Here is a 72,089-nt window from a genome sequence, read left to right as displayed (position 1 = left end):
CACGTGCACCGGAGCGTATAAGAGCAAGCCCCGCTGTACTCCCGTTACAAGCGTTTCCTTTATACAGGGAGATCCATCATCTGTGGCAGTAGCATCGCTGGGAGAGATACCGCAGCGTAAACCAGTCAATTGCCATTAACCCTGCACAAGCTGAACGCTACAGATAAGTAACACCAGAAACTGTGATTCCTGCATCAGTTGTATTACACCTGAAGTTAACTACTTAAGTACTGTTGTATTCTGCAAGCTTATCACTTGAATAAATCTCAAGCTGGTTATATCTTCTAAGTGTGTCGTCTAACAACCACACAGCACGTATATATAGACACTCTGCCAATAGGTTATGGGCCCAGCACATCACGTGCGCGAAGATTAACCCCCTAAAGACCAAGTGCTAGCGCAGTACATAAAAGAACACAAATAAATATTTCTAAATTGTCATTTGTGGAAGAGTTAACGAGAATGCACAGTACAGGGCATAGCATGAACTTTCCAAAACTCAAAGGCTTAGAGAATTACACTACATGGAAGTTCGCTATGGAAATGCAGCTTAAAAGGGAGAAGCTATGGAAAGTCACAATAGCCCCAGGAGATAGTCCAAACCCAGAAGAGGTAGACAAGGCCATTGGCACAATAGGCCTGGCTGTGGAGCAGCATGTTTATTCTACAATCTGTGGGAAAGAGTCCGCTAAGGACATGTGGACAACTCTACAAGGTGCTTATGAGAATAAAGGCCTAATGAGGAGGATAAGTTTGAGACGCACACTGTATGGAACAAAGTTGAATGCATGCAAGGACATGAACGATTACATTGATAAAATACTATCAATAGCTCAGCAATTGGCATGTGTAGGAGCAAAAGTGGATGAGGAAGAAGTGGCGATGGTAATGCTGCAGAACTTGACAGAAGAATTTGACTTCCTAGTTTTCGCACTAGAGTCGAATGAAACCAAGCTTACAACAGAAGTTGTGAGGGCCAAGCTACTACAGTTCCAAGAAAGAATCCACAAGGATGCCATAGCTGAGGGTTCTGCCTTAGTAGCAAAGGGTGCAAAACCCAAGAAATGCACATTCAAATGTTATGTGTGCCACAAAGTAAGGCACAAGGCTTCAGAATGCAGGATGAAGAACACTAGTGGTACGCACAAGCGGCATGACAAGAAGAACGAGTCAGCACTGAATGTAGCAGACAAGCCAAGGAGGGATTGCTGGTACATGGACTCGGAAGCCTCTAGACACTTCAGCTGCAACAAGGAGTGGTTAAATTCTTTAACACAGTGTACACCCACAACAGTTACAGGGATTGGTGAAAAGGTCCTTACTGCATCAAGTGTTGGGACAATCACAGTGAGACTAAGAATTGAGGGACAGACAGTAGTCACAGATATCCAAGACGTCCTGTATGTACCAGAATTGGGAAGTAACCTCATCGCTATCAGCGTACTCGAGGCAAAAGGCTACAGAGTCCAGTTTGCAAAGGGCAGGTGTATGGTGCATAATGAAAGAGGGACTGTAATTGCTTCAGCAACCCGATGCAACCAACTATACGTCCTAGACACAGATGAATGTGTAGCTTTGGCAGCCTCTGCTGAAAATGAGTCGATGGAACTCTGGCACAGACGTTTGGGACAGAAATTAGCTGATGGGATGGCAACAGGGATCACAGTGAAAGACACCGGAAGACCTGTGTGCGAGAGTTGCATAAAAGGCAAGCAGACCCGCAACCCATTTCCCAAGTCAGCAGGCAGAGCAGAATCACAGTTAGCTCTGGTGCACACAGATGCGTGCGGACCAATGGAAGAGGAGTCAACCAGTGGTTACAAGTACTTCATGACTCTCATCGATGACGCCACAAGAATGACACACGTATACTTCATAAGGAAGAAAAGTGAGGTGGTCAAGAAAATTGTGGAGTACAAGAACCTAGTGGAGACTCAGACGGGCCTAAAGCTAAAAGCCCTGAGATCCGACAATGGGGGAGAGTACGAAAATGAAGAACTAACCGACTTTCTCAGAAAACATGGCATAAAGCATCAGCTGACGATGGCCTACACGCCTGAACAGAATGGCGTAAGTGAAAGGGCGAACCGAAAAATCGTTGAAAGAGCACGAGCGATGGTGAACGATGCTGGCCTGGAGAAGAGTTTTTGGGCAGAAGCTGTATCTACTGCAGTATACCTGAAAAACAGAACACCTACAGTAGCCGTGAAGGGAAAAACCCCCTTAGAGGCCTGGTCTGGGAAGAAACCAGACATCAGTCATCTCTGTGTCTTTGGGAGCAGAGCTTATGCGCATATTCCAAAGAAGAAGAGGAAGAAACTTGACCCGAAATCAAGACAGTGCATACTGCTAGGCTATTGTGAGGAGAGCAAAGGGTACAGGCTCTGGGATGCAGAGAACAGACGTCTTCTGAAATCAAGAGATGTGATATTTCAAGAAACAGCATCACCCACAAAAGCAAAAGAGCAAGAAAAGCAAGCACTAGTAGAGGTGTGCGAAATAGAAAGCATACCTGAAACAGAAAATACCGAAGAGGGAAGCGAACCAACGAACAGGGCTTCCATAAGAAGCAACAAGGGCATACCAGCTAGAAGATATGAGGAATAATATGCGAACATTGCTTTCAGTGAACCTCAGAGTATTCGAGAAGCGAAAGCGTGCAGTGATTGGGCGAAATGGAAATCTGCAATAGACACAGAGCTATCAGCACTGAAAGATAGGCCAAGCAACCGCAAGACAGTCAAAAACAAGTGGGTCTTCTGCAAGAAGTTAAATTCAGACGGAGAAGTTGCCCGTTACAAAGCCCGTCTTGTTGCTAAGGGATACACACAGAGATCCGGAATTGACTATGGGGAGATATACTCACCAGTTGCGAGGTATAACACTCTTAGATTAGTAATTGCAGTCGCCACCTTACAAAACTTACTGCTATACCAACTAGATTTCGACTCAGCATTCCTAAATGGAGAACTACTTGAAGAAATCTATATGGAATCGCCAGATCATTATAATGAGGATGAGCTTCAGACAGAGAAGGTGTGTCTTCTGAAGAAATCCATATACGGCCTAAAACAGAGTGGTCGTTGCTGGTACATAAAATTGGACGCAGTACTACTTGAAATGAATTTTATTAGATCAGAGACTGACCACTGCCTTTATCACAAAACTCTGGGAGAAAAGTTGTTCATCATAGCAGTCTATGTGGATGATATACTTATAGCAGGTCACGAAGATCACATCATAGGTGTGAGAGATCAACTAAAACAGAGATTCAAGTTGAAAGACCTAGGTCCAGCCAATCATTTGTTGGGAATGAGAATTGTTCAAGACTTGCAAAAGGGAACAGTCACAGTCGACCAACAAATGTACATCGAGGCAACAATCTTGAAGTATGGGATGGCAGACTCCAAGTCAGTAAATACACCAATTGACAAAAGTATCAAGATTACAAAAGGTATGTCACCAACCACACAAGAAGAAGTAGAGGAAATGCAAGATGTTCCTTACAAGAACGTGGTTGGAAGTCTTATGTATGCAAGTATTGGAACCCGTCCAGACATCACTCATGCAGTCAGTCGGGTGAGCCAATTTGCACTGGGGCAGCAGTTAGTTGGGCGAGTAGAAAACAACCAACCGTTGCTCTCTCAACAACTGAGGCCGAATACATGGCTCTTACAGAGACATCAAAGGAAGCACTCTGGATCAAAGAGACTTTGTGTGAGTTAGGTCTACATTTTGAAGAAGAGACTATCAGCATCGCATGTGATAACAGAGGAGCAATAGATCTTTCCTGTAGTACCAAGCACCATGGAAGGTCGAAACACATCGCGATTAGACACCACTTCATCAGGGAACTAGTGGAGAACAAGTCCATCGATGTTGAATACATTGCAAGTGAAAAGAATGTCGCTGACATGCTTACAAAAGGACTGTCGACAAACTTGCTTATTAAGTTCGTGAAGGACTGTGGACTTGTTTAAGTTCTTAATGTTGATTTGAAGTTTTGATGTTCTGAGTGTCTTTCTCTCTAACCATATTTTCGGTTACAGGTATAACAAAGGACAAAGTATTGTATTAAGTTCTTTTATGTAGCCGAAGACAGCCTTGAGCGAGGGGGAGTGTTAGAAAGCAGCGCCCTGCGTCTGTCTCCATACACTGGTTAGTGTGCAGCCTACAGACTGCCTTGTCCCCCTGCAGCCACTGTAGCTAGACGTCACCCTGAGTGACAGCTCACATAGCGAATAGCAGGGCAGAGACCCCTGACCCTGCTGGCAGCGTTTCCTTTCTTGTAGGGAAGTGATAGCGTGATAGTGTGCCTCAGCGCGTGTGTGACATCCTCCATGCCTGTTTCCAGCTCCACGTGCACCGGAGCGTATAAGAGCAAGCCCCGCTGTACTCCCGTTACAAGCGTGTCCTTTATACAGGGAGATCCATCATCTGTGGCAGTAGCATCGCTGGGAGAGATACCGCAGCGTAAACCAGTCAATTGCCATTAACCCTGCACAAGCTGAACGCTACAGATAAGTAACACCTGAAATTGTGATTCCTGCATCAGTTGTATTACACCTGAAGTTAACTACTTAAGTACTGTTGTATTCTGCAAGCTTATCACTTGGATAAATCTCAAGCTGGTTATATCTTCTAAGTGTGTCGTCTAACAACCACACAGCACGTATATATAGACACTCTGCCAATAATTTTCACATCTCAATAAATGTCACCCATCTTCTCAATCACATTTATTTTCTGATTTTTTTGTTTGTTATTAACTGATTTGGAACTTTTCAGACCTATAAACTCTTAAGGTGCATACACATTAGACAATGTTTTGACCAATATCATTCATTTTGGCCCTTCTGAACAATATTTATAAAAATACAGATGTGTCCACATACATCTTGGTTTTACTGCACCATGTATAGCACAATTTGACACATCTTGGACTCTGCATCAGCCAGTGTGTATGCTATGAGTGATGGTGCACGGTCGTGCCGCTCATTCATTGAGGTTGTTCGTTGACTGTGCAGGTAGGTAAATTTCAGATGTCTTTCACACAAAAGCTATAGAGTCTAGCTACAGTAGATCAAATGTTTTCATCATTCGCCATATCTTTCAGTGTGTATGCACAATATCGCTCGTCCAGGACACAGTGGAAGTTCAAGGGAAATTGGTCACCAATATCTTTCAGTTAGGGTTACCACCTTTTTGTTGAGAGATTCCCGGACAGTGGTCCGCATCTTGACACACCCACAGCCCACCCACTGCCCCGCCCCAGCTCCGCCCCTTGACCCGCCTTATGTTGATTTTTTTTTTAACCTTTGCTTCAATTTTATTCTTGATTTTGCATACCATAATGCCAGTTACATCATACACAGTAATGCCCGTTACGCCACACACCGGGATGCCCATTACATGTTACGCCATACACTGCAATGCCCATTACACGATATGCCAGGACTGAAACAGTTTTTTTGTAAAGGAGGAATGATATAGACAGTGCGCACCGTAGGCACGCGTAAACATTTTTCAACATTATGCCGATTACATGTCACACACCCATTACATAGTATACCACATGCCATAATGCGCATTACAGATTATGCCCATTACTCGTTATGCCAGGACTGACATTTTTGTAAAGTAAAAAATTTTCAACACAATGCCGATTACATGTCACACACCCATTACATTGTAGACCACATGTAATATTGCCCATTAAACGTTATACCAAGCATTGTACGGCCCATTACATGTTATAGCAAACACCGTTATGCCCATTAAACATATGCCACACACAGTTATGCCCATTATAGATATGCCACACAGAGTTGCTCATTATACAAATGCCACACACAGATGCCCATTAGATATGCCATACACCATTATACATATGCCACAGAGATGATGACCATAGACCATTACAGACATGCTACAACCCATGATGCCCATTATGCATATGCCACACATTGTGATTTTATATTGCAAAAATAAAATGGAAAGTGTGCAGGATTATCAGCAGAGCCAGTACCTTGAACTTCAAGCAGCACTTGCACCTCTTGCCTGTGCTCGTCTCCAGACAAGGAGCCAGTGGGGCCCGGGAGCGCTGTATTTGATCCATCAGGCAGTGGGGGGTGGCACCCTTGCAGCTTTTAGTGGGCAGGATGCATTGCAGAGTCAGGTCCCCCATCCTGCTCTGCTGCAAAAGTCAATGACCGCACACCAATGAAAGAGGTCTGTTGAGCGGCGCCAGCGTGCTTGCTTTGAAAACATAGAGACATTGCACATGGGGAACCGTTGATTGGCTAAGAGCCGTGACAGACGGCTCTCTCAGCCAATCAAAGGCTGCTGATTCCCGTTTGCCTGCCACTCCACACTTCACTGTCGCCTCTCTTAAAATTATTTTTTTTTGGGGGGGGGGGGGGGGGGGGCAGTACAGGAGCATTGAGGGGCGCCGGGTGGGGGGCGGGAGAGATAGCCACAGCGCAGGACCTGCTGCCTCTCAGTCCTAACATTTCAAATCTCGCGCCGCCGCCCGAAGCATATAGGAGCTCGCGGTCCGGGCACAAGATTTGAAAGGCCAGGTCTGACATGCAGGTCCCGCGCTGCGGCATCTTCTCTGGAACACCACCCGTCCCGACACCTGGCTTAATTACCGGACTGTCCGGAGTAATCCCGGACGGGTGGTAACCCTAATATTATATATATATATATATATATATTCTGGCCATGCAGGTACAAACTAATTTCTGTAGTGGTGGGGTTAAAGCTGATGTTTAAACATAAAGAATAAATGGTACACAAGGCTGTCAACATCCCGACAACGGCATCCTGAAGCTGAAAATACTGACCCCACTAAAAATCCTAAAATAACCCTAATCCCTAACCCGCCTGTCCCGAGTCCTGACCCTAACCCTCCCCCCCACATGCTAACCCCAACCTTCCCCAGGGGTGCCTAACCCTCAATCTCCACCCCTCTCAGCCTAAAGCTAACCCTCCCCCCTCCCCACAGCTTAACCCTCCCATCCCTGCAAAATAACCCTAAGCCTCCCCTGCGGTTCCTAACCCTAAGTGTCCCCCCTTTCTCTGCAGCTAACCCTAATCCTCCCCCCTCCCCCCCAACCGCAGCCTAAACATAACCCCTACCCTGCAGCCTAACTTTATCCCTACCTAATCTTACATTTTTGATATCCTGAGGCTGGGTAACGCTGACTATACCCCACCCGCGGCTGCCCCAGCGTCTGCTGCACAGCGCTACTTACACTCCCTGCAGATCGCTCCTCCTCGAGCCGGCTGGACTGAGCGGTGACCTGCGGCCTGCTTACTGCGCCATCATGTGGACTTCCGGCCGGACGCGCTGCTGCCACTGACTGGACTGGAGAGGACAGGTGAGAGCTGCGGCACCCGGTGTGAACCGCCCGGCGCTCCCTGCCTGTCACTCCGCACGGCGGCACCCGAGTCCCTCACCTGGTGAGCTATTTCAAAAATTGCGCCTGCTCTGCTCGCGGTCCCGCTGTCAATCAGGAGCCGCCGCAAACCGATTGGCTGGCTGACCGCGAGCAGGGCGGGCACAATATTTTAAATAGCCGCAGGCAGCTCTGCTAGAGCTCTGAGCTAGTCCTACGAGTCCTCCTCACACAGTCGCAGCGCTGCTGGTCTCTAGCTGGCTGTCCCCGGCAGCGCTGCGCTGGATCTCCGGTCTCCAGTTCCCGGACATTGTATAGTCCGGGAACGGCACCCGTCCGGACTCCGGACACCCGGTCTAATTACCGGACTGTCCGGAGTAATCCCGGACGGGTGGTAACCCTACTTTCAGTGCATACATTGTCTAGTGTGTGTATGCACCTTTAGCCCTGCCATAGGAATTTCAGCCACAGTGATTGTGAATGTGGCTGTCCTGCCTGTAGCTGTCTATTAATTGTTAATTATCCACAAGTGCAAGTGAGTGGATTGGTTCCTTCCTGTTTTCAGTACTGTAGTATGTATCCTGACATCATAGTGCAGCTCCACCTTTATGCCACAAGAGGGAGCATCTGTCCCATGATTTCCACATGTAACAACTAGATGGTGGGTGGTCACAAACAATGCATTCTGAATCGTAGTTCTGACTCTTCCTAAGTAATTACACGCAGTGTTCATATTCCAACTTAGTATATTTTGATACACAAAAAAAAATGTTTAAACTACATTTGTAAAAAGTAATAAACAAAAGTAATAAATATAAAGTAATAAGTAAAGTAATAAATAAAAAACCCATAAACCATGTGTTTAAGGATATTTCAATTAAATATTAATATTGATTAGGAACATTAATCTCCTATTTCCACTATGCTGAATCAACAGCTATGGCTCCTTCCATGTACATACTGCAAGTGGTGTCTGCTTGCCACCGGCAGAAGAACGGACAGGAACCTTCTCTGTTATGTTTTGTATTCTGTGATCATTGTCTTTAGGAATGGAAGGAGTAATGCAGTTAATTGGCTCCCAAAAAATTAACCCTAAAATGAATGTGTGTCCTTGTATACGTGGTAGCGAATATAGATTGTAAGCTCCACTAGAGCAGGGTCTGATACACACTTGCCTACTTCTTTTGTCTCCACTCCAGAAGAAACCCGGAGAGGAGGAGGGCGGGGATTGGTCCAGAAGTTATCAAGCCCCACCTCCAGTACAGCAAACGCCTTTAATAGTGGGGCTACTAGGAGGGGCGAGGCTAAAATAATGCACGGTTGCCTACCCTCCAGGAATGGCCGGGAAAGTCCTGGAAATTGGGTCCCCCTCCTGGCCCCCCGGAAAGGAGGGCAACCCTCCCGCATAAACCCCAATCACCTGCGATCCGCCCCTCAGCGGGGGGTTGTCTGTGGGTAAAATGACGCGATTGCGTCATTTTAACCCCGCCCCCGCAGTGCAAAGCCTGAAATACCGGCATTGCACGGCGGGGGCGTGGCTAAAATTACACGATCACTGTAGGCACGCCCCCCACAGGAAAGCACGCCTCTTTTTAACTCCCGGCGATGGCCCCACCCCCCTGCATAACAGAGCTGGCTGCCCTCTCCCGGAAGGCAGCTAGCAAAAGTCGGCAAGTATGAAATAATGTGATTTGCATAATTTTAGACTTGCTCTTTCCCAAAAAGCCAGGAGGGGGACATGATTTTCGGGAGCTATGGTAAGCAAGTATGATCTGATTCAAATTTCTATTCAAATATTCTCTGTACAGCTCTGTGGAATATGTGTGCACTATATAAATAACTGAAATAAGTAATAAGTATTGCCCAAAATTCCCTGCACTAAATTGTATTTTTCTTTCTTTCTGCTTGTACAGCTTGGAATGTATTATTATAACATTGTCTGACCAGGGCTTAAAGTGGTCCCACAGAGGTGATGGACCCCCTTCCCCCTAGAGGCAGAGCCTGGACCAGTGCCAGGGAATTTGTGCCCTACCACCATAATAACCATCTGAGGCACTCATGTATTATATAGCTTCCCTTCTGCACTTGTAACTTGGTGGGACTGCTATGCTATTACTGGTGCCTGTCCTTCTGTTTCCCTCCTATGTCCCTATAGTTCAGGGGTGGGGAACCTCAGGCCCTGGGGCCGTATGCGGCCCCCGTAGCCGGTTTGAGTGGCCCTCCCACCCATTCCCAGGAGTCAAGTACAGGGGAATTCAAGTAGGTAGTTCTTGCGAGATTCTTCTTAATTAACAGCAGCCAGAGACTGTCAGTCCTATTCAGTGGCAGCCGCCAGAGCGTCAAATGGCTGCAGCAGGACAATTTGTAAGAGAAATTTTTACATATGGCCCCCAAAGGATTTTTTCAACATACAAACGGCCCTTGGCACAAAAAAGGTTCCTCACCCCTGCTATAGATTGTAAGCTTGCAGCAGGGCCCTCTTACCTCCAAGTCTGTCTGTCTGTTGTTACCCAGTTTGTTCTATCACTGTCTACTATTGTAAAGCGCAACGGAATCTGCTGCGCTATATAAGAAACTGTAAATAAATAAATACATAAATAATAATGGTCCCACAAGTGGTATGATCACACAATAGTAACTCAAACTAAAATGACAACACACAGTAGCACAATCATGTACACATTACACCGCATGTAGTGCCCTTGATTCATATTAAATCATACAGTAGTGCCCTTTATATTATACACATAATGCCCACAGTTGTGCTGCTTATACACATCTGTCTCTGTCACTCCAGGAGCTCACTGTCCATGTTCCTCAGCAGATCCATGCCCTGTGTCCCTCCAGCAGCTTCCCCACCGCTGAGTCCCTCCAGACCCCTCTCACCCTGTCTTTGGCATGCACAAAGCCTTCTCATCTTAGTGGCTCTTCTTTACTTCAGCGGCGGTGATGGCAGGACATCACATACACCATGCCAGAAGAAGAAGAAGAAACTGCTGGGACCGGCTTTTCTGTTGAGATTACTGTTCAGGGCTGTGGTAGAGGTAGAACTCTCTCCACCCCGTTCCCCCTCACTTTAACCCCTGTCTCTGACACATCTTTCTAGAAGTAACTGATTTGACTCTTCCTAAACGGGCGTAACTCCCAGAGGCAATGGAGGCTCCAAGCCCTGAAGGGACAACTGCATGTAAAGCAGCACATGTGGGGCGCACCTGTAGTTAATTGGCTCTATACCAGGAGCCCTGCTAACATCTGCGATCGGGGACAGGGTGGCTCCTGCCTGGTACCACTCATCCTGTGCTGCAGCAAGCAATGCTGATGGATTCTGAGATGATATGCACAGGTGAATGTTGACTACAACATATTTGAGATGTGGGGTACCAAACTCCAACGTGCTTCTTGGTGACTGAGATTAACTTACATCTCTGCCTTCCTTAAAATGGAATATAACTCAGTTCCTGTATAAATAGAATATAAAGCCCCTAAAGGCTTCAATCTGCAGTGGGTGCCGGACGGCTCCCCGACAGTCGGGATTCTGACAGTCATTACTCCGATGTCGGAATCCCAACTGCTCCCTCGTGGGGGTCCACGACCCCCATAGAGGGAGAATAAAATAGGTGGCGAGCGCAGCTTATGTGTAATTGGCATTATTGCATCCGGCTGATTGGGACACCACCTACACAGTTGTAATGTTATTTAATGCATTTTAACCATGTCGGCATTGTAAATGTAACATGATTCTTTATGTTTTAGCAGGGAACCACTCACCATAGTAGTGAACTGGATGCCGGCTAAGAGAAGATATCAAAGCAGAGTGACGCTCCTTTGAGAGAATGACGCAAGTTGTAGAGGACAGAATGCTGGCCACACACACTAGACTAAAGGTCCATACACACTGGGCAATTTTGCTCAGCGTGTATGGACAGCGATGACCGCTGTCATCGCTGGGGGGGGGGGCACTTAATGCATACACTCTGAGCGGCTTTCCTCCTTCCCGGCGCTGTCAGTGGGCGATGGGTGCGGATGGCTTTGCACAGTGCAGCGCTATGCAAAGTCATCCAAAAAGCTGCTCATCTGCTGTTAATACCACCGCTCATCACCGGGCCTTATACACTGGGCGGCTTTGAGCTGAAACCGCTCAAAATATCAAGTTTCAAGATTGCCCAGTGTGTATGGGCCTTAAAGGGACCAGAAAGAGCAGGTAAGTGAAGCATGCACTCCAGTGCCATGTCACAGCCATACTTTCATTTATCAATAAGTGATAAAACTCATGTGTGATAAAACTCATTGCATATGGTAAATGGTGCTCCAGCCAATCAGCTCTTAACTGACCTGTGTTTAGGCTCCTGTCATGTGTCTGAAAAAATAACAGTTTGGAACTGATTGGCTGGAGCACCATATATTGTCTGCAACATGTTCTATCGTTTACAATGAGTTTTAGCACCTTGATAAATGGGCCCCATAGCTTCCATATCTGCAAGCTATCTCTGCCACAGAAAATGCAGTGTTCTCACCGGCAGGGCGCTCAGGAATGTCCAGTCTAAAATTGCAGATGTGACTGGGACTTCCTCTTTTTCCTAGCTAAATCTAGTATGTTCCTTTGAATTGTTGGTTGCCTTTAAATATACTTTCCTTAAAGCTGTTAGCAGGACATCTCAAACTATTGTACAATCACTCTCCAGAGAGGAAGGCAGGCCTCACTCCTTAACTCCTAATTTTCCCCAATTGATTAGATTAATAACAGTTTGGGTCCTGACAGAAATTAATATCTGGCCAGAAGGTCTATAAATATTTTGCAGATGTTAAAGAGGTCCTTTCATAAATGGAAGTGAACATTAAAAGCATTGGGTTACCTCCAATGAGAATAGACTCTCTGGAAGACCACAGTGAAGAGGGTTTACAAACAGGTCCCAAGATATGAGAGGACCAGCGTTAATTGACCGGACATCCCTCAAGAATGGAAGACATTTTGGTAAGTGTATCTCCCTCTTTTTATCTCACATTACACTAATGCGGCCCATACTCTAGGGTGATATTCCATACAATCCTTCGATTTCGACCGCATCTTTGAAATAAATTGAAGGATTGTATGCATGTCCAATGGGTCCCCCGACCCGATGCGCGGGCCTGACGGTCAAATGTTGCGTCTATAGATCTTTTGTTCTGAACATAATATCTATCGAATTGCATGAGCGATCGCATGTGGTTTTTAAATGGGAATGCAATGTGATTGGAGGCCATAGCCCTGGCAGCGGGTTCAGGAAGCAGGGACCGGAGCGCTGGCGGCGGGTTCAATTAGCAGGGGCCAGAGCGCTGTGGTGGGTTCGGGGTCTCTGAATCATTATTTAAAACAAAAGTGATCTCATATCATATGTCTTACTATCCAGGGATAACTACAGTATAAAGTCAGATTCAGTACATGCTTGTCATTCCATCTCCATTCATCCAAATAACAGACTTGTTGAGTCTTTGCCAGCTCCTTGATCACAGCCTGGCATGGATCCACCAGTGAGAGGGATAGACACAGGCTACAAAAGGTGGTGAGGACAGCAAAAAAGGTCATCGATACTGCCCTACCACCTGTACAGGACCTGATAGAAGACCACCTGCATCCTGGCCACAACTTGATCAAAATGCTTCCATCTGGCAGACACCTCAGGGCCATTCCTGCAAAGTCAACTAGAAGCTTAAAAGGCTTCTGCTCCCGAGCTGTCCACTTCCTGAACAATTCTAGCAAGCCCCCCAAACCAATAACTGTAAAGTAATATACACTGTGCTCCACGTTGTCCATGTGCTGTATATTGTATCTAGGTGGCCCGGGATTTGGCCTAAAACACACCGGGATTGTAATCCCGGGATTGGATCTTCCAATCCTGGGATTCCGGGATTAGATGCGCATGTGCATATCTAATGCCGGGCAGCGTCCGAGTGCTCAGACGCTGCCCAGGAGTTCCTGATCCCCAGCCTGCCATCTGGAGTGGGTATGGGCAGTCCGACGTGCGCAGCGTGACCTCTGACCATCACGCTGCGAAGGTCGGACTGCCCATACCCGCTCCAGAGTCATCTCTCACCATTGAGTCCTGACCTGTAACTGTTTGCAGCGTTGGCCGGCCGGCCGCCCTCCGCCGACACCACCCGCTCCTGAATGTCTACCCTGCTCCCGGCCGCCCGCCCGTGTAAGTAAATGAATGTGCGGGGCGTCCGGAGCGGGGGGGACTGGGCTTCTTTTTAAGCATTTTTTTTGCCTAAACTGCTTAGAGACGTCAATCCCGGAATCCCGGAATTGAGCATTTTTTAATCCCGATTCCCGAGATTGAAAAAATGCCCAGAGATTGGCATCCCTAATTGTATCGTATACCTCCCCCTGTTTTGTTGTCTCTTGGCAGTTGCATTGTAACCGGAAACAAATTCCTACTATATGAAAATATACCTGGCCAATAAAGCTGAATCTGATTCTGATGTAATCAAGTCTTAGAGGCAGTATAATGATTACAGTGCGCCATTAACTAAACAGCATTTTTTAATACACAAAGATACCATAGAAAAATACCAATAATTAACTCAGTGCCTTCTTGACAGTTTTGAACCCATCTTATATGATTACTTGCCCCTTAGTACTAAAGTAAAGCACAAACCTAAGGTTCGCCTTCTGAGTTTTTTCATTGCCAGACAGTCTATATCCTCCAAGCCGAACTGGCTGTTCCGCATCAGTTTCCACAGATGATGCTCACACAGAGGCTGAGAAGAACTTATTCTCCATTTTCCGTTCCTTGATATATCTGTCAGTTCTTATAACGAGCTGCATTAACTTATCCAGGAAATAAGGAACTAGATACTGTATCAAACAATATTTAATTTGTTTCTACAGTCCCAGGAGAAATTGACTGTGAATTCCTTGAAGATTGCACATGCTTCCAGTTGCTCATCGCTGGAATTTATGTACTTTATGTAAAGCAGGGCTGTCTGATTTTGGGCTGAAGGCCCAGATCTGGGGATCACCTCGTAATAATGAAATTATTATTCCTAAATTTTGGAACTGGAGGAGTGTGGCCAAAGGCAAAAATACAATTTGCAGCTCTACTTGAAAATTAAAAAATCCTTTTGCTTTACAGAAAATTGATCTGGTAGGTTAATTTTAGGCTCATTTACAATTTCTTGTACTGGCAGAACAGCCCTAAGACTATTTTCTTGAGCCATCAAATGTAAAGACAAGTCTGGTACCATCTGGGACAAGTTTTCTATCCAGTTAACCAAAACCTGGGCTGGACTTTATACCATAGGATCAATCTTGGCCACCGCCCACTCCAATTGAGGCCAGTAATAATGTTAGGAAACACCTGAGTAGTTATAGAAGACCCCTGGAGTCACACTGGTGAGGTCTTCTGGCAATAACAGTCTTCTGTCATTTTTGAGTGCAATGTACTCACTGGTACTTAGGATGCCATCTGGACTTTTACTCACAATATAGGAACTTATATAATAATCGGGTGGCCACAGGATTGTAGCAGAAGTGGATCAGTAGGAAACAAGGAATTGAATCACAAGGATTAACCAAGGCAAGTCAATTTAAATATGTATTGAATATTAATTTTCCAACAGACAAAGGATGGGTAACAGCCAGGATCAGGATCACATGCGGCACCTGTTGCCTATCAACCTAGCATGCAGCATCCTGGCTGCTTAGGAACAGTTGGGACCAAGATTATTTTGAATGCTTATTGCCGAGCGACCATCGGACCTGGAAGCAGCAGTGCCAGTACCATGTCTTGGTTGCCTGGAAACAACCAAGAAGCGCTGCCCCAAGCAACCTTGATGACTCTTCTTTCTTACTCAGAAACTTGGGATTTATGCCTTGTGTACTATAATTTTTCTTAGCTTTACCCTTTATAACTAGTGTTGGAAAGCTAATTTTCATTCATATCTTGGATCCCTGGATGTCATCTACACCAGGAGGCTATCATCTTATTTAAGACAGACAGGGGGCCAAAGTAAAAGGGTGAGAGTTTCAGAAAGTGAGAGATTTTGGGAGAGTTTTCCCATGTTTTTCAAATGTAATTGATTGCTGCTTTAAAAACATGGGAAAACTCTCCCAAAATCTCTCACTTTCTGAAACTCTCACCCTATTACATTTGGCCCAGAGACTTTGCAGTGCACCTGTGTGCCTTGGCCTGGCACCGTCCCACATGATACTGTATGATGCTATCACACAGAAAGCAACAGAAAAACAGGATGGATAGAAACTGCGGCCAGACATCCATGGCCTCTACTATTATCAGTTGGATCATGGCGGATATGTAGACATTAATGCCAACCAGTCCATGGACCCCCTCTTTGTGTGGTGCATCGACCGCACAATTGTCAGCTAAAGTCACGCCTTTGCAGGCAATTATACAATAATGTGACAGTTACTGAAGTAGCCATACTCTAAACAGTGCTATCCCGTAAAGCATCTCTCTGAATGTGCAGCACATGGGAGACTGAAGTGGAGAACTGATAAGCATGCATTCTCCTAGCTATAGGATTAACCCACAGAATGGATAGCACCACTGTGTTCTTGTGTAGCTCAACCACCGTCCACACACCACCAACAAAAGAAAGTAACGATATGACCGTGTCCCAGAGTGAAAGTTGGGCAAAGTACTGAAAAGTATGTAGAGCCAGATAACAAAAAAAGAAGAAGTAACTTGTGAAATACAGCTTGGTAAATGCTCTAAAAAAAATCATTTCACAGCAGTTCATGTGACTTTGGTTTCCGTTATTTCCTTCCGCAAGACCTAAAATAACCTAGAAGGGAGAAAAAACAGAGAGAAATTGATACTTCTGTTTCAGAACGTACATGTGCCAACCTGACCACATGTGCACCTCGCTTCTCAGCTCTTTCAGCTAGCTCCACTTCACATCTTATTGACCCCTATTCTGACAATCGCTCTCTACCGAGGTTACATCAACTGGCGGTGTGCATTTGTCACATGACTGCTTTATTGCGCCGATCTTTGCATGGCTGAAGCACTGGAAATTTAGCCGAATTCCATCCTGAGGTTTTCAGAGATGCGACATTCTCTAGAGGGATCCAATGCAACATTCCAAGGTCCTTTTGGGTTATGACTCCACTTTTCCATTCACTTCTGTGGCCTCCAACATCTGAAGTTGAACCCGAGACGATGTGCTCTCAGTACTGTGCGGTAAGTAATTCTATTCTTGTGTCTTCTGGGGTTTTTTAACCCACATGTAAAACAACCCACACAAAGAAAGAGAGGACTTCCACCGAACAGGCAGCTTCTAAAGACAGTAGAACTAAGTCCAAATGTAGAATGTTGCTGCAATGAATATTAATCCTGAGGACACACAACATAAAGAAGTTGTTAATATTGGAATATTGAGAGAAATATATTGTGTGTTTTAAATTGATCATATAACTTAAGGCAGTGGTTCCCAAAGTTTTTGGAATCCCGGCGCCCTAGAGTATCGGAATTTTTTCACAACACTCCTAGGCCCAAAAAATGTAATGTAAAATTAAGTAGATTGTGTTTTTATTTAATCCTTATGTTCAATTATGTAGCGGGGGACAGGATTTGCTTATGTTAGTGTACATATTTTATGATTTGTCGCCACCAGCATTTGTTTTTGCCTATTACATTGACCATTAAGCATTTGAATCGGTAATGGACCACCAACCTGAGGCATCCCTGCAATGGACCCAGGGCACCCCAGGGTCCCACGGCACACAGTTTGGCAATCAGTGACTTAAGGAGAACAGTAAAATGTAACAATATGAATATCGTCACTCAGAAATGAATGTGACATTTATCAAAACAATTTTTAAGCAACACTACATACAGGGTGACGGGACGGTGCTCAGCAGTTGTGCTGAGCTGCACAGATCGCTCAGCACACATCGCGGCACATGGCACACTCACGATGTGCGCTGAGCGATCTGTGCTCAGCATGGTTTTGCCTATGCTTATAGGCAAAACCCTGTGATCAAAGACAATGCATGCACGGGTTTTCCCAGTGGGCGATGGCGACTCACGGTCCATCGTTCAGCGGCATACACAGGGAGCAATCCATGCTCCATTTCTGAGCACCTATGGCACAATGACATCTCCAGATACTCAAGATAATTGTATAACAACTTGAGATATTTATTAGTATTTATGGGTAATTATATTCGCTGTGCCTTTGTTTTTAACTAGTACCTGCATTATTTATCTTATTATATAATTTCAGACATCTCTAAGCTTCTAAAGGAATGGATGTGATAACAAATGTAGACTAACACGTTTATTTAGATTTCTGCCCATGACTAGGTCTTCCTCGCTTCTCAATGTTTTTAGAATGTTTCTGGGATTTCTTTCAGGAAATCGTTCATCCCAAAAATGTACTATCCCATAATTTATTATGTAAATGATTAATCCAATGAAATAAGCAAATATAGTATTTATAGTATCAGATTTCCAAATGACTTTGTAAACGTTGGTTCAACTGATTTTCCCAGTTTTCAGTTTCACAGTTACTGAGTAATTATTCCCATATTTAGGGCTGTCTTAATAGCATTGTGGCCTTGGGCAAAGCCCACCCATTAATGGGAATAAATACAACTAGATAAATAACCCCTCCTGTGGTCCTGTGCCATCTTTCCACATGTATCCAAACAGTGTTTGGCTGTTAGCATTCTGATTGGTGGGTAGCTCCAGCCAACCATCAATCACTGTCTGGCTGCAGGCTGGGAGGCAAATAAAGAATCTGTGTAATTCACAAATAGATCAGCCGAGCAGCATTCTCTATCAGTGTGCTAAGAAGCTTCAGATGCATCAGCCTTGGAGCAGAAGCTCCCCATACCAGCCTGTTCCTGCTTGAAGGCTCCTGGAATTGCGGGACCCTAGGAAACCTCCCAATGTGCCCATACTTTAAGATGGCCCTGCCTATGGTACAATTATTTTCCAAAAATATATAGAACCTGATTCAGTGATGGAAGCTACATTGCACGTAAACAGTTGATGCTTTAAGTCTACACATGGGTCCTTATTCTGGTTGACTCACTCAGATGCAAATTCACATCCTTGCGAGTCACTCTAACCCCGCCTTGCGAATGGTTAGCCGGCACCACCCATTCGCACACAGGTTGCGTTTGCAATGCTTGTGAACAGATGTTTTACATCAACATCCATTCACATGCCAGTGGGTACCTCCCCCATCTTTCGATGGCCGCCGACCATCGAATGATGTCGAAGGCGCACGCATCTGTAAGGGTGTAGAATTGCATGGAATTGGGCGAGCAGCTGACATTTGGATATGTCAGCTGTCCGCCCCCGCACGTGAGTCATGGACACAGCAGAATCAGCCCCATTGGGGGATATTTATTCATTATCGGATTTTACAATGTAAATATATAATTTGCTATCGCTGCTTCTTAGCATGGCAATAAGAAATTCTTAAAGCCGGAAATGACCATTTGCAGGGATAGGGGCTTTGATAGGAGCCTGTCTCTGTGATGTGTAGAAGTAAAGTGATCACTAATGCAATAACTTACTGTTTGGGTCCCCGGCATGCTAATGCACACCCACAGGCATTACACTACTCATGTGCTGGCGGCCAGTGCCTGGGAGGATCCTATGGAAATTGAGTGATCTGTATCCCATATTCTACAACACTTAAAGATGGCATTAGCACCATGGGCAGAGTCCAGAATGCGAGCTTGGTAAATCTTACAAATAGCAAATAATAACTCAACTCTCGCATTTGACCACGCATAGCTCTGTTTCATTACACATTAATAATGTATAGTAGCCAGGTTTTAGCTCTATATGACATCTCAGAAACAGTTTGAGTGGTATCATGTTAAAGGATAAAACCCCATTTTCCCAATTGACTTTGATCCTCTAGAAGGTGCACATTGGGAGATTTGCTTTCCATATTCCAACTCTTGGATAATGGTAATTGCCTTATACCATTCTCCCAAAGCTGCTATAGACTAACCCTTTGTGGCAGAGTAGCTTCAAGAGAGGAAGGGGCCTGTGTGCCGCCTTTGATTGGGCCCCTTCTACTGCACATGTGCAGGTCTCTGGGAACATGGCACCCGCGCTAGATTCCAAGGGACATCTCTATTGTGCATGTGCAAATCGCAGAGGTAGACATTTTCTCAGTGATGTTTGCAGCTATACAGCCAGTGCTGGGCCAACGGAGAGGTAGTAGTATGTTTATTTATAAGGCGCCACAAAGTGTCCGCATCGCCGTACATAGCAAACAAAAAAACTAATTACAAGGTAACGTACAGGGTGTGTTGATAAAATACAGCATAAATAGGGGTATAGCTGGTAGAACTAAAATCAGCATCAGTTCTGAAGTAGGTGTCGAAATTGTCGAGGAGACTGACGATGAAGTAGAGGAAGGGAAGAACAGGGCAGGAGCACTGGTGAGGTAAAGAGGTAGGGTGAGTAAGTGAGGAAGGAGGGCCCTGCTCATAAGACTAAAAGGAGGTGGGTGGACGAACGAAAAACATTAGGATAATTAGGAATGGATGGGAACGGAGGCAGGATAGGAGGATCAAAAGAGGTTAGGAGGAGAGATAGGCTAGTCAAAAAACGTGGGTTTTGAGGGAGCGCTTGAAGTAGGTAAGGGAATCAGAAAAAAAGAGAATTTGTGCCTGCGCTGGCTGCTTCCAAATAATTGTATCAGACGTTTCTCAAAAAAATATATAAACAATTTATTAAAACATACACATGAATAAAATCACACTATATATATCATTTAAACTGAGAGTCCTTTTGTTGAAGGTATTGTCTCACTGAGAGCAAAATAGCAAGTGCTAGCTGAGAATAATAATGAAGTGCTGTAAATTTTATATTACCATCCTGGTCGGTCTGGAAGATTTTTGTATACCAGAGTCGGGAGCACAGTCCTGAATCAGGCCCTATGGCGGGCGGGGGTATATCACTCCCCTCAGAAGGTGATGTCCTTAGGAGACTGGGATTAGGGATCATGCAGGTATCCCAAAAGCTGGAACTCCAGTTTTTCCAAAGAGGACTTGTAAAGAAGATAGATGGCTGTGTCCCTTTAAGCAGCAACAGATTTTTTCAGGCGACCAAATTTTGGATGAGTCCCATTTGGGGGAATATGGGGTATCAAGCACCGGATCTCAGCAGCACAATGGGGGTGTCTTTTGGCAAGGCTCAACGCGTTTCCCCGGATGTAACCTCCGGCTTCTTCAGGAGCAAGTGTATCTATGTGAGTTCTCAGCTCACTACTTATACCTGAGGACTAATTGTCTATGACAAACACCTGAGTGTGATAACCGTTTAAAAAGAGGTTACATCCGGGGAAACGCGTTGAGCCTTGCCAAAAGACACCCCCATTGTGCTGCTGAGATCCGGTGCTTGATACCCCATATTCCCCCAAATGGGACTCATCCAAAATTTGGTCGCCTGAAAAAATCTGTTGCTGCTTAAAGGGACACAGCCATCTATCTTCTTTACAAGTCCTCTTTGGAAAAACTGGAGTTCCAGCTTTTGGGATACCTGCATGATCCCTAATCCCAGTCTCCTAAGGACATCACCTTCTGAGGGGAGTGATATACCCCCGCCCGCCATAGGGCCTGATTCAGGACTGTGCTCCCGACTCTGGTATACAAAAATCTTCCAGACCGACCAGGATGGTAATATAAAATTTACAGCACTTCATTATTATTCTCAGCTAGCACTTGCTATTTTGCTCTCAGTGAGACAATACCTTCAACAAAAGGACTCTCAGTTTAAATGATATATATAGTGTGATTTTATTCATGTGTATGTTTTAATAAATTGTTTATATATTTTTTTGAGAAACGTCTGATACAATTATTTGGAAGCAGCCAGCGCAGGCACAAATTCTCTTTTATTCTTACTTTGTACCCTAGGGCCTGACCGCCCTGTGCCAGCCGCTGTTGATTTGCGCACCACACATTTATCCAAGGGAATCAGAAAGCCTATTGGGTGGCAGGAGGTTGTTCCAGTGCAGGGGGCAGCGCGAGAAAAGTCTTGGACACGGGAGTGGGAGGAGGTGATTAGGTGAGAGGTCAGTCGGCGGTCAGCGATGGAGTGAAGAGGATGGGAGGGAGTGTGGATAGAGATCAGTGAAGAGAGGTAAGGAACAGTGGAGGAGGAGAGAGCCTTGTAGATGGTGGTGAGGAGTTTAAAGAGAACTCGGAAAGGAATGGGGAGCCAGTGAAGAGATAGACAGAGGGGGGAGGCGGAGGTAGAGCAGCGGGAGAGGAAGATGAGCCTAGCAGCAGCGTTAAGAATGGATTGGAGAGGTGCGAGGCGGGTGAGAGGTAGCCCAGAGAGAAGGATGTTGCAGTAGTCAAGGCGGGAGATGACAAGAGAGTGAATGAGAATTTTGGTCACGTCAGGTATATACATAGTTAAATGGGTGCGGGGTGTGTGTGATGGATGAACCACCTGTACTCAGGAGCCCATGTTCCATGGTTACCTGCACTCATTATAGATAGCGAGTTCTTCATGAGTCTGATTCTTAATCAGATGCAATTAAGTTCCTACATGGAATCTGTGATGTTTTCCATACTGCCCCCACGTATTTATCCAAGGTTATGCTTTGTGTATGCATTAAATTAGCAGTCTGAAGTCTATTGTATCTCCTTAACGAAGTGTCATGGGCACCTTCTGGGCATGTATTAAAATGTTGTTGTATCTTTGTATCTGTTGCACGGTAAACTGACTCTTATTCAAATGGAACATTTACGCCAAGCTGGTGGAGATTCAGGCTGTGAACATGGCTGCTAGCACATGCTTAGTGCCTGCCATCACGCAGACCTCCAACTCACAAACTTATGGGCCCCATACATCAGCAATCACAATTAATGGTTTTCCAGATCCATTGATTTTTTGGCCAGATAAATGGTTTCTACGATCTATTTGACTTGCCCACACATACAGATTTATTTCAGTGATCGGCAGATTTTTCCCATCTAAAGATTGCATCTTCATATCTGGAAAGTGCCCATACATCACCTCAATCGATTGTCATTTCAGATGTTACTTCTTTACATAATGTAAATAGATGAAGAAGACGAAACGGGAATGCCCACACATATAAAAAAACAACCGCAGATAATACCAGATTATTAAACGTTCTGCCTGCTCAAACTAAGGGACAGATTTATTAAGCCTGGTGAAGTGATAAACAGTGGCGTAACTATAGTCCTGCAGCCCCCGCGGTGGCGGGGAGGCGCTAGGCAGGTGTGGGCGCCTGGGGGGTCTGCGGGACTATAGTTACCACCTGGTCCCGGCTCCCGACTCCTGCCCTCCCCCTCCTTACCCCATCGCTGCCGGCGCCGCTGCCTCTAACCCAACACGCAGATCTGTGTCGGGTGACGGGCGGTCCCCGGCTCCGGCTGCAGTGCTAATATAATAAGAGACACTCGGAAAATGGCTGCCCCCATAATGCTGTATGGGGGCAGTCATTTTCTGAGTGTCTGTTATTATATTAGCACTGCAGCCGGAGCCGGGGACCGCCCGTCACCCGACACAGATCTGCGTGTCGGGTTAGAGGCAGAAGCGCCGGCGGCAATGGGGACGGGTAAGGAGGGGGTTAATATTTGGGGGGGGGGGCTGCCGAAATGTCCGGCGGGGGGGGGGCGCAAAAAAAGTAGTTACGCCTCTGGTGATAAAGTGGACGATTTTATAACACACCAGCCAATCAGCCCCTAACTGTCAAGTCTGGGTTTGAAAATAACAGTTACGAGCTGATTGGCTGGTGCGTTATCACTAGCCACTCCTCCAGGCTTAATAAATCTGCCCCTTAAACTCCTTTGTCAATCCTGCTCCATAGGCCATGCCACACAGAAGACACCTGTTAACATGGGGGCCCACTACGGGTCCTAATGGCACAGCTGATGTTTGGCGCTTTGTACAATACTTTCACTTTTTCTCTGTAAAGAGACTGTAAATATTTTCTTTTTTTTAATACAAAAAATAAATATGGATGGTAAAGAATGTGTATGAGTGAAGACTTGAAGAGAGGTGATATACTTCACTCAGTAGTAAGTATAGGCAGCAGTGGATGTGAGGTACAGTAATTCTTCAAATTCATCCAAAATAAATGGCAGCTGATGATCACAAGGATCACATGGTAATAAAGAGTCAACATACTGTATGATCATGTTCCTGACTGACTTCCTGATGAATACAACAGAAATAATAACTAAGGTCTTCTTGTGCTTTATTAGAACACCCACTGATGATATGGCCATTGTTTCCTACTGGTACTCATTGGGTTGCATGTACCTGATATTACACTGGAGGAACAATGCTGATGGAGCAAAACGATTATCACAATCTGGCTGCCAGCTGGTGAGTATATACTGACATCATACCTCCGATAACTGGCATGGCAGTTATGTTCCCACACATCACTCTAACCTACCCACACGCTTCCATATACAACTCTGACCTCCTCACATGCCCCCACTTGTCGCTTTGACCTTCCACCACATATTACTCTGACCTTCCTTAAATGTCCCCCTGGGATCCACAAAGGCCTCTCTGACCTCACAACATACCTAAACATGTCACTCTGACCCCCCCAAAAAATTCTAGTCCAGTGGTTCCCAACCCTGTTCCTCAAGTACCCCTAACAGTTCACCGAGCCGGTGCGCTGTTTATCACCAACTGTCACATTTAAAAAAAAACAGGTGATGTGAAAAATGTGAACTGTTGGGGGTATTTGAGGAACAGGGTTGGGAACCTATATATTTTAGACCAGGGGTGGCAAAACCTGACACTGAAAATGTGACAGTTAGTAATGACTACAGCTGTGTACCAGCTAGGTAATATGGAAAATGTGGACCGTTGGTAGATCTCGATGACCGTTTTGGTCACCCCTGATTTAGACAATGAATGTACTAGACCCTCTGCACTTTGACAAAGATCAATATACTCTATACTACCAGCTCTTCAACACTAGTTGAAGCACAAATAAATGTCAGGTGTACATATATAGAAGTTCTAGAGGCTATTGATGAGGATGATGGGCCTTATATACTGTATGTCCCCATTGTGCATGGCCTTGTACACCGTCAGCAGTGTTAGTGTAATTAGATGGACTGTCTCTTGGCCCCTGATCCAGCACAGGATCTGAACTGCCAAAAAATTTACCTTGAGATCCGCTGGAAGACTCCAAGCTTATATGTGCCACGGCAATACTACAGAAAGAGTACATGGCAAATGTAATTTCATTTTTCTTCCATGGTGTCTGTGCCATGAACGAATTCATTAAATTCTATATTAGTCATTTTTAATTTGTTGGCACTGCATACCCATATCTGACACTGCATGCTGTTATGATCTGTCACCATCTGTTGGCATACCCATGCCACCACTATGGGCTCCCAGAACAAATATTCTTCAATAAACTGAATCCCATTTTCAATGTACTGTATACATCCATGCCAATGAAAACATTGTCAATTAAAAACTTGTCAAGACCATGTATTGTCTTGTATCAGTCAGCGTGCAGAAATACGTCCGCTCAGCATTCACGTTAATGGAATACTAACGGTTGAAAAAAAATTATGCTCGTCAAGCGTATTTAAAAAGGAAGCAATAACGAGACATTGACAATGAATCAGATAATGAAAGACAAGATAGTACGATAAGGAGTTTGAGTTCCCAGTCTCACAATGGTGAAGATCTCAGTTAAGATATCCAACAATATGAGTACAGTAGTTTCCATCCCTTAGAGATGTTCCCGTATACGTGGTAAATGTATATGATGGCAGGGGTAAAGTATCTAATGTACCACTCTTGCTTGCCAAAAGTCTAGACACTTATGGAGGATATTTGTGCTCATTCAGGCTGTAACACATTGTGAGTTGCCCTTAGACTGTTATATTGGGCAGGTCCCTCCACCCTTCACTATCCTTATTTCCAGTGTTTCTGTCATTCATTCAGCAGCTAAGGGGCCAGGTGCATTATGCTTCAAAAGTGATAAAATCCAGAGTGATAAACAACCAGCCAATCAGCTCACACCTGCCATGTCACAGACTGTGTTTGAAAAAATGTCAGGCAGGAGCTGATTGGCTGTGCATCTGGCCCTAATCCTGTCGGTCTGCCCTCCCAGGTCACTTTTGCTGTTATGTGTCACTTACATAATTATATAGAACCCTCGCTGTGTGACACCCACCCCCCCCCCCCTACTGTATGATTGAATGTGTTGTATTATTTAGGCGTTTATTATATTGCAATGTATGGCATACACTAAAAGGTACATTTACTAAAAGTTTCTAAAAATTAAAAGTTGATGTTGCCTACAACCAATCGGATTCTGTCATTTTCTAGGATGCAATAGAGAAAGGATTGTCAGAATATGATTCAGAAGCTTTAGTAAATGTACCCTTTGTTGTAATTTTTTAGATTTGAAACTAATAAAGTTTATAAAAAGTTTTTCCCGGTGGAGGCAGACAGTTTTTCCTGGTGGAGGCAGCCAGAAATTCCATAAATATGGTCTCACAATACACTGAAATATCTCTATCAGTGACTGCTAACATCTGTGGAGCTCTGTAATGGGATCTCTAGTGCTCTGCTTACATTGTCATGAGTTTGAGTGACCAAAATCACATTGTACATTTTTTACCTGCTTCTGGGTATTTAGAGTGCTAGCTAGACAGATTGATTAGAAAAGGGGTTATTATTGCCCCATGTGTAATCCTCTTAGAGTTAAGTTAGGGATTGGGTATTAATGATACAGTATTAGGGTTGCACCCTTCACACCGACAGCAATAGATCTTCCAATTGCCTCAACATTGACATAAAAGAATTCACACCCCCACTCAGTTAGGGTTGGTTTAAAGGTGTGGGTTAGGGTTCTGGTTTGGGGTTAGGGTTGTTAGGGAATAAGTGTTAGTGCAGGGATGGCCGAAGCGGTCCTCGTGATCTACCAATAGTTCACGTTTTCCATATCACCTAGCTGGTGCACAGCTGTAGTCATTACTAACTGTCACATTTCTCAGTACATGTAGCTGGTGCACAGCTGTAGTCATTACTAACTGTCACATTTCCCAGTACACCTAGCTGGTGCACAGCTGTAGTCATTACTAACTGTCACATTTCCTAGTACACCTAGCTGGTGCACAGCTGTAGTCATTACTAACTGTCACATTTTCACATGCTGCATTCATTCCTACTATAGATCCACAGGTGGCCTGAGATACATGAACTGTTGGTAGATCTTTAAGGACAGATTTGACCCCTGTGTTAGGGTATTAGTGCAGGATTAGGGTAGCGTTTGTACTTGATTCTGGGTATATGCCCCAGTATCCTTGAAATAACAGTAATCATAAATACTAGAAAACAAAGAGGTTGTTCCATGCACTGTCCAGGTAGAAAGTTCCTTAATGTTCTGCTATTGTCCCAGTCACAGTGTTTTCATGCATTATCATAGAAAATGCCCTCCTAAATATATGTGAAAATGTTACATAGAAACATAGACAAGTAAAAAATATAGCTGCCAAAACTCTATATTTGTTTTAGTTCTAGATAGTCTTCCATGCTTTTTTATTGCTCCCTTATGACTCGTTTACTTTCATCGTCTTTGCAGTATTTGTGCTTAACATGTTGTTCTTGGTTAGTTTTCCAGAGTGGCAGATTGCAGACACTTAGAACTCTCTTCGGTTCCCCAAGACCTTCCATCCAATATTCATGAACTGCTCCTAGATGACAACCACATTGGAAGTCTGAATAAATATACTTTGCTGCAATATCCTGATCTGATCAACTTGAGTTTAAGATCCAACAGTTTGGGTTTCATGGATGTAGAAGTTTTCCAAAGCACAAAGAAGCTGATGTCGCTATCACTACATGATAACACTATATCTGCAAACTATATGTTGGTCTCTATGGGCTTGAGATCTGCCTCGTCCCTTATTTGGCTGGATTTGTCTGAAAATAATCTTTCTGGGGACATGGTGACTATTCTCCTAAGGAATATGACATCACTAGAATACCTCAATCTGGACAACAATGTCATTATGCGTTTGGACAGCTCTGCCTTTGAGGGTCTCACTTACTTGAAGGAGTTAAGCCTCCAGTGGAATTACATTTATGAGATTGATGGGGGCACATTTGAAGGCCTGGTAAACCTGAAGACATTGAACCTAGCTTTTAACCTATTGCCATGTATTGAGGACTTCGGCCTGACACAGCTTCAAGTGCTCAATGTCAGCTTTAACCAGATTGAATGGTTCTTGTCACAAGAGATTGACTTTGACTTCCACCTAGAGAAATTAGACATCTCTCACAATCAATTGTTATTCTTTCCCCTGTTGCCGAAACGTCATTGCTTGCACTCACTGCTGTTGTCTGACAATAGTATAAAGTTCTATGATGATCTTATGGATAAGAACTCTGTCTATGTGGACTTCCTCATACAGGAGAACAACACAACCAGCGTCACTACGGTCAGCTTATGGGAGGGTTCTATCCCAAGTGAGCTGTCCACACTGCATGTTCTGGACATTAGCAGAAACCAGTTTGATTACCTACCTGATGGCTTTCTTGCTGCAATGACGTCTTTGTCCAATTTGAGGCTTAACTGGAACTGTTTAGAGGTTTTTGACTTCTCATATATCCAAACTACAAACACTCTCCATACGCTGGACCTCAGTAATAATAGACTTTCTGAGCTGAGAATGAACATCAGTTTCCAGAGCTTTCTGCAGGTAAATTATCTGAACTTGAGCCATAACAGACTACAGGAACTGCCCAAAAACATCTTCAGCAGTATGGATAGACTTAGCACCCTGGATCTGAGCCATAACCTGCTTCACCTATGTTCTCACCAAGACCATGAACAAGGGTGTGTGGACCTTAGGAACCTAGCCTCACTTAGATACCTCAGCCTATCAGACAGTGGGCTAAATTTAGACAATCAAAATGTTTTCCAAGGGACTCTGTTAACACACCTGGACATTTCATACAACCAGCTGAAAGGTTTTCACTTTTTGCTTGACACTACCAGAACCCTACAATCTCTCTCTCTCCGAAATAGCTTATACTTTGATGGTAGTGTTGATTTTTCAGTATTCCAGAGCTTGACTGCCCTTGATCTATCTGAAAACAATCTCACTACATTCCCTGCATCATTGACTGAACTGGCTCTTCAGTATCTGGATGTCCATAAAAACAAACTCATTTCAATACCCTTGTACAGTACCAACCAGCCGCTTGCAAGGAGCCTTAACACCATTTACTTAAGCAACAATCCATTTGATTGTTGTACATTGAGCTGGTACGATATACTAACTAAAATCGGTACCAACAGCATCCCGGATCTCCAGCAGGTGACTTGTAATTTCTCATCCAACGACATGTCCATGCAGAAGCTTTCTGAGTCTGTTCTGCAAAGCTGCCGCTGGAAAACTGGTGGCACATTACTGTCATTGCTGCTTATATTACCCACTTCTATAACTTTACTGGTGGCTCTTCTTCTTATGTTTCTTACATTTAAACAGAAATTACTACAGTTGTTCAAACAATGTTTTATGACATCCACCAGCTACTGATAAATTCCATGTGTGCCTGGTCAGATATAGATTATTAGGTGAATTGTGGTACAAATATTGTGCTAAAAAGGCTGTAAAAGAGTTCCCGGCAAGGAACATCCTTGTTCTTGTAGTGAACTACTCTGTGCAGGGCCGGATTGAGGTTTATGGGTGCCCGGGGCACTTAAGAGAGGAAGGCCCCGGTGGAAGGTGTGTTCGTGGGGGTATATTAGATTGTACATATCTCCCAACATGACCCATTCCAGGAGGGACAAATGCTCTGTACCTGGACTTTCCTCTTACTATATAGAGTCACCTGTGGTGAACTATATAATTGATAAGAAAGGTGTTTCCCCATAGGTGAATGCAATCATAACTTAAGAAGGCAGACCAGGTAGAGAGCATCCTGTCCCTGCTGGAATAGGTCATGTGGGCATGTATGGATTGTCTATATTAAATTTAAACCAATGTTGTGTTTTCATTTAAAAGAATAGTGTAAACATGCCCAAACACCCAGACAGGGAAGAGGAAAAGCTGGGGTCCCTGTGTCCCTTACAGCTCCCCCCTCCTATCTCTCTTGTTGCAGAGCTCCATTGGTGGCTTATGAAACCTGGTACTGCGGTGTCTCTGCCTGCACTGCATTCTGTCCTGCTCACATTCTGACAAAGAGGATACAGTATGCCCTGTCATACCTCCCAACTTACGTCCTGATGAAGGGGGCGGGGCGTATGCAAATTAGGGCGTGGCTTATGCTAATTAGCCGTGACCTCATTTTCATACGAGAATAGACGCTGTGCGCATGCGCACAGCGTCTATTCTACTAGATTGGGGGGTCTCCCAACTACCGCCCCCCGCAGCGGGACAATGCCTGCCGCGGGTGGGACAGGACCCGAAAATCGGGACTGTCCCGCTGTAATCGTGACAGTTGGGAGGTATGCCCTGTGCCCCCCTTTAATCTGGCTGTGACTCAGTGTAGTACCATGAAGCTGTATTATCAAAATATGAGTGCAAAATTCAAACAAATAGATCCTTTGCTAAAGAATGCAGAATTATAAATGAGCTAAATATACTCTACTTATAATTTAAATATGTTATCTCCACTTTCCTGTAAATTAAATTCCAGCATAAGATAAAGGGATAAATAAGATATCCTACAAAGATAATGTCAGTTCATTGCGCTTTCTATGTGATGTACACTAATGGCAGCTGCCATACAGTATATACAGAGGCAATGGAATGGAATATCACCCTCCCATGGTCAGTTGATCATAATAACTGCAGACCTGTTTGCATTCACCCAAATAATGTGCTCTGCACAGGAAGAAGAGTTCTGCAAATCATATCTTATTTATTTAGAAAAGAACTGTCTTATTTAATGTGCTGTAAGCTGATTTTTTTTTTTTGTTAAATCCTTAGTGTGGGGTAAATTTAGTAAAGCTTCTAAAACAGGGTTGCCTAGCCTCCCGGAATGGCCAGGAAGCTCTCAAAAATCAGGCCCCCTCCCGCCAAACCCCCCCTCCCGGAAAGTTGTGCAACCCTCCCGGATATTGGCGTTCCCTCACCCCCCCCCTGTTAATTTCCTGTGATTTGTGGCTTTTCGGGGGGGAGGGGGGCTAAGATGCAAATCACGTCATGATGTCTACATCAGGCCCCGCCCCCTGAAGTAATGCTGACAGTCTCCTCTCCGGGCTTCTCCCAGGGAGGAGACTTTAAAAGTAGGCAACCCTGTTCTAAAAGTGAAATGAGGTGATGTTTTCCATACTAACCAATCAGATTCTGTCTATCATTACATTGTTGTATACTAGAAAACGAAAGACAGAATCTGATTGGTTGCTATAGGCCTCTTTCTCAATTTTAGAAGCTTTTGTAAATTTACCCCTTGGAGCTCAAAATGTTAAACACCAGGCCGCCTCTTATCTTCTGCATTAAAAGCAAAAACAATATAGTTAGTTTTGTGCACTGATTCTCATTCCTATTATTAAAAGAGTGTTTTTTTTTTTAGAAATGAATTTCACTATTTCTTTCGTGTGTGTGTGTTGGAGAAAAGTTGTTTTTTTTATGACAAAGGGCAAGATTCTCTAAGCTTCAAAAGTGATAAAATGGAGAGTGATAAATTTTTTCAAACAGTCTGTGACATGGCAGGTAGGAGCTGATTGGCTGGCTGTTTATCACTCTCCATTTTATCACTTTTGAAGCTTAGAGAATCTAGCCCAAAGTGCCAGAGCCGCTAATTCTCCTTATACTTCAGTCTGCTTGCTGATCTAATAACTTATGTAATAACTATCCCAAAGCCAATAATAAGGACAGCATGGTTGGTGTAGTGATTAGGATTCCGGATTCACAGCCTGAGGTTATGAGTGCCATTCATGACCAAGGCACTATGGAGGTCATTCTGATTGACCCGTAAAAGCTGCCCTCACGCCCCCCCCCCTTCCGAGACCTCGCCCTCCTGAGAATCGCGCCTCCCCGGTGACCAATGAGCAGTTCCCGCCCCTAGGCCCATGCCATTGGTGTCACAAGGAGGGGGTATGGGGGGTTCGGGACATACCTTGGTTTCACTCGCTGAATGGTGATAGAAGACCAGTGTGGCACTGTAACATTAAGTGCAGCCCATAGCCAAAGTGTAAGAGCCGGCACTGCACACAGTCTGATCCCCCAGTGATAAAAACGGGGTCCGGTTGCGAGGCAACATCCCTTACTAGCGAAGACACGTCCCCCTTTAGCTGAAGTGCACCGTATCGATGTTAAAAACCGATGTAAAGAAATATGCAATTTAATCAATAACAATGTTTGGTTTTAAAGGGATTAAAAGCAACCAGATATAGAAGATACATTCTTGGGAAAAGATTTTAGAAAAGCATAAATGATCCTACAGAACCTATTTCCAGGTTCATGTAATGCCATATTTGTATCCCATTACTCAGCATAAAAGTCAGTGACATGTTGTACAAGTGAGGGAGGTTGTGAAACATTTGTAGGTGTACCTCAGACCAAGCTTCACGGAGAAAGACAGATTGATGCATCTGACCTGAAACCATTACAAAGGAAAAGACGTTTGTACCAATGGCGGAAATTACAATCTTAGAGTCAGATTTTTCAATCAGATTTATCATAGATAACACGTTTCAAATCTCATTGCATATGATAAAACTCGCTGATTAATCAGCCCCTATTTTGATAATGTATGGGGTCGATTCCGCATCACTAAATATTTACAAATGCAAGTGAAAATGGATATTTCCTAAGCACATTCTAAGCAACCATAAGGTTGCTTTATTTATTGCCCGATGTCCAATGGTGCAGCAATGTGCACATCTACGGAGTTGCACCATGGGGGGCATCGCAACAGCCGCATCTCCCATAGTTTTATATGGGTGATGCGATGCTGCCTGATGTATCAACTTTGGGCAGCATCGCATCCGCTCCTGGGGCTTCCACGATTCTGAGATGACGGAGGCCCATTGTAGCCTGTGGGCTACAGACCGCACTGTTGGCGGGGCACGGGTCAGCACAGGTCAGCTGGAGGTCAGCACTAACCATACCCTCCAACATCTGGAGGGCAGAAACCAGTACACTATCGGAAAGGGCCGTGGTCAATGGGAAAGGGGGCATAGGCACTTCCCCATTCCGAATGTGTACTGGGCACTTTTTTTTGCATAGGGAGGGATGATAGGACGACTCGCAGACTACAGCATTATAAATTAAAAATGATTTGTGCCCACTGTCCGCTCACCCGCCAGTGCTGCTGCTCCTTCGGCATCCTGAATCGTACACTGCGCGTGTGCTGGCACTCAAGGTGGCTTAGAGTGTCAGCCACAGAGTGCGGGATGGTCCACGTCAGAGCCGCGTGACATCATAACGTGATGTACGCTGGCCGGGACCCTTGCAATGCACCACTGAAACACTGTAGAGCCAGATTACATCAACCTACCCATCGGGACTCGATCGCCTGTCAAGGAAGAGCCGCCTGAGTGAAAACCTAAAAAACTTTTTTTTTACCGGTACAGACCGTAAAAAAAAACGGTACTGTATCGGCAAATCAGTACAGTTGGAGCGTATGCTTCTTTGCTCGGCCATAACATTAAGGATCAATGTCCTGGAAAGGAGACCAAAATTAACTACCAAAGCCAGACTTTGATATACAATACATTTTAAAGATGGACGAGTACCTATGATCTTGTAACTTAATAATAACATGTGTCCCATCATTATGGGGACACCCTGTAAATACAGTGTCAAATAACCTTATACTGCTGTGTTCATTCTGACTAGTTCCACATCACCTGTTATGAAGTCCCTAACATGTTAGGTCATAGTTTTAAAAAACATGCACCTACCACATCAGAACTTCACCTGCGTGTACACCCGTAAGAGTACAGGTGGCAGATAACATCTATCTACTCTTCTGTGCAGGTGCAGGGCCGGCAACATAAATCTTGGGGCCCTGTACACTGATATTTCTGGGGCCCCCCATCCCACCACCTAATCTGAAACCCACACAACCCTCTTCTGAATGAGCTTCACCTGACATTTTGTGACTCCAGATGCTTCTTTCAGATGCGGACTTCTTTCATTCTCCATCCTGCTGGCCTGGCTCCTGGCTGCTGCTTCTCGCTGGTTTCTGCTGGCCTGCTGAGGCTGCTGCCTGCCTTGAATTGTCACTTACACAAAAAAAAACGCAGAGCACTGTGAGCAGGCAGGGCAGGCCGTTCGCAGAGTGTGGAACAGTTGACCTGCTAACGCGCATTAAAAGTACACCAATGGTGGGTACTGCCGTGCACCTGCGAGCAGTACAGACTCCGAACACCGAGCAGACCGAGTGCACACACAGAGTTGATAGCTCAGAGTGCCGCGGGTCCGTCTGTGCGAACACACAGTAGATGGCCGGGCCACGGGGGTGACTGAAAGACAAGCTAGTACAGGTGGCGGCTGGGCTGGGCACAGAAGTTTTGGGGCCCTTCCGATTGAAGGGGCCCAGCACACTTGTCCCCCTTGACCCCCTCTGTCACCTGCCCTGGGCAGGTGTGCTAAAAGTTGTTTTTATGTTATTTATGTATTTTTTTTAATGTACTATTTTTGTACATATACATTGTGATTTTATAACAATGTTTTAGGATATTTTTCTTCCCCTTATTATATATCATATACTGTTATGTGTGTGTATTATGCACACCAAAATGTATAGAAAACACAAATGCAGAATGCATGAAGAGAGTTAAAGCATTTGTGCCAAACAGCCGAATACAGAAAGAAACTGATCGGAAGGCATGACAAGGCACTGAGGTAGGAATCCATAGCAACACCACTTGGAACATTAGGTAGCAACAGAGAGTAGAGTAGGAGACAACAGGTCTATTGGTAAAGCTTCACAAAGCAGCAGGAACAAATACAGGATCACTAATGTCTTGAGAGGAGTCCAGAAACAGGACACGTAAATAGGCTTGGGCAACATTCGGGGAAAGGAAGTCTTTTATGAGAGAAGTCATCATAGATGCGTAAATGTGCCGGATAGAGCAAACCAAACTTGCGAGCCTCAGTGACTAATTGTGAGCACACAGGAGAAAAGGCTTTATGGGCCCTTGTCAATTCCACAGAGGAGCAGCGGTGCAAGCATACAAAATGTCTTAGTGGTACTGTGGCGCACCAAAATAATAGGATTGGTTAGGGGCGTGGTCATGACACGAGGGGGAGTGGCTACATGACAAAACTTTAAAACACAATGACATAATGCACATATATGCCCCCACAGTGCCAGATATCATTTACCCCCAGTGTCACACATATATGCCCCCCACAGTGCTAAGTATACCCCCAGTTCCAGATATGCCCCCACAGTGCCACACATATGCCCCCACAGTGCCACACATATGCCCCCACAGTTCCAGCAGTGATGTTATAGGTTAAGTCATTAGCCCATCTTCCTATCCCTTAGCCACCCAGGCAGACGCTATAGCAGGTCTAGCCGCCATGCCTGCATGAGAGAAAATGGATCTAAAAACATGCTCCATCTTCCGGTCTGTGGGGTCTTTTAATGCCGCCACAGTAGGTATTGGCAATGTTGTGGACTTAACTAAACGTGCCACATGTGAATCAACCTGTGGCGGATTTTCCCACTTCTTATGCTCCTCCTGTGGTAAAGGGTAAGCCGTAAACAGATGTTTAGAAATACTAAATCTCTTGTTTGGGTAGGCCCAGGCCTTGGTCAAATCTGTATCTAGTTCAGAAGAAGGAGGAAAAATAGCTGGGTCCTTTCAGCTACCGGCGGCTGTTCCTGTGTCTGAATGTTAAGACATGAACGTACAACCTTAATTAACGTGTCAACCATGGACTGTGTCATAAAATCATCATTGAAAACAGAACCCTGTTCGGTATCATCAGTGTCCACCTGTGATGCCTGGGGTGTGGAATCTGGCGCCTTACGTTTAGTAGAGGCACCCAGTAAGGACTGCAAGGAGGAGGAAACCTGGCCAGTCCCTGTACCAAAGACGACAGGTCCTGAACCCAAGCTGGTTCAGAGGAAGGCTCCACCTGCACCTCCGTAGTAGGCGGGGGTACTGGGGCAGTGGACTGAGCTGCTACCTGTGAGGTAGCCAACTGTTCAGCAAGGTCTCTCATCGCCACAGTGAAAGCCTGAGCCCAATCTGGTGCTGGGTTAGATACCTGTGAAGGGGCAGGCCCCCCAGCATCTTCCCCAGAGCAGCGATCACAAACACCCCCGTGGTCTGTGTTCACTGAGGAAACATTTTCCTTAGATTTAGTGCAAGTAAAAGCACGCAGGGCAGGAGCGTCTCCTAACCGCGAGGGCCTGGTAGATTTGGACCCGGAGGCCTTAGAAGCCATTGCAGACAAAGCTTTATCCCTATCGCACGTCTGTATGGATGTGCAGAAGTTGTGACAGTGAAAGTAAAAAGTGTATAAAGCACAGATTTTTTATCTATATATCGGCAGTATTTTCCTTGGATTGATGATGAATCATTCATAAAAACCGCATCCTATTAAATGTCATCCTAAATATCCCCAAATCTAACTCTCTCTGCGGTACTTGTGTATTATAACGGCGCCCGATTTCATCCAAATCGCATCCGATATCGCATCCGATAGATTTTTGGCCGATTTGATCTGCGATGCGATTTTGCATCCGATTTTCGTCCGATTTTCGTCCGATTTTCGGCCATTTCCTGATGATTTGCATGTTATTCCATCCTTGCACACCCCCAGGTACTATGCGATGGTATGCGATGTGATTTTCGGGAAAATGCCCCTGATTGTACAATTAAATATCGCATAGCAAAGCATGCCAGCAAGTGGCATGCGATGCGATGTGATTTGCAGTGTTAAATGCACCCCCATTGTTAACGCCACCCCCACTATCAATGCCAACCCGAAGCGTGGCGAGCGGCGGCGGTACGCGTCCTCCGACCTTTTCATACCCCCACTATCCACGTCGGCGTGGAGTTGATATTAGATAGTGTGGCGAGCGCAGCGAGCCACCGAGCCCGAAGCGTGGCGAGCGCACGCGGATTACTTTACATGTATTCCGCGTCCCCTCCACGCCGACGTGGATAGTGGGGGTATGAAAAGGTCGGAGGACGCGTATCGCCGCCCCTCGCGGGCTCGCTACGCTCGCCACGCTTCGGGTTGGCGTTGATAGTGGGGGTGGCGTTAACAATGGCGGTGCATTTAACATTGTAAGCACCCATCAGGGTGATTGTACAATTACAAATCGAATCGCTTCATATGCATCGCATGGCATGCATCACATGCCACTATATTGCATGAGATGCACTACGATGGAAATCGGGGGTGTGCAAGGTGTGCAATAATGGAACAGCATGCAAATTGGCCGGAAAAAGTGAAAAATCGGTCGAAAATCGGCCGAAAATCGGCCAAAAATCGGCCGCAAAATCGCATCCGATTTTTCCATGCGATTTGCTGCCGATTTTCGCCCGATTTCGTGGGCGCCGTGATAATACACAAGTACCCTCTCTGCACATGTTACATCTGCCCCACCTGCATTGCAGCATGATTCAGATTAAATAAGTCACATGACGTTAGCGCCCGCCCCCTGTTTGAGATCAATGTCAGCTCAGACTAACATTTATCTGCGAGCGGACAAAAAAGTCGGCGAACACATCCATTCGCATGACGTTGCAGGCATTCGCTCAGAGCTGGGGGCGGGCGTTTGGTCACCTGGTGGGTGGCGTTTAAGTGCTTCATAAGCAGCAAAATTACGCTGCTTACTGAGCCAACCTGAATCATCTCCTATGTTCCACAGAAATGCCTTTTCTAGGTTATTTCCAGGTTAAAGATGAGGTGTCAGGTTTAGAATTCACTCAAGTTATCTGACATATCCTTACTGTGACGATTCAAATCTTTCTGTGGCTGCTCGTTTTAGTGACCTAGCAGGAAACCACACTACAAGTACCGATCTCTGAGTCTTTCTCACTTATCTGTTCACTTATTTCTGTCATTGTAGAATTAACCCTCCAGTGATCGCACTCAGTGAAAAAAATGTGTGGGTCCTCTCACATTATAAAGCTGGGGTCCTACGCCACTGTTTCTGGGTATCAAGGAAACAGAGAGCGATGTGGTCAGGGAGAGAGTGGTTGAGGTGAGTCGGGCGAGAGGGGGTTAGGTGAATGGTATTAAGATGGGGTGAGGCAACAGTGGGCAAGAGAGGTCCAACTAAACCTGGACCTGGGCTTGCTGGAGGGGCCTGGCGGGGGCCCAGGTCCAACCCCCTCGGTCCCTCCCGGGTGGTAGCAGCACACACGTACAGCATGTGGTGTGCTGACAGCAGGCTCACTACATGCGTCTCACTACATGCTGTAGGTATGTGCTGCTGCTGAAGGGGTGGGGGGATAATACCACCCCCCCCCCCCCCCTCGACTTTAGATGTTTTTTTCACTCTTACCATAATAATTTTGTGGGCCTGGCCTAATAGTGGGCATTGGCCACGCCTCCCGCGATTAGGCCTCACCCCTAATGCATGGGCTGAATTCAGCTGCCTGCAGTTTTAGGGGAGGGTGTGTGATGTCAGCTCCAGGCCGGATATGCCTTTTTCAATCACTCCGCCTTGTTACGATGGCCAGTTACGATGAGTTTTAGAATTATTTGCATGGCTGCGAATAGATTTGCATCCGCACACATCCATTAACATACTGTAGCGATCACATTAATTTGCATGATGGGAATTCACTGTAGCAGGGCGACATCTACCTGATAGCTGGCCGCTGCCAATTCGCAGGGGTGCGATCAGGTCTGAGTTACCCCCTGTATGTTTTGCAGTGCCATTTGTGAAAAGAGGGCATTTTTCAGTTATTTTTTTTCTAAGACCAAAAAGAATCCCTAATAAGTGGGCATGTATGGATGCAATTGCTCAGATAAGTAATGACTGCAGAGTGTCTGTGGTGCATGGTATTAACAATACTGATGGCATGCATTGTGTAATTGTGCGTGATATGGTGCCCTGGGTAAAGCCTATAGTGGACACTTGTGCTTGTTTTGTGGGTGAGGGGGCTTTTCATGCCCACAGAGTTCCTCTTTTTGTACGCATGTTTTTATGAAGAAAATCATTTGCTCATAATTAGTAAGGGAGAGGCCTGCTGAGTGGCAGCTTCCTGCTCAGCACTTCTGCTTTCTCAGGGGCAGGCAATGTGATCATGGCCTTTGGTTATTGCTCAACAGGAATCTCTGCGGCCTTTCATTGATAACAAGTTAGTCCAGATTTCTGTTATACTAAAGGGGTGATTCAGCATGGGTCAGCGAGCAGCGTAAATTTGCTGCTTACTAAGCGGCTGAGTGCCACCCGCCCCCTTTCGCTAAACAAATGGCCGCATTTCCATGCCAATGGATGTGTTTGCCGACACATCCATTTGGATGCGGCCGTACTGGTGAAAAATCCATCGATGGTCACCGACCATCAAATTATTTTTAGCCGTCTCGCAGATAAAAGTCAAGGTGCCCATACACGTTACCATTATTGTATACAATTATTGTATACAATATCGCATTTCGGTTTTGCGGTGAGATGAGATCTAGTACAAAAAGTATGTGCAGCAAGGATCCTTGAAAAAGGCCGTATTCGGCTGAAACGCGTTGGACAACTGACTACACTCCTATCCACCTTCATCCACCCACAAGCCTCCTCCCACGCCACGGGAGTCGAGCAAACACCGCTCCGGCAGCACCTGAACTCCGGGCGCACGATCGCCATCCGAACCCGGAAGTGACGGCGCCAGCCGTCAGAGCAGTGTACACACAGCGGCCGGCGGCACGTAGTGTCAGCGCCGGTGAAGATCTTCAGAGACTCGGCGACGAGGGACGTCTGACCGCACCACAGAAGGACTGGTATCGGGTAAGTGTTGGGATGCACCACCGGGCGGTTAGGGACGCCAGCCACCGGTGACATACACACTTACTACGACCGCAGTGACTTTATTCCATCCCTGCACCAGCTTGTCCGTGTTCACTTTTACCTGTGCTTTTGCCCCATCACAGAGTAACGCCACAACCCCCATCCCCACCACCCACTGTGCTATCCAGGTCACCCAATCCCAGTACGTGCTTTTTGCTACCAGCACCAGCCCAGACTGGGACACCCGGACTTACAATCCACCTGAGATAACTCAGTGCATTATTCATTCTCACCAAATAAACTCCTTGTTTATTGCACTATACCCATTGTGTCTTGTACGTTCATACAGGGTCACACAGGAAATATTCTGCAATTTTAGAGGGTGAACAACAAGAATTATCAGTGTTTATCATACATTAGTGCACAGGCACGCACCATTCATATACATATCACGGGACCCTTGATTCTGATAACATCATCACATCAAGGTTCCAAGAAGGTGAGCGCAGTACCACCTACCCCTTTTTTATTGCACAGCTGCGTAGGCAAATATGTGACATAGAGGTCAGCCTGCTTGTGTTTAGAAAAGGTGGAGTGCACTGTGCAGTGGCAATGTGCTCCTACTAATGCTGGGCGGCAGCGTGTATCAACACACATTCCCACTACTACTGTGCGGCAACACAAACCTCACTAGTGGTTGGGACTGATTTAGCTGTAGGCTTAACCTGCAACTGAGTGCTGCAAGAATAATAATGTCTCATTGGCGTTGTGTAATACTTAAATGGGTTGGTAAGATTACAATATATGTATTACAAGGTGTTTTATATACATTAAATGGGATGCTGGTTTAAAATAAAGATGATAAAAAGCATAAATGTGCTGCTAGTTTAAAGCCGAGGTGTCACCAGATGGTTTTATATAGCATATTGTGCTGCTTGTAGCTAGGCCTCAACCCATTTAAAATGGGGCATGGTCTTGTGGAGCTAGGCCACCCCCATTTTGTTGCATGGTATTGGCTCTTTGTCTCACCATAACCTATTTGTTGTCTCATTGCCTCTGATTGGTTGGCCTCCCCTGAGATGGTTCTTGAAGTGTTTACAATACACGAAGCATAGTATGACACCTGCTGTTTATTATATATATTACAGCATTTGATGTTAAACATGGCTGAGATGAATGAAAGTACAGTTTTGTAAGATTCAGCAGGATGTGAATGTTTAAATGTTCTCTGTAAAGCGCTGCGTAATATGTGTTCGCTATATAAGAAACTGTGAATAAATAAATAATTGTTGGTAGGGTTTGCACACACGGTTGCATTTAATTAGCTGGTGATATGTTTCATCTGAGCTGGAATCGCCACTTGGCTAATGCAGCATAGCCAATACTTCAAGTAGTGATCAGTGAGATATATGAAGAACATGAGAATGTAAGCTTGTGAGCAGGGCCCTCCATCCTCTATGTCTGTCTTTAATCACCCAGTTTTTCTTATTACTGTTGATTCCAATTGTAAATCGCCATGGAATATGCTGCGCTGTATAAGAAACTGTAACTAAATAAATAATAAACATAAGGCAGCAGGAGATGTTTTACCTACAGTCATTTTAATAGAGGAGAGGGCCCACATGCAGCCTTTGTTGTGGGTCCCCTCTTCTCTGGCAGAGAGTAGCCCCCAAAAATTATGGGGGTCATTCTAGACTGTTCGGTCCCCGGCGTGTTGGTACAGTGGGCCAATGCTTGCACTTTGCGCATGCGCATACTCGCATGTGCAGGGCTGCTGTGCAGACGTCCCACCACCGGGTGTGGATGGGTTGGTCGACCGTAAGATGGTCGACAGTCATAAGGTCGACATACGGGAAGGTCGACAGGGGTCTAGGTCGACAAGGGTCTAGGTCAACAAGGGACAAGGTCGACAGGGATCTAGGTCAACACATGTGTTAGGTCGACATGGGTTAGGTTGACAGTCAAAAGGTCAACATGATTTTTTGGACCCGAATGTCGACATAGATACAGTTTTAGGTGCACTGCATCCCCTTGCATCGCTCGCAATGCATTGGGCACACTATTTTATTCTCCCACTATGCCCTAGTGGATGGTAGGGCATGAAATACCGCCTGTCGGCACATGTCGGCTCAAAAAACCCATGTCGACCTTTTGACTGTCGACCTAACCTATGTTGACCTTCCAGTATGTTAACCCAACCATCTTGTGGTCGACCCATCGACCGTATCCCGTTCCCACCAGGGGCTGGGGGCGGATCGAGGTGGGCAGGGGGCGCTCGCATGAGGATGCCCAGCATTTCCTGGGCATACCCATGAAAACGGTGGGAATCCCAATACTAACGCAGGCAGGCAGCTGCCCGCCCCGTTCTCAGACTGGACGGCTCAAATACAGGTTAGTCCAGATTGACATATTTGTGAACAGGGGAAAAATAATTAGCTGGTTGGCGACCATCGAATGATTTTGCCCCCGTATGATACCCTGCGAATGGTACTTGTGTAATATCTGGGCGCCCGATTTTTTCATCGGGTCGGAAAAATCGAGTCGATCGCATGCAATGCGATGGACCCGATTTTTACATTGGATCCAATGTTAAATGGTCCCTAAGACCCGATTTTACATTGGGTCCAATGTTAAATGCCCCCCCAGACCCCATTCTTAATTGTATACCCACCCTGATGGGTAATTACTATGTCAAATGCCCCTTTTCATACCCCCACTATCCACATTGGCATGGAGTTGGCTATATATAGTGTGGCGAGCACAGCGAGCCACCGAGCCCGAAGCGTGGTGAGCCCCGCGAGGGAACGCGGAATACGAGGCTGAATCGTGGCGAGCGAGTCCCGCGAGGGGACGTGGATTACTTATGTATTCCACGTCACTCGCCACACTTCGGGCTCGTATTCCGCGTCCGCTTGCTGCGCTCGCCAGACTATATATAACCAACTCTATGCCAATGTGGATAGTGGGGGTATGAAAAGGGCCATTTCACATAGTAATTACCCATCAGGGTGGGTATACAATTAAAAATGGGGTCTGGGGGCATTTAATATTGGACCCAATGTTAAATCGGGTCTCAGGGACCATTTAACATTGTAACCTATGTAAAAATCGGGTCGGTCGCGTTGCATGCGATGCGACCGATTTTTCCGACCCGATGAAAAAAAATCGGGTCCCATCACATCTGATTGTATGCCTTAAGTTTACTCATACAATAAAACAAATCGGGCACCCAGATATTACACAAGTACCCTGCGAATAGATGTTTATCCGGGGGGCGGGCATTCGCCAGGTGGCGTCAGATGGCTCGCTAAGCAGCGAACCAATTAGAATAACTTCCTATATGTACAGCTCATGGGGAATTTAGTACATAGGATAACATTTGACATTCGTTTCAATTAAACATTTTCTACAAGAACTATTAACTCTTAAGGCATACGTAGGACAACCTGGGGTTGGGAAGGGTCGGGGCGGCGTCATTCGCAGCTTGTGTGAAGGGAGAAAATCATTCGATGGCCATCAATCATCAAATGATTACTACAGCACTCGCGCCCTGTGCGGAAAGCAGGCGGGCAGCTGACATCTGCTGACGTCAGAAAGGAAGAAAAATGACTGCGCTAATATAATGAGAAATAAATGAACATTGCCAGGACCTATAATGGATAATTAAATGGTAGTAATTAATATAATGAATTAAAAAGAAAAACACATGTAAACTCCACGAATGGCAGCAATCGTGGTACTCTGCATTTATCAACACAGCACCTCACTAGTGAGGCCAATAAGAGACCGACTATTACTGCAACAAAACTCAAAACCAGCTAGTTCATTTAATACGGTACCGTATGGACTTACCACCAGTACATACTTTTACCTTCCCTCCCTTTTTTTAAAGGTATTTTTATTGGCATTATATTAATGTGGAGTTTACATGTGTTTTTCTTTTTAATTCATTATATTAATTACTACCATTAAATTATCCATTATAGGTACTGGCGGGATGCAGTTAGAATCCCAGCGGTCAAAATCCCGACGCCAGAATCCCAACACTTTCTACCTCTATGGGTGTCCACGTACCTGCAGTACATGGCAGCATGACATCTGTGCCCAGTTTCTGCCATCACAGCAGGCACACGGCTACAATACCCCTCACAGACTAAACCACACAACCTCCACCCTAACTCCCAATTACACTGCCCCATCATGTTTGTTTTAGAACTTCCGCTGATCATCCTCATCGCTATCCTTTCTTGCACACATGCCATACTACCAGTAAAAAAATTAGTTTTAAACTCACTAAGTATTTATAAAGACACATTTGCTCTTTTGCATATTCCTACCCACAATTCCCAGATGGTTCAGTAAAAGGTTATCCATCTGCCCAAGCTAATGGTGCATTCCCACGTAGCGATTTAGGGGCATTTTCTAAGCAGTCTCACTAGAGACATATCGCTGTGTCCTGAGCGATCTTGCTGAGCGTTCTAGCATAGCTCAGAACATCTCCGTGTGTGTAGGCCCCTGAAGACAATGACCTGTGAATAATAGAACGCCATTTTGTTTATTTCCTTTTATTGGTGCAGAGCTTAGTAGTATAAAGAGCTGATGACATACATGCGTGTTGTGCAACATTCCTGTTTAGTTGCTACTTACTTTTTTTTTTTTTTTTTACGAGTCTTGTAAAGAAGAAGTAAAAGCCACACATTTCTTAATTGTGAAGCAAGTTCCCGGTTTGCCTTTCAATTTGTGTACTCAGCATTTGAAAATGAATGAATGACGAATATTCTGCATGCAGCATTGAGGACCATGGTAGCACAATATAAAGTACAGCTTACACAACTATTTTCTTTAATAGAACGGTTCTAAAAAAAAAAAAAAAAAAAAAGATACAAATAAATACCAAGAAAAGCTGAAACGATAATAGCTGTACACAAAGGATGTAGGCAGCTCACTGCTTGTCCCCAAAGCTGTGAGATATTGTGTCAGATGTCCGTGCCTTAAAGGTGCCCATACACCAGTGGTGGATTGGGGCAATCCCCCGATGGTCCAGGGTTTGGGGTTATGACACGTGTGAAAATCCCAATCAACTTTTTAACAAGTTACATTTCCCCGATCTGCCGCTGATCGATGCATCCGGTCAGCGGATCACCCCTGCTTGTGTAGGGGCCTTTTAACTTTATATTTACTCAGCATCAAAATCTTTTTGTGCTTCCAACATTGCACAAAAGTTCCCAATGACCACATGACGGTTTTTCCAAGCAAACAAAACATCTAAATATTTTCTATGTCTTTCCATGAGCACTGATAGACTGTAGTCAGAAACCATCGTCTGAGTCCTCATCCCAGCCACAGCCAGTCACCACATCTTGTGCAAAATCCACCTCGACGTTGTACTCAAAGTCTGGGTCGTCTTTCTTCTTCCTGTTCTTCTCAAAAAGTTCATCCATTATGCTCTTCCTCTTAGCCAGTTCCTTGTCGTCCAATTTGTTCAGGTCTTCATCTGGATCCACGGTTTCTTCCCTCTGAATGCGATCCAGGCTAGCCTCTAGGCTCTCCCCCTTTAGATGTCCCCTGAGTAGATTATAGAGTCTTTCCAGCTGTTTCAGCGATACGTGCTCCAGGTATTGCTTGTGACGGGGGTTATTCTTCAGCTGCTCTGCTGCCCGGGTGTAATCTATGGACAAGAGAAATGGCCGGTGTAACTGGCACTACTGAGTACATCTGTAACTGGCACTACTGGGGGGCATAATATGTAACTGACACTACTGAGAACATCTGTAACTGGCACTACTGGGGGCATGATATGTAATTGGTACTACCGGGGGCATGATATGTAACTGGTATTACCGGGGGCATGATATGTAACTTGCACTACTGGGAACATCTGTAACCGGCACTACTGGGGACATCATATGTAACTGCCACTAAATATGTGCAAGAAAATGATTGCTTGGCATTCAAATTCTGTGCCCGAGATAGTACACACTGTGTTTTAGGTTTTAAAACCTTGTTTCATGCACAAATAAAATATATGTGTGTATTTCATGTGTTTGATGTGTTTATACAACATAAATGCATGATACCTTATTGAGGAATTGGTACAAAATCCTGGCTGTCAAAATCCAGACAGGGGTGGTGCGGATTCCCCCCCCCCCCCCCCGCGGGCTCGCTGCACTCGCCACGCAGCGGGCCCGGTGCCTCGCAGCGTTCGGCACACTAATTTTTTCTCCCTCTATGGGAGTCGTGGACACCCATAGAAGAAGAAAGTGTTAGCATTCCGGCGTCTGGATTTTGACCGCCGCGATTCTAACTGCATCTCCTAATTGAAGAATAAAAGCATTCCAAAATACGGAATAATCTGTTATCCAAAATACTTCTGGTCCCGAGCATTTTGGATAAGGGATACTCAAGACTGTATAATGTAATGGTCATTAGTTATCACATTTAATGACCCCTCTAAGCTGTGAGATATATATCTAATTGTTCACTTATGTAAATCATACTTAGGTTACATTGTCCTCGCGACGGGGGTTATTCAGACCTGCACAGGGTTGGGCAGCAATTACCTGATTACCTGCAATTTAGCAGACTAGCGAGGTCTGAATAACCCCCCTATATGCGGAGTATACATTAGCTGAAACCTTGCAGGCACTTCATATCTACTCTATATACCCCTATATGTATAGGTCTTCTTCATATTATGATATACAGTATCTGTAAAACTTGTAGTCAGTATTTATAGATTGGTCATTACTAGCGGTAATGAGAAGTCATAATTTTTACTTTTTCTAAAAGCTCAGCAATAAAACCAGATGGCTTTGTACAGTACTAGAACACTGATATTTCACTTAGTCAACAGCAGTAATAGTGTTCATTCTAGCACCCGCTGTCTTTGAAAATCCATGCAGTTCCTCTTCCCTGCCTGGGGTGTCGCTGTCTGCTGTAGTGCTTCTAGCACAGTGTGGTCAGTATATCAGCACTGATATGCAAACCAGACCTGTGTAAGAAACACCAGAGCAGACAGCGACACCCCAGGTAGAGAAGAGGAACTTCATGGGTTTTAAAAGATAGCGGGTGTTAGAATGAACACTAAGTTACCAAGACAGGCCAACAGAAGGCATACATACTATTTAATGCAAAGAATATCTTTAAAGACATATATAAAATACACCCAGTATGGAAACAGGGTATAAGATACCATATGACTGCTTGAAGCTAAATAGTTTTAGGTTTACGGTTCATGCTTAGCATATGAGAGATACCTGAGAATTTGGAGAAGTTCCTGATGGGCATTATGCGTTGCCGTGTTTTTCCATCTGTCGTCTCATACAACAAAGTAATTGCTGGAGGATCAAAACGTACACCACATTTCCTAGCCTTGTAACTCATGGCACGCAGGTAGAACAGTGTATTTGGCAGCAGCTTACCACCTTGAAATTGAAAACACAGATACTGTCATTGCTATGTACATTGTATAAAATTATCGATCGCAGATTTCTGGTTCTCTGGCAACACAACGTTGTGATTCGAGATGGTCTACATCTTGGAGTGCATGGAATTATGCTGATTATAAGTGGCTTTGTCCACTCCAGGGGCCAGATGGACTTACCAACAGTCGGGTCCCGACGGTCAGTATACCAATGTGAAATTACGACTTCTCAACTGCCAGACAATCGGAATTCTGACCAATAGTGTTTATTCTCCCTTGTGGGGTTCGGATTAGGGTTACCAACCCATCCCTTTAATCCGGGACACATTAATTACACACGTTCTGTGGCTGGCTTTCACCTGGTTTTAAACTGCCACACTTCAAGACTCCATTTCACCTGGTTTTAAACTGCCACAGAACCTGTGTAATTAATATGTGTCCCGGATTAAAGGGATGAGTTGGTAACCCTAGTTCCGATGTCAGTGCACGACCATCGGGATCCTGACCGTTGGCCAGTCATACCACACGTCTCTACTCCTCCATCCGCCATGTCTTCTGCCTTTATTGCAGTCTATAGCCACAAGTCCCAGCATGTCCTGCCAGCAGAAGACATTCTGAAGTGGGGGCTTTACTCTTTTCTACATGTCAGGCAACTATAGTATAGTAATGGCAGCATACAGCAGCAACCACTGCTGAGTGAGGCTATAAGTTCTGTGTAGTCTCCTACATAGACAGACACACCACAAGCAAACGTCAAACTGAATATGGTCGGCCTAATACACCAGTCCACACAACTGTTCCCACATGAATATGAGAAACGCTGCATATCACTCACCTGGACCAGGGGGACAGGCAGCGTCTCCCAGGCAACGCCTGCTAAGCCCCAGCGCTGGAGCTGCCCCTCACGCTGCCTGTAACTGTCACTGTAATAATCACAGCTGGCAAATCAGGACCGCAGTGACTGCATTATGCCATCGTACATCTGGGTCATACTGAGAGTGAATGTGGAGAAATAGGTTACGTTTGATTTGAGCAGCTGGCACAGGCGTCTCCGTGGGAACCTAAGGGAGGACCCCCGTGGAACGCGGAAGTCGCCGCACACAATCATAGGACTTTTGGGGGCTATACAGCTACTGTGGAACTACAAGTATCAGCATGTCCGCCGACTAGCAAGACAACTACAGGCTACCGCTCTCTGATGGAATACATCGAAAAAGAAGAAATAAAAGTGTAATTTATCTTCTGTTTAGACTGTGGGCGGTGAAGGGTGGGTGATTATGGGAAGTTATGCACAGGTAACATCAGCAGCACAGCCGGTAACCTAGGGGTTCTCTCCTCCAGGCCTATAGCACCACCAACAGGTCATGTTTTGTGGGGTTCTTTAGTCATGCACAGGTGAGTTAATCAGTGTTGCCGGGTCACTGTCCCACAGATAGAACTCCTCAGAACATGTCTGCTCTGAAGAGCTTAGGACCGCTGATGTTACCGATACCTCTGACAATACTATACTAGCAACTTATCATGCCTCAGCTCAGCGGTTCCCAAACGCAGTCCTCAAGGCACCCCAACAGTCCAGGTTTATATATTCTTTAGAATTAAGTAAATCATCTGCCTATAAATGTGTATACTGCTCATACATATAAACCATACTTCTGTTTTGAATAGGCTGACATGCTGAATCTGCAGGTTACTCTGTGGGCCATATTGATGATCTTCATCTTTTCAGCCGCCAGTACAGGTGAGCTGGTTAAAGCAAGGCTTTCATTTCTTCCATATATGTTGCCAAAGACCTGGAGAGGAACCAACACATTATGTTTTGTTATTCACATAATATGGGGGTACCTGTTGATGCGGGGTTGGGATTGTTGGTCAACACAGGAAGGTTGACAGGGGTCTAGGTCATCATGGCTGAAGGTGGTACTCATTGCTGCTTCACAACACAGAGGCACTGCGTTCAGGTCCCAACCCAGCAAATATCTGCATTGTGCGTGTTTATGTCCCCTTGTTGTAGAGTGGCGGCGGCCAAGGTGGCACCACTGATGGCTGCCTGGAAGCTGTGCGGCTCAGCCAAATGTGTTATTGTACAAAATATATCTGTTTTGTATCTGTTTGCTGTTACCTACTAGCATGTTGCGGTGACCAAGTGGCGCTGCCTGGGTGCTGAGCAGCTCGGCATTTTGGCCCCGCGTCTCTCCTGTCCTTGTCCATCACCCTCTCCAGGGTACATCTAGTGCAGGCATGTCCAAAGTCAGGCCCGGGGGCTAAATGCCATTGCTGTCATTTCAAGCAGCCTCCAGCTGGAAGCGGGCAGAGCATCAAATGTGGGAAGCACAGCACAGGACACTAAAGGTGGGGCCCCGGCGAGCGCGCCTTTACCTTGCTGTCTGCTGCAGTGAGGAGGTGCCGGCCGCCACAGTCAGATGTGTTTGCCGTCCTACCCCTGCTGCTGCAATCGTATATCACCCTACTCCACAATCATAGTGACAGCATTGTTTGGGGCGGGGGGCAGCAAGGGTGAAGCTTTCTCCCGTAACATGCAGAGCGGAGGAGGGCGGCAGCACGAGCCCAAGCATCTCCTGTCCTTACAGTGCCTGCTTTGCCTCTCCATCCTCTGGCTCACACAAGTGGCTGGCAAACATACAGAGAAGGGAGGAGGCAGAGTGGGGGACATACAGTGAAGGAGGGTCAGGCTGGGGGACATACAATGAATGGAGGCACTGATGGACATTATGGGCAGTATTCAATGAGAAAAGTTATCCGTGTTTTGTGGAGAATTTGTGCTTTGTTCGCCTTGGACGGAGCATTTTGCTCTCCAAAAGCGAGCAACCCTATTCAATGTGAAATTCTCTCCGTCTTTCTAAGTGATTTTCTCCGTCTCTCTCCGTGTAGCAATTCTCCATCTTTTGATGGGGAGCTGGAATGTGAACTTTTAAACTAAAAGTTTTTTTTTTTTAAATTTTGGTGTCAAAAAATCTGTTTTTTTTTTTTTTTCTGTGAAGGGGCATGTTATTTTTATTCATGTGCTTATAGCACATGAATATATATTTAATTTTAAAAAAAAATATATTTTTTAATTTTGTATTTTTTTTTACACAGTGCAGCCAGCAGGGGGCCGGAGCGCTCGAGCCGCTCATTACATATTCATATATTCACTGCACCCGATCGTTAATATGCACGATCGGGTGCAGTGAATACTGGGTCCCCCGCTGGCTATAGGGGGGGGGCAGCCTGTGCTGCCTGGGTCTCGGAGAGCCCCCCTCATCTCCACATTCCTCTGGAGCAGCCAGGGAGACTATAATCTCTCTGGCTGCTTCCGTCCCCCGGCTCCCTGAAAGCTCCCTGCCGCGGACGCTCGTCCGCTGCAGGGGTTAAGACTCGCCGCGAGTGGCGGCGAGTCTTAACCACATTGAATAGAGGGAGCAGGAGTGGCAGAGAGCCCTCCGGAACACGGAGAGTGCATGGAGAGCGAAATAAAACTCTCTCCATGCACAGAGAACTTTGTCATTGAATACTGCTCTATGAGAAGGGGGGCAGGTTGAAGGACAGAGTGAATGGGTGCAGAGTGGGGAACATACAGTGAATGGGGGACATACCGTGAAGGAGGGGCAGGCTGGGGGACATACAGTGAAGGGGCAGGCTGGCTGACATAGAGTGGTGGACCATTCTGATGTGATTAATGATTCAAAGAATGTCAGGCTGAATGGTCGGCCCCCACACATTTACACTTCACCAAGTCTGGCCGTCGTCATCAAAAGTTTGGACACCCCTGATCTAGTGTATATCTGTGCATGTGTTGTATATCTGAACTGTCACTGTTTGCCTGTGGCCTGCCTGGCTGTTGCACACTTGTCCAAAACTAATTCCTAGTATATGCAACTATACCTGGCCAATAAAGCTGATTCTGATTGTAATCTCCATTGGGAGTAAAATACTCCATAATATGTGTGCAATATATAACTTAACTCTTACTGAACTTATTATTATAAAATTGTACCCTGATTTAAATTATGTCACCACACATGTTTGCATGACGACCCAATCATAGCTGTGGCACGTGCACATCACAAGTACTGTTTCATGTATAGTCATGCCCCAGCTCCCACTGTGTACAGTGATGTGCATGCATACTCCAGGAAAGAAAGAGACTGGGAATAGAGGAGGGTTAGTATAATGGGAAAGGTGGAAGGTAGAATCGGAGTAGACAAGGTGGTAGCCAGCTGAGGTTGACCTGGAAGATGCTGGGTCCCATAACCACCACAGTATCTAATAATTTGGCTTCTGTAGTATGCTTGGAGAAAGCCTTTATTATGCAAGGTGGGTCCCAAACCAACATCAAAAGCTGTTTAAGATTATAGTATCTACTGTTTATTGAAGAAAGAGTGTGGCTTTATCGTTCAGATAGCCTCATTTGGGAAGAGCTTTGCTGAAAGCACACTAGCTTCAATTAATAACTGCAAAATTAGATCTTTACTGATTTTGTGTCTTGGACATACCTTTTAGTAACAAACCCTCTGGGGCTGATTCCATTGTTACCACTAGGAGGGGCACAAAATGGATCAATCCAATTGTTGTTTCATTTAGATGCCTGTTAGCTGCTGGGGTGATATTTCTTCTTGCAGCCTCCTGAAGTGCGAGATAAAATTTGTGCAAAGGCCGTGGTTTGGGTGCCCAAATTAGAGCACCCTAACCACTTCTTTTAGGTTGGTTTAGCAACTATAAATCCCTCTCTTTTAGTCACGCCAATATTTCATATTAGAAGCTTTAGTAAACTTATCCCTAGGTTTCTGAAATCCAAAAGAAAAGGACCATTCACACCTACTGTATGAGATCAAGGTTTTTTTTATTAGGTTTAAACTGCCTTTAATTCATATTGATCACACTCCTCCATTTACTATACTGTATTATGTAAATACAATACATTTTCCACCCATGTTGTTCATTGTATTATTTGCTTTCTTTTCTCTAAATATTGGGGTAATCTTGCTGTTTTGTTATATTGCAGTCTGTTGCTCCTCCTATGGGAACAAGATCACAATGGTTGGTTTACTGGTTGCAGAGTTGATGCAGAAGTTCCTTATATGCTTCACCAACATTTTTAAAACCTTTGTGTATTTGCAGTTGCACAAACTTCCTGCCCCAGGCCGATTGTTGGGAGAGAGATTCTGAAAAATGGATTTCACAGGTACACGCATTAATCTGATCCAATAAAAGATAAAAAAAGGAAATGCTGTTTTAAAAGTTTCATTTCTGAGGTGTTGTGCTCTGTTTGGTGAGTTTGTTTCCCTGCTGAGTACAGAACACCTGAACTTTCCAGCTGGGCACTGCATTTGGCAAAGGATAATAAGATGTAGATCATGGAAATATCTATCATTTTGGATAAGATTTACTAAATCTAATATTCCTTAGTAAAAGGATTTTATGGATGACTGCACATTTCCACAGCTCTTTATAGACTTGCCAATCATGATACGTGATATCCTACATGATAAATACTTCTGAACAGTATATTTAATGACATATTTAGGAGCTGATTTAGACCCGGTCGTTCGGGTCCATGTGCTTGCGATAACCCCGGGAGGGAATGGCTTCGCCGAGCCGTTCGCTCCAGACAGGGAGGTCCGGAGTAGCAGGGGAACTCCTAGAGTTTTATGGGTGTCCCGTTTAAAACACTTGCCCTGGGAACACAGGCATGTCGATGCCTGCATGGGGCAGGCGGTTCACGTCACATGACATCAGTGCCCGCCCCCTTTTCAGCCATCTCCGTCCAGGATAAAAGTAAGTATAGACTTATTTTTATCCACGAACAGTGAAAAAAAAAGAATTAGATGGTTAGCGACCATCGACATGTTTTATGTCCATGTGGCCTCATGCGTGGGGATGTATTCGCAAACACATCCTCTCACATGCTAGTAAGAGGATTCGGGGGGGCGGACATTCAGCAGGGCGGCTGGCAGTACTTACCGTATATACTCGAGTATAAGTCGACCCGAATATAAGCCAAGGCACCTGATTTTACAACAAAAAAACTGGGAAAACTTATTGACTCAAGCGGGGCCCTCACTCGAGTATAAGCCGAGGGGGGCTTTTTCAGCATAAAAAATGTTCTGAAAAAGTAGGCTTATACTCGAGTATATATGGTACTTGTTTGCTTGGCTGCGAGTATACGCAGACTAGCAAACAAGTCTGAATCAGGCCCTTAATTAGTTGCGGGCTAAGTTTTGCAGTCTGTTCCCAGTGTGATCCAATGTTACAGACCCGCTACGTAGACTCCAATTTGCAATGTGTGGCATTGAGTTCGGTGAATCATCAAATGTCTTTTTTCACATATATATTCTATGAGGTCCCTCTTACTCATCTGGTTTTTACTGCCGACTCGTCATGACCCTGTCCCATTCTCGGGGGGAAATTTACTAAAGGAAATTTGTAAAAAATAGGTGTATTTGTATCCAGAAATACACTTATTTTTGACATTTTCTATCCCGAAAATACGGCAATTCGTATTCATATTGATAGCACATCAATACGAATACGAATTGCCGTATTTTCGGGATAGTAAATGTCAAAAATAAGTATATTTCTGGATACAAATACAACTATTTTTTTACAAATTTCCTTTAGTAAATTTCCCCCTCGGTCTGCTTGACAAAGATTTTGCAGGCGGGAATCAATGTCCTGCCTGTTGAGCTCCGAGAAGGGGGTATGGCTGCAAGAAGCGGCCGGGAATCGTGGAGCTGCAGCCGGGAGCTTGACAATTCCCGGCTGTTCTCGGCAGAACGTACCTGACTGCTTGTGAAATCGAGATCCCTGTTCAATGCTGTTGAGGAAGACAGCATTGAATAGGGCCCCGTTGTATTTCCCCCCGTCGGGAATGGTGGCGGGAGATTGAATATCCCCCAAAATCTTTACTCTCATTTGCAGCGAGTCATTCAGATCAAATCGCTAACTGGTCTAGAGACACAATAGCAAAAAAAGAGCAATTTAACAATGCCTGCGCCAGTGGTTAAAAATATAGAACACATCTGATCACAAATGAACCCACATAAAAGGTTACACATGAGTAAAAAGTCAGGGCTGACTTACACTTGTGGATTCCTGGTCCGAGAACTGGGTGGGCCGCTGACATCCTGTGACTTTAAGAGAAGAGTGGGGGTATTCACCAAAAGGTGAAGAGTAGGCACCAAAGTTGGGGTGTGTGTGTGTGTGTGTGTGTGTGTGTGTGAATAAACAGCTCTCACAGAGGAGTGGTCAGTTCCTCAAATCAAAAATATGAACACAAAAACAATTTTGATTAAGAAAATGAAAGATCAATTGGGTATCACAAATTAATAAAATAACAGTTATTAAACAATCTAAGATAATGAAATTAATACATTTGGCCAATTTGCTGATTTCAAGTAAACATTTGTTAAAATATGGGATTCGGAGACTATGCAAGTCTCCGAAGGCGCCCGCACAGAAACCCTGCACGTGCGCATAAGCAAATATGCGCAGAGCTTCAACATACTTGCGAGGGACCGAACAGATTAGAAACCAGCTCTTTGTCCCTTTGCTCCCGGCCCTTTGCTTCCATACCGCTCCATTTCAATATCATTTGAAGCTTCAAAAGTGTCCTACCAAACCATACTCTGGTTTTTACTATTTGTGACTGTATTACAGTCCATGATGTTACATTATGCAAAGAGTTCCCCTTGGAGGACACAATCGTCTATTTTACCTGAGCTATCTGTCTGTCTGTCTATCTGTCTTTCTGTCTGTCTCTATCTGCTGGCAGAGAGTGAAACTACATCTCTTTCTCACACATGCACCAACACAGATGGTAGCAGACTAGCTTTTGAAGATTTTACGTCAAATGGGCTTACTAGTATATTTTATATGTCCTCTTGCATATGAGAACTGTACCTATACTAATTATCTTTTAATTAGTATATTTTTTTTCTGGCTTCAAGTGAGAGTAAAGATATTATATTGTAAGTTCATTGTTATTTGTACGCTGGTACTGGGATCTCTGAATCCCTATTTTTTTTGGGGGGGGGGGGATGAGTGATTGGAATACCTATTTTTTGGGAGTGGAGGTGAGTGATTGTTTCTTTTTGGATATGCAGTGTTCATTACTATATACTTTAGGGTAAACAGCAGACAGGGTGCAGTCTGGGGAATGGAATTTCTGTGTGCGCTGAAAGCTTGCAGGGGTCTGAAAGGAAGCATGGCCGCCTAGGAGGACCCCCCCATTGTCACCCCAGGGGGCACACCCGGCACTTTCGTAAATGCCTTCCTTCCACTGCGCGCTGTATCTATCCATCGTCGTTTAGCTGCAACGTTCTCCACCCGTAATATAACCAAGTCTTTTCCATGAGTGTCTCTGCCCCCCCCCCCCCCCCCCCTATTTGATTGTCTTGGTCTCCTTCCTCCTCATGTGCACCTATCATCTCCCCCTCCCCATTTACTCCACAGCAAAGCACTCACTCTTTAACGATTGCGGGATGGGACCCGAAGCCTACCGCCGCTAGTTGCAGTTTTAAGTTTTGCAAAACTGAATCTAACTCTGAATCAGGCCTGTTGATTGAATTGCCCATAGTGAGTGAAGTTGACATAATTTCAACAGGACAAAATGGCTGTTCCAATACATAAATACAGCATTGTGCACCTGCTACCAAGACTCCCAGTTTTTCAAAGGAAAATTAATGTATTGTGAGGGGTCAGAACAGGCAGCAAGACAATGGAGAGTACAGCAGAGACAATGGTGTCTAACATGAGGTTCTGTTCAGAAAGAAGATTTCATTTTGTTAGCTTGCTGCAATGAGATACAGATGACCTTCATGAAACACAGAGCACATGTTACTATGGATTCTGCAGCACATAAAGGCCATTATTCTGATCTGATTGCAGTACAAATTTGTTTGGAAAATGGGCAAAACCATGTGCACTGCAGGTGGGGCAGATGTAACATGTGCAGAGAGAGTTAAATTTGGGTGGGGTGTGTTGAAACTGAAATCTAAATTTCAGTGTAAAAATAATGCAGCCTGTATTTACCCTGCACAGAAACAAAATAACTCACACAAATCTAACTCTCTCTGCACATGTTACATCTGCCCCACCTGCAGTGCACATGGTTTTGCCCATTTTCCAAACAAATTTGTACTGCGATCAGATCTGAATAAAGGCCCAAGAGTGGTATATACAAGAATATGAAAACACATGCTATCTATTTGTACACTTCACTATTGTCTTGTGTGATCTCACATTTGTATCTCTTTGATATACTGTATACGCACAACACATTTCTGCTTTTTAATACATCCCTGTGCTGCACCCCTTCAGTGGAATGCACTCCCTCGCTCCATTAGACTCTCCCCGACCTTGCAAAGCTTCAAACGGGCACTGAAAACTCACCTATTCATCAAAGCGTACCCTTCCACTGCATAAACCAGCTGGTTCTCCGACCCCTTGCCTGTTTACATCCTGCTATCTAACCACCACCCACTCGCGTGCACCTCTTGTAATCTGTCTGTCTCCCCTTCCTACTAGATTGTAAACTCCTCTGAGCAGGGCCCTCTTCCCTCCTGTTGTCAAAGCCCTCTTCTCAGCTCTCCTATACTCCAACACTCAGTGACCATCTTCGTCTGCATACTCATCTCCATCATTGGCCTCAAGCCTCTAGTTGTATGTTGATTGAGTCCTCACTACTTATAGTTAAGCTGTAATGTGTATTGAACTGTGGCGCTCTTTATTTGTACTCTATTTTTGTTATTTATTCAATGTTATGCCAAGTTTTGTCTCCCTGTATTGTTCCTTTGTACGGCGCTGCGAAGCACTTGTGGCGCCTTATAAATAAAAGTATAATAATAATAATAATCTTTCTGTTACTGGTATTAGGGATTTGGTAACCAGGGTGAACGTACAGGGCTTTGCAGAACAGGTGAAGAGCTGCAGAATACTGATCCGGGAGACCATCCCATCTGGTCTATTTCTGGATCCATATCAACTTTCCTCCCTGCAGCAGCACAATCTAACAGAGGTATGAATAAATGCTGTATGGACCTCCATATAGAGTTAGGGGCATATGCAGCTACACTGTAAATGGACAATCCTGTTGCAATGTAAGTTCAATGCAACTTATTTGTTTTTAATTCAAAGAGGAAAACTACATGTAACACAAATACTGGGCAACCATATCTAAACACCCATTTGCCATGCAATGTAGTTTTATCAAAGTGCAAAATTGCACCTAGCTGGCTTTACGCCAACTCTAGAAGACCTATTCATTAAGGTGAAATGTGCAGAAACGATGGTTTTAAAAAATATATCCCTTTATCATTGGAGTTCTGATGTGGACTTTTCATGAGTTCACTCAATACAGCTTATACCTTTTTGTTTCTTTCTGATATGCAAAAACCCCACACATTTAAAACCGATTCGAACATACACAGACATCTTGACCATTTTGGAACAGATCAGGAAAAGAAATGTAAGGGTATAGCAGCCTCCTAGTGGCCAAAAAAAAGAGTACACACCCACTCTTTGAATTTTTGCTAAAAGGAAAAGAGTGGTCACCAGGAATGGCGCTTATACTGGTTCAATGGATATTGGTTTTCTGGACCCGAATAAGGGAAGTTTTTAGTTAACCAGAAAAGATTTTTATTTGACACTTAGAACATATAAACACATGCCATTTTACACATAAAGACACAATTCCCAGTAAAGTGCAAATGCTGTAAGGTTGTTACAGTAATGTAATGTCATACAACCAGAGAAATGACGGGGGGGCAATCAAGGCTCAATCTCACCATTCAAAGGTGGTGCGGTGGGCTGTGGTTCTAAAGATGGTAAATCCCGGGATTAGCATGAAGGTGCGCACCACCGCACAGGCTTGGATGGAGACCCGGATAAGATCAAATGTCCTCCCGTCAGCGTGTTGGCATCCTCATAACATGTTTCGGAACAATGGTCCTTCTTCAGATGGGGATCCACATATGTGTAAAATGTCATGTGTTTATATGTTCTAAGTGTCAAATAAAAATCTTTTCTGGTTAACTAAAAACTTCCCTTATTCGGGTCCAGAAAACCAATATCCATTGAACCAGTATAAGCGCCATTCCTGGTGACCACTTTTTTCCTTTTAGCACATTTTGGGACAGATGTTAATAACACTTGCAAGGGGCGAGCTATCAGACAGCCTGTTAGGCCCACTTTGGATCTTGATAGCTTGAGCATGTGTTTCATCATAAAGGACTCCTTCATGGGTATTGCAATGGTTCATTTAAGGTGTCCATACACGGTACAATTGCTAGATGCGATGAGATGTGCGCTCCCGTCACACATCTCATCGCACAGCTCAAAAAGTATGTGCTGCACATGGCTTAGTACAGTACATCTACCCCTTTTCTCTTTTTGCAGGTTGTGTTGCTGTCATCAGTGGATGTAGAGGCTCCTGAATACCTCTCAACAGGAAATACTGCCCTGGTGTATGCAAAGCCAGACCAGTCATGTGACCAATGCTTCATCGCCACAGTGCCAGTACATGTCCGGTACCACCGCCCATCAGCACAAGCCCATGACATATCACTTGTTCTTCAGAACCCTCAGCTGCTCATGTACTGCAGTGAAGGTAACAGAACGTATTTTGCCTATGCTAGTCTGTATGCCATTAAAACGAGAATACACAGATTTGTTTATAGTCCTGAACAAACCGTAAAATCTGCATTCATGCCAGCTAGTGATTTCCTCTACCAGTTATGAAGGTTATTATGGCAACCGTATATACCGGTAAATCCTGTATCAGGAATCTTACACCCCATACAAGCTAACACACTGCATATTTCAGCTTGAAATGTAATGTGTCCCTAATATTAAGTGCAAGGCTCAGCGAGGAGCGTCAGCTTGGAAAAAAACACCTCTTCATAAATCTACCCCTAAGCTGGGGCCACATATAGAGGAGCCAGTTTAAGGGACCCGCTGGTCCACAATAAGGTGTGGCGTCATACACATCGATGTTTTCAGACCCTGCAGAACAGGATCCGGCCACTGTTGTCTGGGTTTCTAGTGTTACACAGTGCGGCACATTGTATTGTAATGTATGTGTGCTTCCCAAAATCCGGCCGTCCGGTCCTACCGCAGCAATCTAGAGAAGGATGCTACTGCATTTGCAATAAAAGCCGCTGAGGGAACACAGGCAAAGATAATATGTTAATGCTAATGTCTGCCCTCCTACTGTACAGCAGTGTGTGACCGAGAGCCCATTTTTAGTATTTGTGGACAGTGCAACAGTGTCTGCGGTTATGGACACTCCATTTGTATCCATTGACACTTGCGACACCCTATGGGCTGCCCAGATCTGTCTAAGCATGGCCTCTATTTATCTGTGTTTGAGAACGTAGCTGCATTCACTGACACGCCTATGGCAATCCCATTGCTCGCCTATGAATTAGCTCTGTTGCGACTTCAGAACTCCCTCCAGTCACCACCAAGACGCCTGTTGTTGTCTGCCTCCAGCTTTGTTGCCAACCACTCCATATGCAACAGTGGAATCGGCGTATAGTCAGGGTAGCGCCTGTACCATAGGGTGTTTTCAAGACTTTATGCGCATGTGCTGTATTAAATAATCACTTTATTGCACAGATGTCTGCAGTGCACCAACCATTGAATGAGGCTTATTAACACGACTCACCAGAGACATAAATAGGCATTGCTGACCATATGTGAGGTTACTCCGATGATTGTGTTGTTGCATGAAATATCATTTGTTGGATGGAAATCCTCCTAAGATAAAGCCTTCAATAGGTCAGTGAGGCTGCATACACTGCACCTTATGAGGGCCCCACTGTGTCAGTATACAGTATGTAATGATATGAAATAGACAGGAGAGTATCCATGCATAATGATGGTAAATATAGTGTATGCTAGCTGAATAGGACCATGGGCCTAATTCAGACCTGATCGCACAACTGTGCATGTGTATGGCCCCATAGTACGCATGCGCAAGCCATTCTGCGATAAAAACCTTCTATTTTTTTTTTTTTGTAATATATTGCTGGCCTTAAACAAGATGATTGACAGGAAGCAGGAGTTTAGGGGTAGTAACTGGCCATTTTCTGGGTGTGTCAGGGAAAACACACGCATGCCCAGGTGTTTGAGGGGAAGGCATGTGGCGTCAGCTTCGGCCCTGAACAGCCTGTTTCTATCACAGTAAGTCCTGGCCACGCACAGACTGCACACACTGGGAAAAGTCCTGCTTGGCAAATTGCATGCTTGCACAGGGTGGGACTGTACTCTAGTGGAGCAGCATATACCTGATCGCAGGACTCCAAAAATTAGCAGCCCAGCGATTTTGTCTGAATTAAGTTCTACAGTATGTCAGTATTGGTAAGTGAATAAGGCCCAGAGTTATTTATGTCCCACTATTCCTACCTATGGATGACATCAGGAGGAAAAGTGTGAAATATTAATATCCGTTCTAGGATATTAATTCAGACCTGCATGCAGGTGTAATGCGCACTTGGAAATTAATGTGCAACTCCACCTGCATTCACAGTTGGTTGTATCTATTTATTTATTTATTTATTTATTTATTACCAGTTATTTATAGTGCACACATATTCCACAGCCAGTGGAGCTTACAATCTATATTCCCTCCCACCTGTACACAGACATTCTAGGGTTAACCCCTTCCTGACAGAGCCTGTTTTTGCCTTCCTGACAGAGCCCTTTTTTTCAATTCTGACATGTCTCACTTAAGTGGGGATAACTTTTTTTTGCTTTTACTTATCCCAGTGATTTTGAGATTGTTTTTTCGTGACACATTGTACTTCAAGTTAGTGGTAAATTTTCGTCGATACAGTCTGTGTTTTTTTGTGAAAAATACCAAAATATCGTGAAAAAATGGAAAATTTAGCGATTTGCAAAATGTTAAATTTTCTGCTTGTGAGACAAATAATCTTACCACTCAAAATAGTGAATAACTAACATAGACCATATGTCTACTTTATGTTGACATCATTATTTCAACTTCCTTTTAATTTTTTGGGACACTAGGAGGCTTACAATATGAATAGCAAATTCTCAAATTTTCAAGAAAATTTCAAACACTGATTTTTTTAGGGACCAGTTCAGTTCTGATGTGACTTTGAGGGACTTGTATGTGAGACACCCCCATAAATGATGCCATTTCAAAAACTGCACCCCTCACAGTATTCAAAACAGCATTTTGGAAGTTTGTTAACCCTTTAGGTGTTTCACAGGAATTAAAACAAAGTGTAGGTGAAATTTCAAAATTTCTTTTTTTTTGCAGATTTGCAATTTTAATACATTTTTCTAAGGAACACAGTACATTTTACTAGAGAAATGTGACTAAAAATTGATTCCCCCAATTCTTTTGTTTTCATAAATATCCTATATGTGGCCCTAGTGTGCACGGTGACCAAACCACAGGCTTCATAATAGAAGGAGCACCTACTTGATTTTGGAGCCTCCTTTTTATGAGATTATTTTTTAGGCACCATGTAGGTTTCTAGGCACCATAACATGCTAAAAGTTAGGAACCCCCCCACAAGTGACCCCATTTTGCAAACTACACCCCTCAGGGAATTCAGCTAGGGGTATAGTGTACATTTCAAACCCGCAGGGGTTTCACCAATTGTGGTACAACTGGGCAGTGAAAATGAAAAATTATTTTTTTTACACAAAAATGCAGTTCTGGCTCCAAATTTGTCATTTTCAGAAGGTATGAAGGAGAAAAAGCACCCCAAAATCTGTGCCCCAATTTCTCCCGAGTACAGCAATGCCTCACATGTGACCAAAAAATACCAGTTGGGTGCATGGCAGGACTCAAAAGGGAAGGAGTGATTTTTGGATTTTGCAGCTCAGATTCTGGTGGAATTTTGGTGGGTGCTATGTCGCATTAGCAAGACCCCCCAAGCACCAATACAGTGGAACCCCCCCACAAGTCACCCCATTTTGCAAACTACACCCCTCAGGGAATTCATCTAGGGGTATAGTGTACATTTCAAACCCCCAGGGGTTTCACCAATTTTGATACAAGTGGGCAGTGAAAATGAAAAATTACATTTTTTTACACAAAAATGCAGTTCTGGCTCAAAATTTTTCATTTTCAGAAGGTATGAAGGAGAAAAAGCACCCCAAAATCTGTGCCCCAATTTCTCCCGAGTACGGCAATGCCTCACATGTGACCAAAAAATACCAGTTGGGTGCATGGCAGGACTCAGAAGGGAAGGAGTGATTTTTGGATTTTGCAGCTCAGATTCTGGTGGAATGAATGGTGGGTGCTATGTTGCACCAATACAGTGGAACCCCCCCACAAGTCACCCCATTTTGCAAAGTACACCCCTCAGGGAATTCATCTAGGGGTATAGTGTACATTTCAAACCCCCAGGGGTTTCACCAATTTTGATACAAGTGGGCAGTGAAAATGAAAAATTACATTTTTTTACACAAAAATGCAGTTCTGGCTCACAATTTTTCATTTTCAGAAGGTATGAAGGAGAAAAAGCACCCCAAAATATGTGCCCCAATTTCTTCCGAGTACGGCAATGCCTCACATGTGACCAAAAAATACCAGTTGGGTGCATGGCAGGACTCAGAACGGAAGGAGTGATTTTTGGATTTTGCGGCTCAGATTCTGGTGGAATTTTGGTGGGTGCTATGTCGCATTAGCAAGACCCCCCAAGCACCAATACAGTGGAACCCCCCCACAAGTCACCCCATTTTGAAAACTACACCCCTCAGGGAATTCATCTAGGGGTATAGTGTACATTTAAAACCCCCAGGGGTTTCACCAATTTTGATACAAGTGGGCAGTGAAAAAGAAAAATTACATTTTTTACACAAAAATGCAGTTCTGGCTCAAAATTTTTCATTTTCAGAAGGTATGAAGGAGAAAAAGCACCCCAAAATCTGTGCCCCAATTTCTCCCGAGTACGGCAATGCCTCACATGTGACCAAAAAATACCAGTTGGGTGCATGGCAGGACTCAGAAGGGAAGGAGTGATTTTTGGATTTTGCAGCTCAGATTCTGGTGGAATTTTGGTGGGTGCTATGTCGCATTAGCAAGACCCCCCAAGCACCAATACAGTGGAACCCCCCCACAAGTCACCCCATTTTGAAAACTACACCCCTCAGGGAATTCATCTAGGGGTATAGTGTACATTTCAAACCCCCAGGGGTTTCACCAATTTTGATACAAGTGGGCAGTGAAAATGAAAAATTACATTTTTTTACACAAAAATGCAGTTCTGGCTCAAAATTTTTCATTTTCAGAAGGTATGAAGGAGAAAAAGCACCCCAAAATCTGTGCCCCAATATCTCCCGAGTACGGCAATGCCTCACATGTGACCAAAAAATACCAGTTGGGTGCATGGCAGGACTCAGAACGGAAGGAGTGATTTTTGGATTTTGCAGCACACATTCTGGTGGAATGAATGGTGGGTGCTATGTTGCACCAATACAGTGGAACCCCCCCACAAGTCACCCCATTTTGCAAAGTACACCCCTCAGGGAATTCATCTAGGGGTATAGTGTACATTTCAAACCCCCAGGGGTTTCACCAATTTTGATACAAGTGGGCAGTGAAAATGAAAAATTACATTTTTTTACACAAAAATGCAGTTCTGGCTCACAATTTTTCATTTTCAGAAGGTATGAAGGAGAAAAAGCACCCCAAAATATGTGCCCCAATTTCTTCCGAGTACGGCAATGCCTCACATGTGACCAAAAAATACCAGTTGGGTGCATGGCAGGACTCAGAACGGAAGGAGTGATTTTTGGATTTTGTGGCTCAGATTCTGGTGGAATTTTGGTGGGTGCTATGTCGCATTAGCAAGACCCCCCAAGCACCAATACAGTGGAACCCCCCCACAAGTCACCCCATTTTGCAAACTACACCCCTCAGGGAATTCATCTAGGGGTATAGTGTACATTTCAAACCCCCAGGGGTTTCACCAATTTTGATACAAGTGGGCAGTGAACATGAAAAATTACATTTTTTACACAAAAATGCAGTTCTGGCTCAAAATTTTTCATTTTCAGAAGATATGAAGGAGAAAAAGCACCCCAAAATCTGTGCCCCAATTTCTCCCGAGTACGGCAATGCCTCACATGTGACCAAAAAATACCAGTTGGGTGCATGGCAGGACTCAAAAGGGAAGGAGTGATTTTTGGATTTTGCAGCTCAGATTCTGGTGGAATTTTGGTGGGTGCTATGTCGCATTAGCAAGACCCCCCAAGCACCAATACAGTGGAACCCCCCCACAAGTGACCCCATTTTGCAAACTACACCCCTCAGGGAATTCATCTAGGGGTATAGTGTACATTTAAAACCCCCAGGGGTTTCACCAATTTTGATACAAGTGGGCAGTGAAAAAGAAAAATTACATTTTTTACACAAAAATGCAGTTCTGGCTCAAAATTTTTCATTTTCAGAAGGTATGAAGGAGAAAAAGCACCCCAAAATCTGTGCCCCAATTTCTCCCGAGTACGGCAATGCCTCACATGTGACCAAAAAATACCAGTTGGGTGCATGGCAGGACTCAGAAGGGAAGGAGTGATTTTTGGATTTTGCAGCACAGATTCTGGTGGAATGAATGGTGGGTGCTATGTTGCACCAATACAGTGGAACCCCCCCACAAGTCACCCCATTTTGCAAACTACACCCCTCAGGGAATTCATCTAGGGGTATAGTGTACATTTCAAACCCCCAGGGGTTTCACCAATTTTGATACAAGTGGGCAGTGAAAATGAAAAATTACATTTTTTTACACAAAAATGCAGTTCTGGCTCAAAATATTTCATTTTCACAAGGAATGAAGGAGACAAAGCACCCCAAAATCTGTGCCCCAATTTCTCCCGAGTACGGCAATGCCTCATGTGTGACCAAAAAGTGGCAGGACTCAGAAGGGAAGGAGTGATATTTGGAGTTTGCAGCACAAATTCTGGTGGAATTTTGGTGGGTGCTATGTCGCATTAGCAAGACCCCCCAAGCACCAATACAGTGGAACCCCCCCACAAGTCACCCCATTTTGAAAACTACACCCCTCAGGGAATTCATCTAGGGGTATAGTGTACATTTAAAACCCCCAGGGGTTTCACCAATTTTGATACAAGTGGGCAGTGAAAAAGAAAAATTACATTTTTTACACAAAAATGCAGTTCTGGCTCAAAATTTTTCATTTTCAGAAGGTATGAAGGAGAAAAAGCACCCCAAAATCTGTGCCCCAATATCTCCCGAGTACGGCAATGCCTCACATGTGACCAAAAAATACCAGTTGGGTGCATGGCAGGACTCAGAAGGGAAGGAGTGATTTTTGGATTTTGCGGCTCAGATTCTGGTGGAATGAATGGTGGGTGCTATGTGGCATTAGCAAGACCCCCGAAGCACGGTGAAATTATGAACCTAATATTCCATAGATGTGTGGTATAATTTAAAACACTCCTTTATACATAGGCCGGGTTTGTCGGGGCAAGTGTCACACTGGAAAATAGTTTGCTTTCTTATTCCCTTTTTATAGCAAACTTTGCACCTTTTTTGTGTCCTGCCCTTTTTTCCAGTGGAGGGGATTTCATCAGGAAAATGCTGCCCTGGTACAATACGGGGGCCAGTACTAGAAGTACTGGGGCCCTCTGCCTGCTGGTTCCCAAATATTAGGCCCTTTATGACTTCCTCTTGAAAGTGCATAAATGTCCCCCTCTGGCCGGTAGAACGGAATAGCACGTAAGCGTTATACAGTGCCATCTGGATGATATACACGGCCACCTTCTTGTACCAGATTTTTGTTTTCCGCAGGGCACTGTACGGCTTCAGTACCTGATCTGAAAGATCCACTCCGCCCATGTACCTATTGTAATCCAGGATACAATTAGGTTTTGAGGTGTGGGTACTGGTACCTCGTACAGGGACGGAGGTGGTACTGTCTCCGTGAATTGTTGTCAGTATAAGGACATCCCTCTTGTCCTTATATTTGACCAACAACATATTTTCGGTGCATATTCCCCTGCTTTCACCCCTTCTCATTACTTGGGCAATGTGCGTTTTTGGGAGGCCTCTTTGGTTCTTGCGCACAGTACCGCAAGCTGCTGTACCTCTTGAACCAAGGGCCTTAAACAGGGGGATGCTAGTGTAAAAGTTATCCACATAGAGGTGATAACCTTTATCCAGGAAGGGGTGCACTAAATCCCAGACAATTTTCCCACTAACACCTACGAGGGAGGGGGGGCATTCTGGCGGTTGAATTCTTGAATCCTTCCCTTCATAAACCCTAAACCTGTGGGTGTACCCTGAGGTGCTTTCACACAGCTTATACATTTTTATGCCATACCTTGCCCTCTTACTGGGAAGGTACTGGCGGAATTTAACCCTTCCTTTAAAATGTATAAGGGACTCGTCGATACAAATAAATTTTTCAGGGATGTACACCTCTTCAAATTTGGCACTGAAATGATCAATGACCGGCCTGACTTTGAATAGCCGGTCAAAGGTGGGATCATCTCTGGGTGGGCACTGTGCATTATCGGTGTAATGTATGAATTTAAGAATTGTCTCAAATCGAGTCCGGGGCATGGCCATACGGTAAAATGGAGTACTGTACAGAACATCTGTACTCCAATATTGCCTAATTTCTGGCTTTTTTACTATGCCCATATGAAACACCAGACCCCAAAACGTCATCATCTCTACTGCATCTACAGGGGTCCACCTAGCAAATGATGACGTGGGGTTTTGAGCAATAAACTGCTGGGCATATAAATTAGTTTGGTCCACCATTAAATTTATAAAATCATCAGAGAAAAATAATTTGAAAAAGTCAATTTCTCTGAGACCTGTGGAATCAAATTGGATTCCTGGCATGCCCAAAAACTCAGGAACCTGGGGCTCAAAATTGTCTGGTGGTGGGGTCCATACTAGATCAATTATTGGGGGGGGAATCTCAGCTGATCTACGGGGGCGTCTTTGAGGGGGTCCCTCATCAGCAGAGGAGGAAGAGGAGCTTAAGGCAAATCCTTCAAATTCCCCGCTTGCATCACTGCCTGTGTCAGAGTCAGAAGCAAGCATGGCATATGCCTCCTCCACTGAATACATTCTCCTGGATGATTGGGAGGACATTTGGGAGGACATTTGGGAGGACATTTGGGATGCCATTTTTATTTTTGTGTTACCGGTAGTGAAATGTTTCAACACGTGTATAGTGTAGGGGGGGGCACAAACTTTATTTCAATCCGGGGGGTATGTAGTGTGTAGTGTGTATGTGGTGCAGAAAAAAAAAAAAATGCTTTATACCAATAAAAAAAAAAAAAATGAAGGGGTTAAAAAAAAAAAAAAATGAAGGGGTTAAAAAAAAAAAAAGGAAGGGGTTAAAAAAAAAAAAGGTCCTGCGCCAAAAATTGAGCACAGATGTTGGTCAGTAACGTCTGTCACTGAACAGCGCTCAAAGGCAACAGGAATTTGATCAAAAAAAAAAAAAAAATAGATCAACCCTGTGCCGAAAGAGATGATCAGTGATGTACGTCACTGATCAGCGCACAGCGGCCACAGGACACCCACAAAATCACAGTGTGTGTAAAAAAAAAAATTAAAAAAATACCCCACAGCACACACACAAAAAAAAAAGGTGATCAGTGATGCGACACTGATTACCAGTGAGGTGCAGCAGGTGCACAACCTTTGGTGCAACTGACAGGTATATATAAAAAAAAAAACCTCTGTACCCCCAAAAAAGTTGCTGATCACCTCAGATATAGTGATCAGCACAAAAGGCGGGGACAGCAGACACAAAATTTAGCACTCTCTATCACTATCTCTCTCTATCTCTCTATCTCTCACTATCTAACACTATCTAACACTCTATGACACTGCAGCAGCAGCACTCACAGGTATATCTATATATAAAAAAAAACCTGCGCCCCCAAAAAGTTACTGATCAGTTAATTTATACTGATCAGCACAAAAGGAGGGGGCAGCAGTCAGTTATATAAAAAATAGTAGCACAATCTGTCACTATCTCTCTCTATCTCTCTCTATCTCTCTCTCTCTATCTCTCTCTATCTCTCTATAACTATCACACTGCAGCAGCACAAAATATAGCACTCTGTCAGTAGGCCTCTCTCTCTATCTCTCTCTCTATCTCTCTCTCTCTATCTATAACTATATCACACTGCAGCAGCACAAAATATAGCACTCTCTGACACTATCTCTCTCTCTATCTCTCTCTATCTCTCTCTATCTCTCTCTATCTCTCTCTCTCTATCTCTCTCTATCTCTCTCTATCTATCTCTATCTATCTCTCTCTATCTATCTCTATCTATCTCTCTATCTATCTAGCTAATACTAATACAGTGCAGCAGCACAATATCACAGTATGGCACAATTATTGCACAGGATCCAGGAAGCAATCAGCAGCGATCAGGTAAGTATTGCAGCAAGTATTTCTGGTCAGTATGGCGGCAGGGGGGTACGGTGACCGCACTGCACGCTTTCCAGACCGGAATGGCGTCTGCAGTGCAGTCACCGTTAGTTTAAATCTCCCTCCTTGGCTGTGATTGGTCCGTCGGTCCGACGGACCAATCACGGCCTTTGGGGGCGGGCGGGGTGAGGTGGGGTGACACCAGTGTCACCCTTACACCCCGCGGTGATTGGTGCTGTACTTTACAGCACCAATCACCTCTGATCCCGTGTCACCGGCGAACGTTATTCGCCGGTGACACAGGAAAACGCTGTGAATGGCTGTTCACACTGAACAGCCAATCACAGCGATCGCCGACGGGGGGGCGGCATCGCAGCCCCCCCGGGGCATGCACGGACATGTCTGCTGTCAGGGACAGCAGACATGTTGAAACTGTCACCGCGTCTATAGACGCGGTGACAGTTTAAATCCATGACGTACATTTACGCCATGTGTCGGGAAGTGCTTCCCGACCATGACGTAAATGTACGTCAAATGTCGGGAAGGGGTTAATATTGTTGGGAGCCTATAGACCTACCAGTATATTTTTGGATTGTTGGAGGTAACCAGAGTGCCCACACAATAACAGAGAGAGAATACAAACTCCGCACAGTTAGGGCGTGTGTGTGTGTGTGTGTGTGTGTGTGTGTGTGTGTGAAACCCATGACCTCAGTGCTGTGAGGCAGTAATGCTAACCATTACACCGCCCGTGCTATGCAGCTGCACCGCCCCTATCCATCAAATGTGAAATCAGTTCACATAACTATCAGTGCATTTACACCCGCCCTATATGTAGTGCAAGAAATCAGATGCCTCTCTGAACGGTCACCTCTGAGTAGTGGGTAATCTTGACTCCTATTTTTTCCATTTGTACACAGAATTTCCTCACAGAGACTGCTCAAATTATCCTGTAGTTGAAGCTCCTTGTGACTCCACAGATGATGATAAATGCAGATGGCTGGATGTACCATACATGGCGGTGCGTACTGCTGCTGTGTCTTGTCTTGTCTAGACTGATCTCCAGCATAACTGACAGAACAAACAAGTCTGAAAAATCTGTTATTTTCTACAGCTTTCACATTTCTTCTGAACAATGTTTTTTTTTTTGTCATTTGTACTAGAAAAAATATTTAGAATCTGGTTAGTTACCAGCCTACTGTTTTACTAAATGTTCCCCATTCATTTTTGCTAATGTTCCCTTTAAATACTATACTATTTCTGCCCTCCGCATTTGTACATCTATGTGTCAGAAACTGCGGCTGTGGCTTTTTCCACGCCAAGCTTAGTTGTGCTTTGAACACAGGTTCGGACTGCACACAGTGCGGCATATCAAATTGATCAGCACAGTCCCTTGGTGGTGTTGTATCACACTGCCAAATGGTTAAAATGTCAACATCATAACTGTTGGCATTATAGTGTCTGCATTGTATGTGTCAACAAACTTAATGCAACTCTCTGTGACGAGAAGCTGAGACTAATGTAACAGACTAACGAGAGCGGCCGTGTTTTTCTCACACAGATGACAGAGAACACCGTACTGCAGGTGCCGGTGGGGAGCATGCAGCATGGACCAGCAGTGTATATTTGCACCATTGCAGTCACTCTGCTGTGCACAGGAATGATACTCATGTCGGTGTACAAGCACACACAGTTCTGCGTATAGCATTTACTCTGCAACACAATTCCCATGCATTGTACTCCTAATTACATACTCCACCTACCCAGTGTTTTCCAGCAGCCCAGGCTTGGCATAGACACATTTGGATACATAAACAAAATGGTGATTGAGGTACACCCAATAAATAGTCTAAAATATGGACATGTAATATGTTACAATTAAAATAAAATCTTTTTATTTTTTTGGAATGTGTGATATATATTCTCTTTCTTAATACATTATCCAACAATATACTTCTGAAAATCATCAAGACTTTTTAGCAACCTGTTTAAAGATCCCCTCGCTCATTCCTACCATCTGGGCACAGAAAATCTGACACATAGCCCTTCTATATTAAGTGAATGGCACTGTAATCACTACTCATTTGTGTGTGTGTGTGTGTGTGTGTGTGTGTGTGTGTGTGTGTGTGTGTGTGTGTGTATGTATGTATGTATGTATGTGTGTGTGTGTATGTATGTATGTATGTATGTATATATGTGTGTATATATATATATATATATATATATATATAGCAAATGAAGATCCGGGTATCCGTTTTCTAGATTGGTACCGTTGGGGTCTTTTACCTGTGCCTGTGGCACCTATCTTTCACATATGACACCTTCCTGCCACCTGCTTTATAAATATCTATCACTGGTACAAGACACAAAAAGGCATTATCGGCATTCCAGATGTACATTCTAGTTCATTCTTTCTGACAAAATCCTTCTTAGATGGACAAAACCATGTGCACTGCGGGTGGGGCAGATGTAACTTGTGCAGAGAGAATTAGATTTGGGTGGGGTTTTTCTTCAAAGTGAGATCTATATTGCAGTGTAAAATCATGCAGTCAGTATTTTCCCTGCACAGAAACAAAAAAACTCACCCAAATCTAATTCTCTCTGCACATGTTACATCTGCCCCCCTGAAGTGCACATGGTTTTGTCCATCTAAGAAGGATTTTGTCAGAAAGAATGAACTAGAATAAACCCCTGTGTGTGCAGATGCACTCTCGCCTGCCTGCTGTCCTTCCTGTGCAAGCTCTGCAATGGTGGTGCCCCGATCCTGCAGCTAAAACAACATTAGGAGAAGGTCCTAGCACCTGCTGGATGTTCTTGGGCACCCTGCAGCCGTCTTCACAACTATTGCACCTCTCCCCTTGAAAAGTTTGATGATCCGATAAATGATTAATTTGAGATGCAATGTAACTAGCAGCAATGTCCTTGCCTGTGAAGCCCTTTTTGTGCAAAGCAATGATAACTGCATGTGTTTCCTTGCAAGTAACCATGGTTAACAGATGAGGAACCACCCTCCATTTACATTTTCCAGTCTGTGGTGAAAATTTACTAAGATGGGAGTTCTATTTAACATGGGATGTTGCTATGGGCAACCAATCAGAATATACTTATTTAGCACCTTCCAGAACAGTGGTTCCCAACCCTGGTCCTCAAGTACCCCCAACAGTGCACGTTTTCCAGGTCACCCAGCAGGTGCACTCATTATTCAGTCACATTTTAAAAGATCCACAGGTGGAGCTAATTATGTCAATTGGGATTCTGTGTGTAGACCTGGAAAACGTGCACTGTTGGGGGTACTTGAGGACCAGAGTTGGGAACCACTGTTCTAGAAAATAGATCGTATCTAATTGGTTGCCCATAGCAACAGCCCATGTGAAATAGAACTCATATCTTAGTAAATTGTCCCCCGTTATTCTAACTTAATCAGCATAAGAGAGTGATCTCCAGCCTCGTCTTCATGAAGACTGCCACGTGTTAACAAGGGAATCGCTGGCCATTTTTTGGAAGGGATAAAATGCACTAGAAATGTTGTTTCTGGTTTTAAGTTCATTGCCATGGCAAAAGAGGGTCTTTGCAATTCATCTGATTACTCTTTATGCAGGTGGCGTCTTCCAAACGCCACCTGCACAAAAGTCCTCCCACACACAAATTGCACCTGTACATATGCGAATGGAGGGTTTGCATAAATATCCATTCGCAGCTTGCGTGCGGGGGCGAAATCATTCGATGGTCACTGAACATTGAATGATTTCTACAGCGCGCTGGTGTCTTAGATTTGCAGGCTGTCAGCTGCCCACGCCCCGCACCGGGCGAATTTCCATGGGAACGCCCAGTGTTTTCATGGGAACGCGCATGATTCGCTGGGCTTTCCCATGGACGCACTCAGAGCCATCCCACTCAATCAGAATAAGGGCCATGGTTTTGTCCATTTAAGAAGGAATTTGCCTCTGCAAGTGAACCAGAATAAAGCCCTTTATAG

The 72,089-nt window shown here is 44.6% G+C and overlaps 3 protein-coding genes across 6 annotated transcripts; 2 read left to right on the top strand and 1 right to left on the bottom strand.

Annotated features, from left to right (window-relative positions):
* Window positions 1-16,041: 16,041 nt before the first annotated feature.
* NRROS (negative regulator of reactive oxygen species) lies at window positions 16,042-30,931 on the top strand. Its single transcript, XM_083178384.1, has 3 exons — window positions 16,042-16,585; window positions 23,623-23,746; window positions 27,022-30,931. Exons 2-3 carry the CDS (start codon window positions 23,639-23,641, stop codon window positions 28,951-28,953), a joined length of 2,040 nt encoding a protein of 679 aa, XP_083034510.1. The 5' UTR covers window positions 16,042-16,585; window positions 23,623-23,638; the 3' UTR covers window positions 28,954-30,931.
* Window positions 30,932-43,839: 12,908 nt separating this feature from the next.
* On the bottom strand, window positions 43,840-47,725 carry CEP19 (centrosomal protein 19). Of its 2 annotated transcripts, none has more exons than XM_083178381.1 (3): window positions 47,548-47,725; window positions 46,546-46,713; window positions 43,840-44,957 (listed from the first exon to the last, which is right to left on the bottom strand). In XM_083178381.1, the coding sequence occupies exons 2-3, from the start codon at window positions 46,670-46,672 to the stop codon at window positions 44,599-44,601; spliced, it is 486 nt and encodes a 161-aa protein (XP_083034507.1). In that variant the 5' UTR covers window positions 46,673-46,713; window positions 47,548-47,725; the 3' UTR covers window positions 43,840-44,598. The 2 variants fall into 2 exon arrangements, with proteins under 2 accessions (XP_083034507.1, XP_083034508.1); XM_083178382.1 differs by lacking the exon at window positions 47,548-47,725 and adding an exon at window positions 46,893-47,041.
* On the top strand, window positions 47,678-70,021 carry PIGX (phosphatidylinositol glycan anchor biosynthesis class X). Of its 3 annotated transcripts, none has more exons than XM_083178378.1 (7): window positions 47,678-47,942; window positions 48,378-48,450; window positions 51,831-51,894; window positions 56,586-56,727; window positions 58,107-58,317; window positions 69,034-69,134; window positions 69,675-70,021. In XM_083178378.1, the coding sequence occupies exons 2-7, from the start codon at window positions 48,384-48,386 to the stop codon at window positions 69,816-69,818; spliced, it is 729 nt and encodes a 242-aa protein (XP_083034504.1). In that variant the 5' UTR covers window positions 47,678-47,942; window positions 48,378-48,383; the 3' UTR covers window positions 69,819-70,021. The 3 variants fall into 3 exon arrangements, with proteins under 3 accessions (XP_083034504.1, XP_083034505.1, XP_083034506.1); XM_083178379.1 differs by lacking the exon at window positions 47,678-47,942 and adding an exon at window positions 47,984-48,107; XM_083178380.1 differs by lacking the exon at window positions 47,678-47,942 and adding an exon at window positions 48,142-48,288.
* The last annotated feature ends 2,068 nt before the right edge of the window (window positions 70,022-72,089 follow it).

The sequence above is a fragment of the Crinia signifera genome, chromosome 3 (assembly GCF_055691185.1).
Source record: "Crinia signifera chromosome 3, ASM5569118v1, whole genome shotgun sequence".
Classification (NCBI taxonomy): Eukaryota; Metazoa; Chordata; class Amphibia; order Anura; family Myobatrachidae; genus Crinia; species Crinia signifera.
Note: the sequence above shows the minus strand (reverse complement) of the source record. Positions and strands in the feature narration are given on the sequence as shown.

What these genes read in the sequence shown, in the direction of transcription:
- CEP19 (XM_083178381.1), bottom strand. Translation starts at nt 46,672, where the DNA reads ATGAGTTACAAGGCTAGGAAATGTGGTGTACGTTTTGATCCTCCAGCA. An exon ending in GAACTTCTCCAAATTCTCAG is followed by an intron (nt 44,958 to 46,545) that starts GTATCTCTCATA and finishes TCTTGTCCATAG; the next exon opens with ATTACACCCGGGCAGCAGAG.
- PIGX (XM_083178378.1), top strand. Translation starts at nt 48,384, where the DNA reads ATGCTGAATCTGCAGGTTACTCTGTGGGCCATATTGATGATCTTCATC. An exon ending in CTTTTCAGCCGCCAGTACAG is followed by an intron (nt 48,451 to 51,830) that starts GTGAGCTGGTTA and finishes GTGTATTTGCAG; the next exon opens with TTGCACAAACTTCCTGCCCC. An exon ending in AGCAGCACAATCTAACAGAG is followed by an intron (nt 56,728 to 58,106) that starts GTATGAATAAAT and finishes CTCTTTTTGCAG; the next exon opens with GTTGTGTTGCTGTCATCAGT.
- NRROS (XM_083178384.1), top strand. Translation starts at nt 23,639, where the DNA reads ATGGCCATTGTTTCCTACTGGTACTCATTGGGTTGCATGTACCTGATA. An exon ending in CACAATCTGGCTGCCAGCTG is followed by an intron (nt 23,747 to 27,021) that starts GTGAGTATATAC and finishes GTTCTTGGTTAG; the next exon opens with TTTTCCAGAGTGGCAGATTG.